Source organism: the organism of the source record quoted next, unplaced genomic scaffold, assembly GCF_019419815.1.
Source record: "Pyrus x bretschneideri cultivar Hongxiangsu unplaced genomic scaffold, Pyrus_bretschneideri_v1 Contig1, whole genome shotgun sequence".
In the NCBI taxonomy this organism is placed as follows: domain Eukaryota; kingdom Viridiplantae; phylum Streptophyta; class Magnoliopsida; order Rosales; family Rosaceae; genus Pyrus; species Pyrus x bretschneideri.
The window spans coordinates 7,553,248-7,614,195 of NW_025999390.1; the positions used below are offsets into that span (position 1 = coordinate 7,553,248).

The window sequence follows — 60,948 nt, forward strand, 5'->3', positions numbered from 1 at the left end:
ACATGCAATTATGCAAGTGCAGCTTGTTATTACCAGGACCCACCCACCGACCCATTATGGGCGCCAAATTCGTGAAATGTCAAAGGAATGACCAAAGCCAGTTGTCAATAGGTCAAATATCTCCCCACCGACACTGCCAATATTATAAGGACTCTTTTTTCTTCTGTTTCCAGACGAGATACTTTATGAATGAGATGTTCGGACATCTTTATTTAAGTTTTTTTTATTTATGGTCGAGGCCAATTTAGGAGCGTTTATCATTATCTCTAAAACTCAATTTATTCTAATTTTTGAGTTTTTCATTTTACACTTTAATTCTCAATACTTTTATTTTGTAACGCATAATGACGAGCAAAGAGGGTGAATAATTGGTTTGCATGGTAGGATTAGCTAGAAGGTTCGTGTTCAATTCAATCACACCACATGCGCCGTTTAGGGCCAAGCATTTTCATTTTTACAATCAAACTCGTCTATTGAGTCCAATATTCATGTCATACAATTACACTCTGATCCCCTATTTATAATCTACGAGTACCATAGTGACAAACTGAGAATGAGAATAACATTTGCTTTGGATAAACCATGCCAACTTTGCTTAGTGGGATTGGCCAGAAGGTTCAGGTAGAATCCAATCAATAAGAGGATCCCAAATGTCAATTAGGCATAAAAAGTTGGAGACTAGCGTTTATCAAACAAAAACAAAAGCGAAAGGTTAAAAGTCGAAAAAGCACAAAATTTGACTGTATGTGTATGTGTGGGAGGTGGGTCATGAGTCACATATTACTTGGTGCCAGATTCACGAATAATTGGTGGTGGTGGATCCACATATCATAGAGGAGGAAAGGAACCTGTGGGCTCCCTTCCAATTGACAGTTTGTCCACAAACCTAAAGAAGACAATATTGTTGTTTTTCCTCACCATTGTCTACAACTCGAAGACTAAAAAGCAAGCATGCGATGCTTCATAAGTATGATTATTTGTATTAATGCATATAACATTCATATTTTTCTCAACAAAGAAAACAATGAGAGGAATCCCCATTTTTATTTTTTTTTAATTACGTAACAAGATTTGGATTGAACCACACAATAAATTTGTCAAATTGAGTCTCACTTGAAATTTTATACTTACAAATAGAAAGAATATCACAAACATTACGTAATGTCAATAGCATGAAATGGTCAATTTAACAACAAAGAATGGGTGTTTGCAATGGCGGAACTCACCCTAGGCCATAGCCCACCCTAGCCATAGTGTACCTCTGCCATTGGTTGCATGTTTTGAAGTAAGTTAAAAATTCACCGTAAAACCAAATAACAATTTGATGAATAACCCAACTGCTTACAAGTACATGCAAAGTCCCATTTTTTTCGAATGTAAAATTCAATCTCAATATATTTTATGGGATCACTTAACAAAAGAAATTTAAGCCATGGGTTTATGACATTTTTGTATCTCTCTCCTAGTCCGTACATTGAATAAAAGAGTCGTCAAAAGTGGCATGGGAGGTCGTTTTCAGTTAATTCTCGTTGCTTTCTTTTGACACCTCCAAGCTTGTTTGGACTATTGTCTATCGTATATGTCGCAGGTCTTGCTTATCCACGACTTAATCATCCTTACAATCTCGAACTCTCTTTTATCTTAGATTATAAGTCCAACTATGTCCAAATTTGGATCCGCGTTAAAAATAGTTGGAAATAACATGAGAAAGCATACAAACCAAAACTGTAATCAGCCTAAGTAGGAGTGGACACGATTCAGTTTGGAGGAAAACAAGCGACTATTAAGTACGCATATTTTGTGTTTTATTCATCTATATACATACGAGTATTTCTTTGCTCCTTACAAGCTAATGACAAGCTGACACATATGCAAAACTAACCCATCATAATCACAAGGAAAAGCTTACGCACACCCGTCAAACTGTGATTTGTCTGTCTGAGAAAACATAACTCACAAACCTCAAAAGGACCGTAGCATGCCAACGATCCAAGCAACTTAAGAATCAAACAACTATAGCCTTGTGATATTAAATAGACGACCAAACATGCTTTGCATCATATACATATGGTTATCAAATCGAATGAATTAAATTTTGTTCTCAAAACAAATATCAAAGATATCTTGTTCATGGTAAAAAAAATAAAAAATAAAAAAAAAGTCGAGAAAATCTACTATTACAAAACAAAAAAAGATCACAAATCGATTTTATGTATATCCGAGCATTCAAAGTCCCCGCCAACAAATGACTGATCTCATAATTTCAGTCCCACTCCTCCCCCACCATCAATGCACAACAGGTTTAGTACATTCAAGCAAGATATTAAAGAAAGCCAGAAAATAGCATACAGAATTAACAAAGAGGAGTCATTTTATAGGCAGGCAAATGAGGATCACAAAAATCAGTAAGGAGCGTAGTAGTACCCGGCCGGTGGCGGCATCCCCATTCCATTCACCGGAGGCATTCCGTAGGGTTGCATTGCCATAGGAGCTGCTCCGTAGTATCCGGTCCCGCTGATTTTCTGTAAGCTGCCTTGCCCCTGCATTCCTTCCTTGGCATACTGATTCCACAGCTGCTGCTCCTGCATAAGCAAATGTTGCTTCTTCTCCAGATCCGCCATTTGCACATAGGATGGTGGCGGAACGGTTAATGATGCAGCGAATGGGTCCTGATTCACCGCCTGGACCGTCCCGTCTGGGGCGGGAAGAGCTAACACCTGTGTTGCGCTCTTGCCCGGCCCAGGCAATGCTACACTACTGGCACTACCACCAGTCAATTGGGCAGTACTCACATGCTGCCTCACGATGCCCTGATCATACATGCCGTCCAACAACAATGGATCCATCCCACCACCAAGATTTTGCTTCTGCCTAGATAAATTACTTGCTGTTTCCACCAACGCCAGTTCCCAATCCGCCTTCCCGGGTTCTGCAGCTGGAGTCTGCCAAGCCGAGGTGACTTGGGGCTGCCCGTCTGATGGGAAAGCTTCCCAGGATCCATTAGCACTTCCACCACCACCAGGACCGGCAAACAGGGCCAAAGCCAACTGATTACCCTGTGCATCAGCTGAAACCCCATTATCCCTCAAATCCACCAAATCCCCTACCACTTCCTGCTTCACCTCCGCCTTCTCCACAACCTCAGGTGGCGGCGGTGGAGTGAAACTCTCCGGCGCGGGCAGAGCCTTAATCTCATTCATATCGGGTTGGGGCTCCTCCTCAACTGGAGCCACAGGAGCAGGCTCCACCTTCCTCTCCGGACTCTTGGTTCCCTTGGACCTGTCCCTCACAAACTCCTCCAATGTCTCCAGCAACTTGCTCCCAATCCTTTGCACCTCCGGATACTCCGACGACCGCGCCAAACCCAAATCCTTACACCAACCATAGAACCCAACCAGCTCATCAATCTGCTTCGCCGCACTTGCATAAGCATCAAAAGCCTTAACGCAATCCGGATACTCCATATCAAAAAACTTATCCAGCAAAACCGCCAAAACCTCACAAATGTCAGCATACAGCTGAAAGCTCTCCTTCACCACCGGGTAAACCGCCACCAGAACCAACCGACTGCTCTTAGCCAACCCGGTGGGCCGCGTCGCCAAGAACCGATCCAACAGCCTCTGCAAATGACCCATTTTCGCGAAAATTCGCTCCGGCTTCATCTCCCTCAATGGGGTCACGCTCACAATTCTCTTCTCATCTCGCCCAGTTTCGACTCACCGAGTCATTCATATCGCCGTACGACCTCGACCTCCTCATCCCTCCTCCATTTTCATAATCGCGATCTCGCTCTCCTCCGTACTCATACTCGTAATTTCTCGGCGGCGGAGACCTGAAATTCGAAGCCCCGCCATACGAACCACCAGAGCTCTGTCGATCTCCCGCACCAAGACCGCCGCCTCCGCCGCCGCTCTTCCTCTCGAACAGCATCAGCTCGAGCCTCTGATCCAAGAACAGAGCATAAGTCCTCACAAAGGCAGAGTGGTCCCACGAGCTCGAGTGCGCCTCGTCCCTGAAATCCGATAGGTTCAGGAGGCGGGTCCCCCTCCGAGTCGCGTACACGATCTCGTCCCCGAGCACCGGGTCGCCATCGTTCAGGAGGCGGTGGACCAGCATCAACGCCTTGAGCGCCACGATCCAGTCGCGCGTCTTCCCCAGACGCTTCGACACCGCCGACACGCACGCGTGGACGTAACCCCTGGACGACGAAGTCAGCATCAGTATCTCGCGGACGTGCTTCTCGCTGGCCGGCTCGTCCTCGTGCGACGTCGCTTTGACGATCGCGACCTCGAGGTCCGGGGCCAGGTTGCTGGCGACCTTGGCGATGCCGATGCTCGTCTGATCCTTGACGGCTCCGATTGCTTTCCGGATCGTGCTCGGCGCCATCCCCGCCGTCGATCTGATTCGCTTCCGATTTAATATACCGCGCGGGCTGAGATTCAATGGAAATGACGAAACGGTTCACTTGGTTGAATGAATCTGGAGGAAGGTTGAGTTTCTAAAAATAGAAAGGGGCGTACATTTTGGTTATTTACCGTCGACGTCGGAGTCTCTAGATCTGCGGCGTGGACAGTCCGGCGAGTCGGATCTCGGAGCAGCCGACGACCAATCAAATTTCTCGTGTTTTTTAGTTGGGTTTGTTTGCTCTCTGTTTGTCTGGAACAAGAGAGAGAGTGAGAAAAAGCTGAATTTAAATAGTGGATTGGAGTTAGTGACGTGGAGGGCGAGAAGCCGTCGATTATATCTGAGATCTGGGATCTAGATGGGAACCTGGGAGAGACTGGCGGTGGTGTCGGGCGGCGTGTCTGAAACAATTATGACACGTGTGAGCGTGTTTGTATGAATGGGTTCGGATGGGGTGGAGCACGACCTATTTTAGTAAAAGGAGGCGCGACTGAGCGTACGGGTTACGGAGATACCTACTTGATTGATAGAGACATCCTAAAGTAAACTAACAAATATTTACCTTCAAAAATCTGTAAACTTGGGAAAGGGATCGTCTCCCTTCCACTAAATTCATCTAATTACTTAATTTAAATATTTAAAATTTAATTTAATGATTAAAATTATTATAATTTTTACATAAATTTTCTATTGTAACTGTTAAATTAAATTTAAAGATTTAAATTAATTAATTGATTAGACAGATTTAATAGAAGGAATTCAAGAATGATCTCTTTCCATACTTATATTCAAGTCCAAAAAATCCGACTGTTTCAAATCAAGTCCAGTTTTATTTAATTTGTTATTATACCCATTTTGTCCTTTAAAGTAAAAATAAAAATCGATTTAAATTTTTATATGGCTTTATCTACCCACCTCCTAATAACAAATATTTTAAAAACTATATACTACAAATATGATAAGTTTATCAAAAATTAAAAACTGTGGGAGGTAAGGAACCTGTGATATTGATATATAATTAAGGATCTATACTATATGTATATCATAAAGAAGAAAAACATGTGAGGTAGATTATAAACAAAAACCTATTATATAGGTAGATATGCAAAAGTATTGTCTACCTCCATGTATACCTATGATATAGGAAGGCAAATACTTTATACCTAGAAAGCAGATATACTCTACAAACTATGAGCAAAAACCTCTGGTACAAGTTGATAAACATTTAATTTGAGATAAATTATTATAAACATGTGATATAGGTAGATAAATTACTATTAATCTATAATACAGAGAGTATATAAAAAAATAAAAACAATAAAAAAAATGGGTTTTTCAACTTTAGTCCTTCAAGAAGATTGAAATTTGATAAAAACCTGATGTTAGATTACATATTGATTATAGTCCTTGATGTATTCAAAATAATTAATGTGTTTTTTATTTAATGTCTCCCATTAAATATTTAAATTCATTAATATACATATTTTAATTTATTTTTTGCCTTTTTTTTAATTTATTAGTTTTATTTAGCATTCTTCAAACTTGAAAGACTCAATTAGGGTACCTAAATGTTAATACCGAAAGGTTAGTATCGAAATGAATTATGTTGAATTAATGTACCAAAATCTAATACCGAAATGTATTATATTGAATTAATGTACCTAAATGTTTGTATTGAAATGTGTGTACTTAAATGTGCACCTAAATGTATGCATTATGAATTTAATATACCTAAATGAAGAAGACAAAATACATCGAAATATATTGTATAACAAAAACTAGTTTATCTAATGTTTACAACAAAATATATTACGATGAATGAAATAAAAATTAGAACCATAATGAAATATAATTAAGACATTAAAATTAGGAAGAAAAAGAGAAATAGTTAAAACATCGAAATATAATTAATAAATGAGGTGATTAATGTGTCAAGGGACTAAAATAAGATTTTGATCTTACTATGGTTTTAGTCTGCAATCATCTTTGCCAGTGATTAAAATGAAGTTTCCTATATAAAAAAATAAAATAAAAAATCCTATAATACAGGTAGATAAACACCAACGAAACCAAGTGTGGCATTCAGATCACCTTCTCACCCCTCATAATCACCCCAAAATCACCCAACCTATAATTCTTATGAGAGAGTTTTAAGTTATTAACGGATTAGTTCAAATCCTAAAATTAAGGAATCCGTCCAACTATTAATCCTAAAGTTGAGTGATTATGTGCATTTACATATATAATAATTTATAATCTTAAGGATATATTGATATGCAAAAGTAACAATGCATATGTGTAATCCTAGTCACCGGACCTATTTCACATAAGTGGACTATTTTCAATTTTGGCTCACAAAATTGGATCTATATCAAGTTTCCTCCAAATATGTTCCCTCATTTACCTTATATTTTCCATTTTTTACTCACTAATCCAAATAAATATTTCGTTTACGATTTTGTTATGACTTAAGGTTTAAATTGCTTGTATATTCAAATTCCTTTTTGGCTAAAATTGAATCTAAAACCTCTCATTTTTAAGTAAAGAGAATTATCACCCTCTCTTATTTTGTGTAAATAATATCATTTATTAAAAAAAAGGGTTGCGTTTATGTTTCTTAAAAACAAAAGTTGTGTTTATGTTATGCTGATAATTAAAGTATTAAAATGAGAATTATAGGGTAATATTAAATATATTGAGTTAATCGCAGATGTGGCGTCTTGATTAATTAATAAATATAAGTTGATATTGGTGGACAACTAACTTTCTTATGTGGTTAGTTAAATGTTTTTTATTCTCGAAATCTTGATTGTACTTTTGTTATAATAAGAAAAAGAATAAAAACAAATTTAGTGGTCTTTCTTTTTCTTGAAAATTACAAGACATCTAACAATTAGAGTTTTATTTTAAGTACTTTTATTTTATTTTATAAAGCTATGACAAACGTCCAATTAAACGTTCCATTTAAAAGGAAAGGCTTGAGCTTAATTTATGAATTAATGGATGTAAGGAAAATATACAGGGATTTTATTTCTTAAACTCCAAAATCAAAACGAGTTCTTTATTCAGCATTTTACTTTTGGTTGTTGTTTCTATATAAATAAAGAAGTGGAACAACCAATAAGAAGGTCGCGTGGCCTAATGGATAAGGCGCTCGCCTCCGGAGCGGGAGATTGTGGGTTCGAGTCCCACCGTGATCGATTGATTTTTTTTATTTCTTCTGACTTCCGGATTTCAATGTTTGTTTTTTCACTTTGCTCAAAACAAGAGATTTATTTTTATTGCTACCGAGGAAATTGCTCAACACCTAAAACAAGAGCTACATTACAATTTCACATCCAAATTATAATACGGAGCTCTCCCAAAAAGCCACACACACTCTCTCTTTCTCTCTCTCTCTCTCTCTCTCTCTCCAAAAATGCTGATTGCATGCATTTGGAAGAGGATGATATGTTTTAGTAGTGCAGTAGAGGGGTTTGAAGCCATTGATGATGATGATGGTGACTCACATTGCATATGCAGGTCTCAATATATTTTTCAAACTGGTAGCAGAAGTTGGAATGAATTTCACTGTCCTCATTGTTGTTTTCTGTAAATGTGTATAGTTTTTTGTAGGATTTCTGGAAAAGTTATAAAGCAGCAAGAAGAAAGATGAACTCAGCAGCGATGGGAGTACGTAGCTCCACGATTTCATCCGTCTTTCTTAGATCCGATTACACTACAGCAAAACAATCACACATATAGTGTGATGCTAGCAAAGGACAAAAGAAAGCCGTTGAGATTTCACGCGGTTCCCCTCGTGTAAGAGAGGTCATGTGCACCGCAGTCCGCACGGGCCAACTTGAAACACTACTAACTAATACACGGGGCTCACTCTATACTGTTTAGATGTTCTAATCTCAACCGTTCAATACATTCAAATACAACCTTCAAACATTCAAACTAGAATCTCTGAACTTCATGATAAATTATGACTTTTCTTGCAGCATGAGATTAGTGTGGGAAAGCACCTACTGCCACCGATCGATGTCATTGTATGAGATTTACATACATCAAGAAAAACGCACTCGATTTCATTTGTGTTCATTGCTTGTCTCTTATGAACGGGTTCTCTTGACTGCAGATACTTGTTCCATTTTGATAATTCTCTTGGAGAAATCGTTGATTATATGAGGCCAAGGATCAGGCTTAGCAGAAAAAAACCAATATATGTCTTTTTCAAGAACACTAAACCTTCCACTGGTGAGCCTTCCTCAGCTCATTTCATTTTTATTGTAGGCCCTAATCGAATCATATGTTGCTCCCAAAGTTGTGGTTGTAATAATTCTTGCATTGTTTTCAGATACCTTGATGTCTGCAATAGATGAGGGACGAAGATGATTTTGTTCACATTTCATACAGCGGATAGAGGAAGGAGCCTGTGGATCCAATGAATAGCAAGTAAGTGTAAGCCGTCGGAGCTTCGACTCGTCAAATGGTGCTGTAAGTATTTAGTTTTGTGACATGTCTCGAGACTTTTATAATGGACGGAGTTGGACAATGTTATGTATCATCACAGCAGCTGCACTTTCAAGTGAGATTCCCGTGATCCTCCTACACGCTTCCTGTTACGTTCCTCAGAGGAGCCAACACTGGAGACTTCAACAATATGTTTCACAAAACAATGAACAGATTAAGCATAACTCGAGAAATCTTTGCATGCAACGAGTATACACAGTGCTCTTTTAATTTGAACGCGCGATCAGGAGCGTTGTGTAAAAAAGCCGTTGTATGCAGAAGATTATGAGAACATTGATGAGCATGGAATGCAGCAAGTGCCTTCCTCCCACAAGAAATGGGTGTCCATGATTGTGTTCTACACGTTTGTCTTGAAAGGTTTTACCAATGCTCTCTTTTATCCGAGTGATATTCTACTTAAACTAATCTAAACTGCAAGAGGAGATTTAAACTCAGATGATAAGGGTATCCGCTCTAGGCTCTAATCAATGTGACTACTTATGTGTCTACAACCTAAAAATAAGTTAGAAGAGAGAATTGAATCTGTAATGTGAACGCAACTGCAAACTACCAATGTTTATTTGGTCTTTATCTTCACAAATTATATTTGATGATGTTGGAATGGTAAAATTAGTATTAGGAATTTAGGCTTACTTTGTAGACCTATAGTTGGTGAAGGACGTTTGTCGTTGCTTGAGGAAATCTACATAGAAGAAGCTTTTACGTGGCATTGGATTTGGATATGGGCTTCTTAATTATCAGTTGGTTCACGAGGGCTGTGATAACGGGCCACAACTTTATGAAATGGATTTTTGTTTGATGGGCTAATTCCAAAATCCAAGTGTAATTTCCTTCGTTTTTTTTTTCTTTTTTTTTTTCAAGTTTTAAACCTTGGCAATGATGAATTTGAACTTACGAAGTTTTTCAATATTACAAAATCAACAAAACTTGTATGTCTGTGCCATGGGTACATTGTATACCTCATTGTGAACCCATATTTGATTAACGTAATTATAGAGTACAAATGTCATGATTAAACTAAAATATTATTCAAGACAGATTTACAAAATTTTAATCATATTAGAGATTAATAGTCATCCCGACTCAGCCACATGTATTAAATAAATTAACGATTTTCTTAAAAATATCAAACATATCAAGTGATTAAAAGAAACGCGACTCGTAACATAAAAGATGACAATAAAAAATATGCGAGTTATGGAAATTCACCAAGCAAGTGAACCCTTTTGGGCACTCAAGTCCAACATACGAACAAAGTTACAAACCTTGGCCAGTGGCAACTCTTTTTAAATAGTTCGCAAGTGATCCTTCATCACAGTGATGGAAATGTATTGAGTTCTTGTATGACGTCGTAGATTCGAACCTCATTGGTGGTTAATCTAACATCTAATCTAACAAAATCTACATTTGATCATAATAATAAAATAAATAAATAAATAATAACTCTTTTTAAATAGTTCATGCACATGAGTTTAATTAGTTAATACTTTTTGATAACTTATACATATACATGTCGGGAAAAAAACCATCAAACACATGTTGATGCATGCATGAATGATTCAAACAATCCCCTTGACCTTCTTAATCATTCAAATTATTTTATTAACTACTAAGTACAAAGATCCTCTAGCTGTATATAGCTTCATCTATTAAAAAAATAAGGATTCTTTGTGTCGGAGTTTTACATGTAAACCTTAAATATAAATTATCTAATAATGTGGGAACTGAAAGAATATTAATCGAGATCAACAGATTTTTGGTATATATGTTGGCTCCAAAATCCAGTAACACAAGTAGTGTGATCAGTAGATGAATATATATCACTCCATGATGAAGGTGATCAAAAGCGCGTCCATTAGCTAACTGGATTGAACCTCTATGCATGGTCTCATTTAATCTGTCTCCAAATAGTCAGTTATTCTGATTTTCTAAAACGGCGTTTTACTAAAAAGTGTTCATGGATTATAAAAGTCCATGATAATTTGTATACGTTCTAATACAAATGGCGTTTGATAAACAAAGGTTTTTTTCAAGAACACTTCTTAACAAGACGCATCTTGTTAATTACAGGTTAAACTTTTTATGCAAGTCCAGCCTAACCTTTATTTAACTGGACCAAAATCTCATCTAAAAGATCCAAGGCACATATGTAGAAGATATAGAAATCAGATAATGATTAATTTATTAATTAGATAACAAACTCACTGTTCATAGTCTCATAAGAGTCGAATTTGAGACATTTCACTACTAATTATAAGTAGTCAGAAATACCACTAAATTGTAGTGTTAGTAATAGACTATATATACAACATCCCAGAGAGCAATGCAAGTATCGTGCTGCTAGGCGAAGCAGTGGAGTGCCACACCCTAAATGGTGAGAGTGCAGTAGCCGGACTTTGATTCGTAATTACTTAGGACAAAGTTTAATTACTTTGACCTAGATTTCCTACACCTAGACGGGGCCAACATACTCCACCAGAACAGGGGACCAAAAATTATGGAATTGAAGACTTAGATATCCAAATATTCACGAACCTTAGCTTACCCCGAAGAAGCCATACGTGCTTTAGTATGCTAAACGTGAGTTTAGGGTTGCTTAATCAAACAACCAGAAAAGCAGTCACTTACCTCGATCGCATGTTATTTGCAAAGTTTGTCTGGTTCAACCCTTACAAAAATAATGTTAAGAACCCACATGCGCATCACATTCATATATGCCTTTGAAGTGTGAACTTTGAAGGCAAGTAAAAGTGGGAGTAGTTTTCACTATTATTCATGTTCTTATCTTTTTGAGAGGTCCCCTCATATATAGGCACCAAAAACTATCGCAAACAACAGTATCACCTAATTAAGGGACATCCAAGGTGCTTCCATTGTGGACAAAAATGTCCTTGAAGTAGCGGAGGATTCAAAAATTTTAGGGACAGAGCCTACTATTGAGTAAGAACGTGAAAGTTACTAAGTATGAAAGAACAAGAATGTGAAAGTCATCATCAAGTTTTCTGATAAATTTGTACGTAAAATAAATTTAGCCTAACGCAGTTTGATATCCTAAATATGTCCCCATAATTTGTTTTTCTTGCTAAGACAAGATGCAAACACACATTACTCAACTACCAATTGCTTGTTTTGTCCAACCTCCTTGAGAAAATTTAACGAACATTTTGCCCCCACCTTAGCATTTGGGAAGAACAATGGAACCACAAATTCTTGAGTGGGGGCAGCCGCCCCCATATATTCCCTATCTAAATCTGCCACTTTTCTCAATTATAGAGACCCATAACTCTCTGTTCAAAGTACTGATATTTTGATCATGTCCTTTTCATGACGTTCAATCTAACTAATCGAAGATCTATGTAGGATGAGGGCATTAGGATCACTACCACCAACTTGGTTTCCTCGAAGATTCGTGTAGTAGCAAACAAGCCAACCAACTTTGTCCATTTCAATCAAAATGTCAAGAGTCCAAGGTTCCTCCTCCTGTGATTCCACAATGAATGATGTGTTAGATTTGAATTTGATCGCACATTTATATACAAAATTAATATAATTAATGTTTAATATTGATAGTCGGATAAATAAACATTTCTCTTTAACTAGAACATAAAACCATGATAGCTGAACTCAAAATCTGAAAGAAATCAGCTAAATTTTTTGTTACAGACGCATAAAATTAATTTTCAAATAACGACATTATCTTTTTAATAGAACCCAACACATAGAATATATGAGGTAATTGCTTGGAATTTTGTTTGATTTTTCTCTTTTAACTTTAAGTTGAAGTCCATCGATTAATAATTAGTTTTGTCGTTTGAACTTGTACTTTGTAATTATATTCGTTTGCTAATGATCAAGTTTAATTATATCTTGCAAAGAGTCAAAAAATGTCATTTCAACGAGGGGAAGTTGGGGCACCAAGAAAGAAACCTTGTTTTTCTTTTATACATCATTTGGGGTTAAGGCCATCTCCAACCGAAGGGTCCAGAGGGCCGAAAATAGCTCGAAAGCCGTCTCCAACGAGGGCTAGGCCAGAGGGCTCGTGAAATCTAATAGGGCCCCATAGAATCTGAAAGGGCTGACCAGAAAAATCATTATAACCGACATGAATCCTTAAGCTAAAATTCAAATGCAATGGCTAACTGACGTCAGCTAGGTGTTGCATTTGTTTTTTATTTTATTTTTATAGTTTTATTATTATTTTTTATTTAGAAAAATTTTCCTATAACTTTTATTTCACAAAATTTGTTTCATATTTTTTTTAAGTAGTTGTTCATTAGATTGGCATGCGACATCGCTCTGTTTCGTGGTTTTTAAGAGCGACCAGCAATAGAGCCACCCTATTGAGGTTGTTCCTTAGTTGGCTGACACACCATGGCTGCTGCTCTGTTTTGTTTGTTGTGCCTTACTTGAACTTCTTCATCAAACTGCTCATCTTCTCATCTCATTTGCGCCCATTTTGCTTCCAATTTGGAATTGGATGAGGACCCCCAGTTGGAATCCGAAGAGGATCCAAAGTTGGAATTCATTGCAAACTTGAATTGAAAAAGATTGAATAGAAAGAGATTGAATTGAAATAGATTGAATTCAAAGTTGTGTGAATTATAGCCATATCCACCCTATTATAGCAAAAGAAAAATACAAATCCAACGGCTAGCTGATGTCACTTAGCCGTTGGATTTGAATTTAAGTTGTAGTTTTTAAATAATAAATTATGTTTGGCCCTATGTCCCTTTGACCTTCGGTTAGAGACGGAGGCAAATATGGGCATGTACTATTTATTAAAATATTAATTTATTGGAGGACTAGATGGCTAAAATGAGCCATCTGGCCAACCCTCAGTTGGAGATGGCCTAAGTAACTTACGCATAATCTTAGTTATCTTTACTCTTAAAATTTTTCAAGACATGTGAAAAGGTTTTAAACCTTATCTTTCTTTGAAGTATTGTGTTCAACAATATTATTAGAGGTTTGAAGTTACCGCTAAAGATGCTTAAACTTCATTATTGTTTATATTGCAATTAGAGTTACGTGACAGGTCTAGCATGTAAGCCAATATCACAATAAATAGGGTGTTTAGTTCATCCATTCGTTTCGGGTTTTGAATTCATTTTCCTAGATTATTATCATATTTTCGAACTCTCTCATCTTCTTAATAATAATAAAATTTGAAAAAAAAGTTATATACCAATTGCATTGCATAGCAAAAAAAATAAATACAAGTGAATCACAATTGTGTATAGCTAAAAATTATTCATCACAAGAAAATTGACATTTCAAAATCAACAATAACATAAGATATGAGTTAAGTCACACAATAATCCAGTTAATACTGTATTAACACTTCGTCAAGTCAACTTTAAAAAATTCAACTTATGAATTAAAGAAAAATTTCACTAAATTATAGGTACTTTTTTTTTTGTCGAAAAAATAATAGATACTCAGCCCATCCAAATTACTAAATATTTGATTTTCCCGATGATATGAACATTTTCCTAGGACGGCACTGTTGTGAGTCCGGTGACGACTTCAAGAAACTTCCAATGAAGATTGAATAGTAGCTGTTGTAGAAAGCAGCATTTGCCGCTAGTTTGGTATTGCTGTACTTTGAAGAAAAAAAATGATTATGATGTAATGTGAGAATAAGGTCATTTTTGTTGCTTCAAGTTTTCAGTTTTTTTCACCAAAAACTATGAAAATAAGTTATTTTAAGTGTTTACCAAATACCATTTTAAGTTCAATTTTTTTTTTTTAATACCAACTTTTTATAAAAATATGTTAGTATCAAACCAGTACAACTTCATTAAATTAGGAAAACTCCCTTGACCAAAATAATAAAAAAAAAACTAAGCCCAATTGACCCGCTGGGTTGGGACCAATTGACCTGGCCAATTTGAACCCGCCCCAGACGAGCCTCGACTCTCCCGTTTGAACTGAATTCTTGTCCCATTCCTTTCCCTAACGTTGAACTCTCTCTGATCACAGACAGACTCCGACAGAGAGATTAGAGATGTCGGGTTCGGTCAAGAATACGATATTGCCGGTGTCGGATCCTCCGAGGGACCAGGAGAGAGAGAGACTCATCGGAGCTGGCGACGATGAGAAGCTCTTCAGAGGATCCGCCATGACCAGACGTGGAGCCTACGCTGCAATCTCGTACATGGCTTGTGCAGGTAAATTACACGCCCCTTTAATCCTGTTATGCTGCAATTTTCAAAGCTTTTGATTCCCAGAAATTAAAGTTTCAAACTTTCAAAGAAATTGAAATTGGATATCAAAATATTTGAAGGAGATTGGAAGCTTTAATGGGCGAGATTGTTTTGATATGAATTTGGGTTTTTTGCATTCCTAGTTGGGATTGGCTAAAAGCGTTCTGTAGAAAAACTTAGATAAATTATTTTAAAGTGTTTATAATAAAAGCACTTCTAGCAGAAGCACTTATGGTTAGAAGTTATTTGCAATCCCAAACGGGTGTGAAATTTTTAAAGAATGTGAATTTAGTTAATTGTTCCCATTTTGTTGTGTAGTGATGTTGGTGATGTTCAACAAGGCAGCTCTCTCGTCTTATAAATTTCCAAGTGCAAACGTTATCACACTTTTTCAGGTATTTTCCCAAACGTATCCTACATTAATCTTTCGTCTTTTGGTCGGAATTTAAGTCTGCTGCCTGCTTTCTTGTGCTGTTCTTGTGTAAAGTTCATTTCTTTAATCATAATTAAGACACAGTCTAACCTCATGGTGTTGTGGACTTTGTTTTGAATGCTTTTCGTGCGTAACTTCATGGTTTGCTTTGCATAATGAATAGCTAATGATAAAAAATAAGACATTTTCCTTTTTTATGGTTTCTACTGCAGATGATATGTTCATGTGGTTTTCTCTACACCTTGAGACGCTGGAAGATGATTTCTTTCACAGTAGGTGAATCTTCGATTATTTCTGACAACAACACCACAACACTTGTACCATTAAAGACATTGAAGAAAACCCTTCCTCTTGCAGGAGCTTATTTGCTGTACATGGTACGCATTTTGTAATCTAGTGTTGATCGGTAACTATTGATCAGTAGCTTTCTTGTATTTGTGATTCATGTTTGTGCGTTCATTTATTTCTCCTTGAAAGCTAGCCACCATGGAGTCTGTCCGTGGAGTGAATGTTCCCATGTACACCACCCTCAGAAGAACTACCGTGGTATTTACAATGGTTATGGAGTATGTTTTGGCTGGGCAGAGATATACATCTCCCATTGTTCGAAGGTAAGTGGCCCTTTGTATGTAACTTATTCTGTATATGCTGATGATAATATGTATAGAATCTGCTCTTCTAAATATACGTAAAGAATTATATACATTTTGATTGGATGAAAGTTCTGAACACTGACCTGTTGGCACTTTTGTTTGTGCTCATGAATTGGTCGAGTGAGAGAGTTTTGTATTATCCCATGAGCGAATGTGATGAAGAATGGTTCTACATTATGTGTTTTACTTTATTGGCCATCTACCTGATTTTCTCATTTAACTGAATATTTTAAGGTTGTTATCAGTGTCGGCCTGATTGTTCTTGGTGCATTTGTTGCCGGATCTCGGGATTTGTCATTTGATGCCTATGGCTATGGTGTTGTTTTCTTATCCAACATCACGACAGCAGTATATCTTGCAACCATAGCCCGTATTGGTAATACTTTAACATTTTATCTTTGGAGAAATCCAGTGGATTCCACTTTGCTGGTTGACAGGTTTCTAAGATATTGACTGTTAGTTTCTTTTTGTCAGGGAAATCCAGTGGCCTTAATAGTTTTGGCCTCATGTGGTGTAACGGTACGCTAAAACATCCCGACTCAACTTGTGCACTTTCGGGTTTTTTTAACTTGTGGAAAAATAGATATTTTCATTTAATTGAATCAAGCTGTGACACATATGGTATTGTTTCTCTATGACAGGATTCACATGCGGACCGATTTTGCTGTTTTTGACTTTTATTAGTGGTGACTTGAAGACAACAATCGAGTTTCCTCATCTTCTTTCACCTGGTTTTATGGTACATTCTTCACCAATGCCACTCTTCTCTGCTAATGCATACACACTTAAGAGTCCAAAAGCGGGCTTCCAACTCCTGAAATGCTCTTTATCTGTATTTTTTGCATGGCTTTGTGTCTTGGTAGCTTATAAGTTATAAGCTATACTTATTTAAATATGTTATTGATTGGTACAGTTATTCCCTTTTATTGCATCGTTGTCGAAAGGTGGTTTAGTTTATTGATATTTTCCAGTTTTCTTTTAAAGTAATGTTACCTGCAGTTTGGTTCGTGGGTTCCATGAGTATAATATTGTTCTAACGTGATATTTGATTTCATGTTGTTATTTGATAACTCAAGATAAATCTTCCATGTTTCATGTAGAACTTCATTGAATTTTTTCGCCCCCAGCTGTCTATGTGGCCTACATGAATTAGTGTTATATAGTTGATATATGGTGGAAGTGACGTGTTTGGACTTGCAATTGTTGCATCATGTTTGTTTAAGTTTTGAGAACATCGGAATGAGTTTCAAGGTTTTCTCTATGTAGCATTTTACATCTTCCCTCCAGGTTTTTTGGCATTTCATAGAATTCAATTGACATCAATTACTCAAGTATAATAAGCCTATTCTTCTTGCATTACTTAAATACAACTTCCAAGTAACTCCTGTGGTTTTGATTGAGATCCACTGTTGTTTCCTATTTTTCTTCCTCCTTTTGGCAGGCGGTCTTGCTTTGTTCCTGTATACTAGCCTTCTTCTTGAATTACAGCATATTCCTTAACACAACTCTGAATTCAGCTCTTACGCAGACAATTTGCGGTAACTTGAAGGTTTGTGTAGCCTATATTTCTGTCTCTTAGATGTATTAACAACATAAGTTAGCAGCCTCTATGAATTTCTCCAGGTGGTGTGGCCATACTTTTATGCATGTGAATAATTTGAAATTTGAAAATGTAAGGCGATTGAGCTTTCTTAATGTCATAAATGGATCAAATGGATATGAAAGTTACTTTAATTCAGAAAATAAATGAAGAAAGGTACATTGCTTTTATATGCGACTCTGATATTGAACAGATATCTTCATTAACGTAACATTTCATATCTCTTACATTTTCTGGTCACTAAACTGCTATAGGATTTTTTTACCGTTGGACTTGGCTGGATGCTATTCGGCGGCCTTCCATTTGATATTGTAAGTGCAAACTATTCTCCGCTCTAATAAAATCACTCTTTCACTATTTGATTTAGAAAATGACGCGTTTTAACTTTCTTATTTGGTAGTTGAATGTTATCGGTCAATCTCTCGGTTTCATTGGCTCTGGGTTGTATGCCTACTATAAGCTCATAGGGAAGTAACATATTCAACAAATGTCTAGTTCTCTCACCTGAAGACGATTCGTTGCTGCCCTTGTTTACACCACCACCAAATTTGATTTTGCGATTATGAGGCTCTTGGAGTGAGATGTGCAGTATTAAGACCGGAGACATCCGCCCAGTGGTGGGTTTAACCGTTAACTGGAAACGGAGTGTATGTATTCTTCTGTACCAACCAGCAGGTGTTAGAAACAACGGCTGCACAATTTGGCATTGGCAAGCTGCTTGCTGATGTAGTTTGTTTGGGCTTTGTTATTGTATACCATGAATATTTCCTTCTTCCAATATTTCGGCCACATATGCTCAAATTTTGAAGCGACGGTAAACGCAAAATGTAGTTTCATATATACTGTTGATCGTAGTTTTTTGTTGGAACTATATTAATTGTGCGTGTATGCAAGCTCATGTTTTGTTTTTTTTATTAGTACATCGATATTTTTGTACTAAAGGAGAGGAAGTTCGGCAAAATCACAATAGGCAGTCTAATTTGGTATCGAATTCCACATCCACAAAATTTGAACTTAAAATCTCTTACTTTCACATGAAAAGAAATATCACCGAATCGTAGTAATGAGTGGCCCAAGCTCGTGTTTCTGTTAAGGCACAACACACAATACCAATTCCGAGAAAAAGTAAGGTTTTTTTCCATGTAATTCTTAGTCTTAACAAAAGTTGTTACGGAATCGAACTCGTGCACCTCAAATTCTGGCAGCAGAGGATGACCGTTGGATTATCTTTTGATCATTTAGGTATTGGTTGTCTAAGATCATAGATGTATTGGTTGTTACAAAAAAAAAATAATAATAAAAAAGAAAAAAGAAAAAAGTAGAGGGAAATATCTCCCTCTCGCTCGCTTTCCCTCTCCTTCCTCCCTCTCTCTCTCTCTGTCTGGAATTGCCTCCGACAGAAGCTCCGAAACCCTAATCTTACAATGCGTGTTCTTCTTCCCTAAGAATCTAATCCCTCTTTATTTTTCTTATAACTTTTGAGTCCTTTTTTAGTGAATTTGGAGCTCCTTTTTTTGTGTGTATAAGGCGATGGTTGAGGGGTTTGTCCGGGAGAAATTCGTAGAGCTATTATGTCGTATAGCGCATTGAGAATTGACGATGATGATTTTGTCCCAGTTGGGCGGTCGTCGATAGAACGGCCTCGTCGCTCCAATTCTCTGCCGTTTGTGCCGTTGCTGCTCGTCGATGGCTTCTCCCGCAAGAGCTTGTCGTACTCCGCGCTTCCTCAGGAGCCTCTCCGGCTCTCCGTTCTCAAATTGGATGGCTCTTGCTTCGGTACTCTCTCTCTCTCTCTTCTCGTTTCTGAAAATCTATGGTGCATTGTTGGTGGCTTGTTTGGTTGCTGAGAAAGTTTTGGAAAACTGACTAAATTTTTTGGTATTTTCTCTTCTGAGTTACAATTTGATTCTAATCCTAGGAAGGAATTTGAAATTTTCCCGTTGCTGTTGTGCATTGCGCCTATTAATTTCTAATTTCATTTTCTAGGCATGTTTGTAATTCTCTGTCACGATGGTTAATCCCGTTGCTGCCTGCTTGGTTGCTGAGAAAATTTTGAGAATGTAGGAGGTCATTTTATGTACATTGTTCTTAAGGTTCCCTTGGTTTTGAAAGACAAATTTGCGCCGCACAAAATTTCAGGGCCAATGTATGATTGATTTGATTTGATTTGATTTCTTCATATCTAATTCATTATATGTACATTGTTCTTAAGGTTCCTTTATTTGTTTTTCTGGTTGAGAATTGCATGAATCGAGATGTTTTTCTTTCTTTCCTTTTTTTTTTTCCTGGCGAGTTCCATGAACTAAAATCTTCCCTTTCACAGATATTCAAGTTTCCATGACAGCCACTATTTTGGAATTAAAGCAGGCAGTCGAGGCTGTTTTCAGTCACATGCCACAGAGGGGACCAGGAAAAATTTCATGGTATGTTCACTTCATCTATTTAAATATTTGGGACGAGAAGCAAAAGCTGCAAAACCATATAATCACAGAAATTTATCTTTGTTAGCATTCAGATGTGAAGCTTAGCAGTTTTTATACTTTTGAGTTGGTAATTTCATTACACAGCCGTATTCGTATCATTAACGATGTTCCTTATTTAAATATGGTTCATGGAGGCCACATGTGTGGGGTCATTTCTGCTTGTGCTACGATAATCAGAAGCTACTTGTTGAAACTGATCATATCAAACTTTATGGCATCAAAGACGGTGATCAGGTATGCGGCAGATCCCTTGAGTTTCTGAAATTGATCATTTATCCGGTTGGCTACTATTATGCTTGGTGTGGTAACATTGTGTTGTCTTCATGTATGTCAACTGGTGTTGTTTGGTATGTGCAGCTGCATTTTGTCCGGCATGTTTCAATCAACTACAGCATGACAAAGAGCCAATCATCAAAGAAAGGGTTCCTTGCTTTAAAACAAAACACGATGTGAGGCTCTCCCTATTGCCATTTCTCTTTTACAAGAATTTTTAGCACAAAAACATGAAATTTCTGCAGTTCCCTACACAGATAATAAGAACCATTGTTGCCAGGCCCTGCTTCTTAACCGCGTTTCTCTGCTGGTCTTTTATTTTTCAATTGTGCTGTGTACTTGTCAATTCAATATGTGCAGGTCATTGTCGCGATCATTGAGCTTTCAAGAGGAAGACCCGACTGACATTGAGAAAGAAGAGAATGGCAAAGACGTAGAACAGAATGACGAGGTATGTTATGATTCTGATGACATCAAGAATCCAAAGTCCCCGCATTGTGATGACGAAGTTTCTATCCAACACAATGAGAGCAGGCTGCCCTTCTTATTGGGAGAATGGTTTCCATACTCCAAACTGTCAGCTGTTGGAACAACATCTAAAAGAACTTGTGCGCCAAGCATAGCCAGTGGGTTGTTGCTTGGGTTTAGGAAGATATTCGGGTTTTGTTTCGAAAAACACGAAAAACGGTATGGTAGAAGGGATACCTGGAGAACAGATTAGCGCTACAGTATGGTTTCTATCCCTACGGGCCTAAATTGATTAGATAGTATGATTAAAAGTACATATGGCCTTACACTCTAGTCATTTGCCCGCTTATATAAATTTCATTTTCTACTGCTCCAATTCTCAACACCTGAAAAGTGTAGCTGTAAAGATTTTGGAGCCAAGTCAATGTACATAAAGAGGGATTTTCTTTTCGAAGCTTCGTGACGAGAGAAACTTACCTGCACCAGGGATACCATAGTCACACAACTTAAAATTAATCACGCACTGTTATGTGTTTTTGCTTTCCCATAAATAAGTGTGATTTGACTTACAATGTCGTCACTGTGATATTTCAAGTGCATGTAAGTTGTTTTTCACATTGACTCCAATTTCTCCATACTTGGGATTCAAAACCTACTTGGGCCTGGACTAGGTTTGGATGATGGGCTATTTTATATTTGTAGCCAAGGTGCCAACTTTTTGGGTCCTCATGTGGGACTGTCACAGTACCACTCATCACTCACCACAAACTCCTTTCCCCCTTTGAATCCATAAAATCCTCATAAATGTGTGGCAAGGAATTGAGATAGCCCTCTCCCCAAAGATTTACCCTCACAAATTCACAACCCCTCAAATCCCCAAATCCAAAAATCCCAAAGAATTCTCAAAATCCCAAAAATCCAGAGAACAGCACAGAAACCAGCAGAGCCCTCCGCCATGGCCAACATGATCATGGCTTCGTCCAAAGTCCCCATCTCCTCCTCCCCTTCTACCCCAATCCCAAAACCCAGAATCCCACTCCAAATCTCCATCCCCAAAATGCCAGCAAACCTCCCAAAGCTCACAAAGCCCCAATTGGTATCCCTATCCTCCTCCCTCTCCGCCATCGCGGCCGCCTCGCTCGCATTGGCGCCACCGTCCCTGGCGGAGGAATTCGAGAAGGCGGCCCTGTTCGACTTCGACCTGACCCTCCCCATCCAGATGGTGCAGTTCCTGCTGCTGATGGTGGCGCTTGACAAGCTCTACTACAGCCCACTGGGGAAGTTCATGGACGAGAGGGACGCGGCCATCAGGGAGAAGCTGGGGAGCGTGAAGGACACGTCGGAGGAGGTGAAGCAGCTTGAGGAGCAAGGCATCGCCATCATGAGGGCGGCGAGGGCGGAGATATCCGCGGCACTGACGAAGATGAAGAAGGAGACGCAGGGGGAGGTGGAGCAGAAGTTGGCGGAGGGGAGGAAGAAGGTGGAGGCGGAGCTGCAGGAGGCGTTGGCGAAGTTGGAGGAGCAGAAGGAGGAGACCATGAAGTCGCTTGACTCACAGATTGCCAATCTCAGTGACCAGATTGTGAAGAAGGTCCTTCCTCTTTGAGTTTCTTGGGTTTGTTTTTCGCGTAAGGTGTGAATTGGAATGGGGGCAAATGGGAAATCGGATTGCTGTGTCTATGACTATATAATTGTAATAATAATATTTGTATGTTAAATGAATGAAATTACTGTGTTTTTTCTTGTTCTGGTTCAATATGTGGTGGATGTGTAATTTGAATAACCGAGGGACGAAAGGATTCATGGGATTCGTACAGTGTTGGAGAGGATTTTCGGTGGCAGTGAACCCGATCCATATAAGTAAGTCTCAGGTTGGATGTGTTAGGTGAGCAGAATAGAGCAGTGAGTGATAGAACCACTCTTTAAAATTTGGCGAATGTACCTTGCAGCTCGTATTGTCAGCTGTGTGTTCGAATCTAAGAGAAATTCTAGAGAATGTTTGCTACCTTAAATTTTTTTATCCGACGGATTCCTCCTTTTCCTCCTTAGCCTACCGGGTATTAGCAGCCGTTTTCAGCTGTTGTTTCCCTCCCAAGGGCATGTTCTTATGTGTTACTCACCCGTCAGCTCTACTCCTTGCACCTTTCCCATTGTCCATTTTAAGAAATTAGTGGTAGTTTTGTTTACCTAAATGCTAATATTGAAATTGTTTCAAGGTGATTTTTTATGGTGCTCTAGAAGATCGGATACTTAGGGATATTAATCGTTAAAAAAAAAAATTTAAGAATCTAATTTTTAAAAGATTCGGAATATCCCTTACATCGAAGCATCATAAAATTTTTGTTATTCCGATACCTGTGAATACTATGCACATAAGAGATACATGCATAATGTGTAATTTGGTACATGAAAATAATATTATTCATTGGGCCCAAAATTAAGCAAAGATGCATCACTATGGGTTTCAACGTTTTCTTAAGCCCAAAGGAACAGGGCTTCGGTACAAGGGCAATATGTACCTTTGGATTTTATTGCTGCACGTGATTTGCAGTTGTTCTTTTATTACCGCTTGTATCAAGACAAACTTAATCATAGAAAATTCAGCTTTCCCTCTATCTATTCACCGATGCGTCGTTGTGCACATGTCAAAATCTTATTTATTGAATATAAATAAGGCGCACAATAAGCCTAGAAATATATTTATTGTCATGACAAGTGATGAATTGCTCTGCTCTGATAGATGTAGTATTCTTCTTCAAGTCACTATTCGAGATACAAATTTCATCTATTCCTTTAATGTAGACTAGATTAAAGTAGTAGTATTTTAATTAATCAAAATGACGAGGTGAACGTGAACCCGAGTTGCATCGAGTGACAAACATTAATTATCCTGCCAACGTGTGGAAGTCAGACTTATAGTCAGAGGAAGGTTGAAATGTCTGTGTGAGTCTTCCCCATAATAAGTAAATAACCCTAGTTTACCATCAGTTATCTTCTTTTAAAGTTAAAAATAAAAAATTATCCTTGTCATCACGCATGTGTAATGCGACAGATTTACCCAACAACATCACACAGTTGTGTTCAATCACAACACTAACAAGTTTTAACCATCTTGTTTTGCACGTAAACCCTATACAATAATACAGTTGCACATATGCCACGTGTATACATATGTATGGTTGGTAGTTAAATAGACAAATGGGTAAATTACATTTACAAAAATATAAAGTATTTTCGTATTTATTCAGAAAATTGTTATCAGCACTTCAAAATTCTCATTCTACACTTCAAATTTTCTATATTTATAAAGAAAAATACACTTATGAAAAATATAGAATGAAAATTTTGAAATGTCAATAACACTTCTCTTTATTTAATCAAATTATAATAAGGCATGGAAGAAGGAAATGAAAGTAACATTTTCACCATTATTGTCCCTTCCAAAGGTTTACCCTTGTCTGACAACTAATTTACCCATCAGTCATCAGCACCGTTTATTAAAATACAAGTGGGACAGGTGTATCCCAACGAAACAATCCAACGAACAACAATTCTTCCTCGCTTTTAATATTTTTTATCTTTTATTTTCTTGCCGTCATCTTGTATCTGAATGCAACGTCCAATAATTGAATGTGATTAGTTGCTTCTTAAACTCCTCCTCCGCTTCTTTCCCGCAACTTCAAGATTGATTGAATAACAAAATTGGTCAAAACTTCTTTTGCGTGCAGCAAAAGGCACAATCGCAATTGCACTGAAAATAAACGGTTAAGATTTAATTGTGAAAATATTATTTTTACTTACTTATCAATCTAATTGATATAAATCAGATTATATAATAGTCTGGATTAATAAAGACAAATCTTTGAGTAAAGTACTTACATGGAATTGGTTTTATGCTACTTTATTATTTTATTTTAATAACTTAGTTTTACATGTAAATTGTTTTTACACTACATAAAATATTATCCGATAATAAACTTATTCTATGTAAATTGCTTTCGTGAGTACTGACTGCTCTTTTATCTCGTTTGTTGGGAATTTTACTTAGAATCAAACCGGAAAAGCAAAAGGCAAAGAAAAAGGAAAAGGATAATAAAAGAGAATTAAGAGGGGGCCCAGCAGCTTCACCGATTCTAGCCCAACTAGGAGTTTTGAGACTTGAAGTAGTTCTCATTTCGTTTGTTGTATATACTATTATTACTCTCTCTCTCTCTTTTATTCTCTCTGAAGCTCTCTCAGATTCCAGACCTCTCTCTCAGACTGAGAGAGTGTTACGTATGTAAATTCCACTCTAAATTCGTCGAAATATCAAACTCATCTGGAGCTCATCACCAAGTTTCGGTGAGTATTTATTAGTCTCCATTAATTCTTCGTTTCTTTTCTTTTTTTGGATTTATGGTATTCTTTTTAGCTTTTAGTCTCTGTTTGTTCCGTTGAAATTTTTTCATTTTGCTATATGCCTCTTGTTTGATTAGTTTGTCATGGGAATGATCGAATCGGTGGAACCCAATTAACTTTTGCGTTAATGGGTTACCAAAAAATTGTGAAAAGGTGAATCGGCGAAGTTAAATTTTCCCAGTAACCAAACAGAGTCGGTCTGGTTTCTGGGAAATTGAAGAATCTGAAGGGAGATAAAGTTTGATGCTTTTTTGGTCAAAAGAACAGATGAAGGAAAACAACTGATTAATGCTCAGTTATGAAGTGTGAGGATTTTAGCTCTCTGGGTTTTCTGGTTATGAAAATCCTAAATACAACTTCGGTGATCATATGTTTTATGCATCCCATTTCCTTTGATTTCTTCTGCGTTTGAATTGCTTTGTATGTGCAACTATTGCGTGTATTTTCGTTCGCATTCGGTTCATTTGTAGTCCCTTTGAACATGAGCCCTCTATCGATGTAGGCTAGATGAAGAAAGAAAGAAGAAGGGACCTGATATAGTCCCAAATAATTTGATTAACATACGCTGTTGTAGTTTGCAACATCTGAGTGTGCTACTTCGCCCTTGGTTCAGTGAATCAGTGGCATAGTTCTGTTTACAAAAACTCTCTGTTGTCTTGCGATGAGAAGATCATAGGAGTTTTTGTGTATTTATGTATTTATATGATTTTGTGTTAATTTTTATTGGTGATGGTGACGTCTATGCAATATTTTGCATTGTCTTCAGGTCGAGAAATGGCTAAACAAGTTGTTGCTAACCAACCGTCTGCTTCATTTGAGTACGAGATTTTAGATCGTGATTCTGATGGCCTGAGAACTGTTGGAGCCTCTTCAGAACAGACAAGTCCTTGGATTGAACCTGTAAAATTGAAACTTAGACACAGAATTGGGAGGGGACCCTTTGGTGATGTTTGGTTAGCAACCCATCATCAGTCAACAGAAGATTATGATGAGTATCATGAGGTGGCTATCAAGATGTTCCATCCAATCAAAGAAGACAACATGAGGACTGTGTTGGATAAACTCAAAGATATTTTTCACAAATGTCAAGGAGTTGGCGGTGTTTGTTGGCTATATGGAACTTCAATCATCAATGGAAAGGTGAGTCGCTTTTTTGTATTTCATGCACTATAAGGAGATTTCGGTCCTGCCTGTATGATTTCTAGCTTGCTAAAAGCAATTGGATTTTGTGCACTCAGATATGCATCATCATGAGATTATATGAGGGATCCGTCGGTGACAAAATGGCACAACTCAGAGGAGGGAAGCTCTCACTTCCTGATGTTTTGAGGTTAGTTGGGTCCTGATTAGACCACTAGCAATGCTTAATTTTATTATTTCCCAAAGATTTTGGTGCTCGGTTTTTACTTGTGCTATTGGTTACAACTTACAGGTATGGGATTGGTTTGGCTGCGGGGATTCTTGAACTACACTCCAAGGGCATCTTGGTTCTTAATCTTAAACCTTCAAATGTTCTTCTGAATGAAAAGGACCAAGCAATTCTTGGTGATTTTGGTATTCCTTATCTATTGCTTGGCGTACCATTGATAAGCTCAGATATGACTCGGAGGATTGGAACCCCAAACTACATGGCACCTGAACAATGGCAACCAGAAGTAAGAGGTCCAATATCTTTTGAGACCGACTCGTGGGGTTTTGGGTGCAGCATTGCGGAAATGTTGACTGGTGTCCGTCCTTGGGGCGGAAAATCTGTTGATGAAATATCTTATTTAGTTGTTGGGAAGCAAGAAAAACCAGACATACCAAGTGGCCTTCCTCCTGCAATAGAGAATATTCTTCTTGGTTGCTTTGAGTACGATTTGAGGAGTCGCCCTTTAATAACGGACATATTGACATTATTCAAAAGGTATGGTTCCTCTACTATGTTTATAATTTTGTTCTGAGTCTTTGAGAAGAGGAGTTCCTCTTCTTTTCATATAATAATGTCATTCTTCTTACTAACCCAAATAAGAATTAATGCATAAGAAGCAGGTCACTTCATTATGTCTAGTGTAGGATCAATACTTCTGTAAACTTAGACACCTTTTCTCAGTATAAGCAATCTTTTAGGTCCACCATAAACAGCATCCTCATCTAGATAATACGCTTGCATTTTACAAAGTACAAACAAAATCTTGATGGTTCTTGTGGCAAGTCAGATTAAACTATTCAAGCTTTTTGATATTGATAAACTTTATAGGCCCAGCATGGTCCACCACCAATATCATCGATATTGTCCCCACTTAATCATCTAGCATTAGGTGTGGGGTTTATCATAAAAGGCCTCAGTGATATTAGGGGTGGAATCTCCAATATATTAATTGCATTTTTTTTTTTTTCTTGTTGTCATATGCCCAATGTGGGATCCTATTCTCCAATAGATATCATTGCTTAATTTAAGTAGTTATGATGTGATTATTACATGGTTGTGGAAGCAATTTTACCTTATGAACTACTTACTGTAATTGTATAGGAAGTAAAAATTGGAAAGAAAAAAAAAAAAAACATTTTACAACAGTAGTTTCCGACTGATGGCAACATTTCAATTTTCATAATTGATATGAGAAGTTGCATGTAGCGTTATCTCTGCTCAGTTGTGTTTTAAAGAAACCATTGCATAAAGAGAAGTTCCGTTCACCACTTTTACATATTTGATATTAACTGCTACCACACTAGCAGCTTGCAGAGTACAATCTCCAGTGATGGAGACTGGACAGGTCTTGGGATAAGAACAATCAAGGAAAAATCGAGTAGCATTGGTTACACTGAGTGGTTCCTTTCAAAGGATCAACTGCAAGTGGGTGACACGGTGCGTTCCAGAAAGCCACCAAACTGCTGCAAACCTGAAAACATGCATATTCCAGAAGGCACAGTAGTGGGTGTCGAACATGACGCAGATCAAGATGGGTTTGTTTTGGTGAGAGTCCATGGCATCCATGACCCACTGAGGGTTCATGTTTCAACACTGGAGCGGGTCACTTTTGGCTTGGCAGCTGGTGATTGGGTACGCTTGAAGAAGGAAGACAAGAAACACTCACCAGTAGGTATTCTTCATTCCATCAATCGTGATGGTAATGTAGCTGTTGGATTTATAGGGCTGGAAACTCTCTGGAAGGGAAATTCTTCAGAGTTTCAGATGGCAGAGTCCTACTGTGTGGGTGAGTTTGTCAAGCTGAAAGCTAATGTATTGAGCCCTCGATTTGAATGGCCCCGTAAGAGGAAAGGGGCGTGGGCCACCGGGAAAATAACGTGGATCCTACCAAATGGGTGCCTTGTGGTCAAGTTCCCGGGAATGCTGACCTTTGGGGAAGAGAACTCAACCTTTGTAGCTGATCCTGCTGAAGTGGAATTGGTTACGTTTGATACTTGTCCAGGAATAGTGAAGAAGTACCAGCATCTTGAGGATTTTCATTGGGCAGTGAGGCCACTTCTGGTTGCATTGGGCATATTTACAGCCATGAAGCTAGGCATTTTTGTTGGAACAAAGGTGGGGAGGTCCAGGGTGAAGAAACAACAAAGCGGTGCTACACCGAATGAGATTCAGCATACCGATGGTCAGAATTCTGGAAACCCGGCATGGATTCCTCCTAATATGAAAAATATCCTTTTCAGAGAAGGTGTTACCACCGGTCCTGCTCGGTAGTTTCATGCACAGTTCATCTGCCCAGAACTAGTTTTAAGTTCAACCATGCATATATGCTGTAACTAGTTTGTTGGGTATCACTAGGGCATTTTACTCTTTAACTTAAGCTGGAGAACGGCGTTACAAACCGGACCACTGTCGAATTTAGGGCAAACATATTCGCTCTATATGTATATATAAATGTATATATTTTAATTGACTCATTTGTGTTGATCATCTCTACCGTATGGAGATTATTTCCGGGAAACCGGTGAAGGCAACCTGACAATCGAGCCAGAGAGTTTCTCTTGCAATTGGGACGTAGCTTTCTGTGGCTTTAGTGGCATCACCGTCCCAAGGTGTTTGTTATGTGTCCAAAAGTGCGTCGCCTATCCAATAGATGCTTGCCATGTGGTTTTTGGTTGGCTATGAGAGTCTTGCCTTAACACGCATTTCACTCTTTGTTCTCTTCACTCGTTAATTGAGAAACAAAACATAAATCACATGTAAACATGGGACCTTCAATTATCTTAGGTCTCACTCCCTTAATGTTCTCCACGAAATCTCCATGTGAAAATAACTTCAAGTACAAGAAAATCAAGTTGTAGCACAACGGAATCGAACGTAAACAAAGAAAATAGGAATATATGGTCATCTTTATCTTTTAAGTACATTATTTTTAGCCAAACTTAGCTACACCCTGATCTAACAAGGAGAGAGGACTTACATGGCACATATATACCGCCACGGTAGCGTTCCTGCGACATTTGTAAGATTCTTTGCCATATATCTTTGTTTCTTTGGCATGGGACATAATGTGACAGCGTAGCCATGTTCCGTAGGTTGTTCTCCTGCATACGTCAAACTGCGGTTCGCAGAAAGAAGCCAAGCTGTGTCCAACGCAAGGAGGTGAAAACAGATAAAAAGGTTAAAGTACACAATATTTACGAACTAAAAACACCATTAATCACTTATGAATCACACATTGTACAACGTTTATATAGGTTTGGCATCTGCATATTAGATGCCTTATGGTGAGTACTGCAGACAATTACTTCACCAATTCTAGGACATTAGATCAGTGGCATATCTGTACACGATATAAGCTCACCAGCTCATAAATTACCCTTACTGACCTGCAGCAGGCCCTGCACTTACAACACCAGCCTCTTTCACAAGCTTATCAGTCAAAGCCGAAATCCGGGCAACTTCCGCTGTCACCTCAGTTAAACATTCATTGTTCTCCACCATACTTATGCTAGGATCGTAACCATTTGGAAAGAATATACTTCCGTTGGCCTCAATGCTCAAGCTGGCATTGTGTAAAAGTTCCCCACTCATTTCTGTAAGTTTGTGGAGTGCACTGGTTGCAGCTTCAACTTCTAGTTGGGCTGCCTCAAGTTGAAGCTTCTCGATTGCCAAGTCTCCAAAGGTCTTCTCCCCCAGTCTCTCTTGCGCCAATGCATATAGCTTTCTCAGATCATTAGCGTCTTCTACCTCTTCTTTCAATTGCTTTACTTCTTTTTCTTTTGTTTCTAGTCTCCCGAGAACCATCTTAAGCTCCTCGTCTTTGAGCGTAAGGTCCCTCTGAGAAGCTAGAACTTCCATTTCTTTTATTCTTAAGCTGTCCCTTGCTGATTCAAGCTCTGTTTGAAGCTGTTTTATTTGCAACCCAAAACGATCATCAGCTGGTTTCTCCCATAGTTGCTGCAGTAACTCGTAGCTCATGTCATCAAGCGACTCATCATCCTTGATGGATATAACCAACTTGTTAGAAAGTTCTACAATCCGTTCTACCACAGTTTCAGCTTCTGAATATTTGAGCTTTGTATCGTTCAACTCATTTTGCATCATGTTTACATGTTCGTCTTTCTCCTTGAGCAGAGTAGTTGCTTGAATAAGCTGGTCCTCTTTACTGTTCAGTAGCATCTTTAGCTCTGCAACTTCATTATTTACTTCCTCAAGCTTATTCCTTGCATTCAAAAGCTCCAAATCCTTCTCATCCAAAATAACCTGTAAGGTATCCCGCTCAGATTTCAAATGCTGAATTGCGAGCTTAGCCTCCACCATTTCCGACTCTTTATCCTGCAGAAGATTGCGCATTTTCCCAAATTCAGCGTTTTTCTTGTCTAGCTTATTTTGGAGAGAAGAAATCCCATTGATAGCCTGATGCAGAGAGTACCTCTCTTTCTTCAACACCTCCTGTAAATCTTCCATAAGCTCCTTTTCCATGGATAAGTCACGTTCAAGCGCACTCTTTTGAGCCTCTGCAATCCTAAGCTTTGATCTTTCACTCTGTAATTCTATTTGGGCATCTTTCAGAGTTGTTAAGTAAGACGTAATGCTTCCCTTCTGTTGTTCAAGTTCTTCCCATTGGTTTTCCAAAAGCTTCTCTTGATCTTCCATTTTCTGTCTAGAAGATGCCAGAGATTTCTGAGATGAAACCAACTCTGACCTCACGTCGGCAAGAACTTTCTTCACTCTTCTGAAATCCTCTAAAGTTTCATTAGTTTCTCGTGCGTGTCTGGATGCTTCCTCTGCTAATTTGTTAAGTTCTTCCTGTGCCAATAACCACTCCATTGTCCGCTTCTCCAATTTGTCCTCTGCAACTTTTAGTTTCTCCGCTTCATGCTTCCTCTGCATTTGAAAAACTTCCAATTCTGCTTCTTTCTCATGCAGAGATTTCCGAAGTCCTTGAATCTCAACTTCTTGTTTTTTGACAACTTCATTGGCTTCATTCAGCAGGTGAGCCTTGGATTCAAGTTCAGACTTGGACTTAGCAGCTTCTTCACTCTTTTTCAGCAATTCATTTCTCATTTGTTCCAATTCCTCTTCTTTCAAAGAAAGTGCCAACTGTGCAGCCGCATTTTCCTGATCTCTCTCTCTAAGCTGAAGCTTTAGGTCCTCTATATGCCAGGCCTGAGAAGATAAGCGAAGATTAGCCTGCTTCAATTCCTCCCCTATTTTTTCATACCTGCAAGAAGCTGCAGCAATTTCTTTCTCCCGTTGCTCCAGCTCCTCCTTTGTGCGGTGCAATGCACAGTGCTCAAAGAAAACTTTTCTTTCGGCATCCTGCAAATCTTCTTCCTTCTTCTTTAGTGCTGCCAATGCAGCGTGAAGATCAGACTCAAGGATTTCAAGGTTAAATCCTAGCTGGACATCCTGAGGATGACGAGAATTTCTGTTCATCTGCTCTTCCAGTTTCTGTGTCTGTGCAAACAACCTCTCAAGAAGAATCCTTGCAGGTTCAGAAGCTCCATTGCCACTAATGCTCGACTTCCTGTTATTCAAGACTGATCGAACAACCCTCAAGGAAGAGCCTTTCCTTTCCGTGGTAGCTCTAAAAGCTACTTTGTTCTGCTTTGTGCTGAATCTAAGCGAGCACAACTGCAGAAATGTTGTACCCATATAAGTAAATACTTGTTCGATTAGAAACCAAAGCCAAAATTACAAGCAGCATTTACAATCAAAATTCGTAAACGATTGTGTTATTATCGGTTCTACGAAAAATTATATGCAATGAAATGCGCAAAATCGAAATCAAACAGCATGGCAATGCAACAAATCCCAAAACAAAATTAGACCCAAGCGACAAAATCACATGAAATTCTAAATAATTCGACTTTATCCACATTAACATCAATCCCTGCAATCTTACAATTCTGCAAAATGCTACCAGATTTCAACAAATTTCACCTGGGTGCCCTAAAAAGAATATCTGAAACAAAACTTATAAACCCTAGATTAGCACATTGATTGAATCTAATTAACAGCATACGATTAGTCAGCTTACACAGTACATGCCAAAATTTTATTCTCCCCCTAATTTCCATACTTTCTTCTATTTTCTCGGAAACCAAACACAAGATGCAGCAGTTATTCAAACCTAGAGAGAGAGAGAGAGAGAGAGAGAGAGAGAGAGAGTACCTTGCAGTAGGGTTGAGAAGAGGAGGTCCGGAGATTGGAGCCGGCGGCGGCGGCAGAGAAGGCCATGGCTATTCAACTGCCGAGCACATCAGGGCTCCGCCATCACCGTTGGAACCATTTCTGATCTCCTCAGAACTCGATAATTCAAATTTTCAGACAAAAAAATCGATCGAAGAATCTAAGAAGGAAGAAGAAGATGGGGGGCGAAGCTTCCGCAGAGGGAAACAGAAGGCCTTGGGCGCACGATAGCATATGCCATGTGAGACCAAGGTCGCTATCCTTCTACTTTAGCATCGCCGACTCTTGGGGGCTTTTGGATAGAGTCAATCTTACGTGTGAGCGACGTCGTGTTGGACCCTGTGCTTGCCCGCCATTTGGCAATAGGAGCAGGGCGCTACTGCTCTTCTTGTGTGGTCCCCCAAATGGATAGGTCGTGGAAGCGCAATGGCGTGACGCGTGTGACGAATTCGAACCATGAGGGATGTACACGAGCTGCATGACATATAAGGTCAAAAGGTTTTGGATGGGATACCGACTTAATAAAAAGATTGGATAAAGAGGCTTGAAGGGTCAAATCCCGGCCCTAACCTTTACTCTAGGCCTAATCTATTGGGCCTGTTAGGTTGATGGGTAAGGGTGAGTTAAGGTTCAAAGCCTCGGCCCCAACTGATTTAGCCCCATTTGCCCCGGCTCGTCTAATGCTCCCCTAATCTATGCTATTGATTCAAGGGTCACTAAAAAGTTTTTTTTTTTTTTTTAATATAAAAAAGGGAACGGTTGGTGGCAAGTCATGATTATCCAACTCTTCTGGCCCCGAATAGGCTATTGGGAATTTCACCCTGCCCATGACCACATTCAAGCAAACTCACCAGCTCAGAGCATCAAACCAACGTCCTCCCACATTTTTTTGTTTATTGGGGAGCCCCAGGCCGCGCCCTCACCGCTGGGCCACTTGCTGAATCCTTTTAGTTTTAAACCTGTCTATGTTATACTAGACTCTCTACATGTGCTGATGCATGCACGATTTGTTCTTTTAAAAAATAAATAAATAAATCAAATAGGTATTTTATTTACGAGAATGTCTGTGAAGGCATAACTTCGACAAATGTGGTGCCGGTTTGAACCCACATTTATATATGTATTTAACATGTTTTTGTTGTTCGGATGAAAAATATATTATAAACTCTTTAAGACTTTGAATAGCTTGTAGGTGAGATAGTTAGAAAATCTACAGTTATGCCCTCTAATTTATACTTCAAAGTTTTAATTAATCTATCAAAATGTTATTTTAGGAGCTCTGTAAAAAAGTTGTACTCGAACCATACCCCCTACTTTACAGCCATAATGACTATGAGACAATAATTAGCCAATAAAAATTAATTAATTATTTAAAATAATATTGAAACAGTAAGCATTAGTTATAGAGAGCCACTAGAAGCTCATTTCTCACTCCCTAAATTTAGGATCTCCTAGATGATTCTCTGTGGATACAGAACATGACCTGAGTCGATTTTTTATTTTTATTTTTTTTTAATCCTTTCCTAAATTTTAGTTAGGAGCTCATTAGTTTTTTTTAATCCTTTCCTAAATTTTAGTTAGGAGCTCATTAGTTTAAGGGTTATTTTTGCTTGAAACTAGAGATTTGTTTCTCCAAAATCAAGTACAAAGAGGATAATAATTTACTATTAAACATGAAAACCATCACCAATAATAAGTCTAGAATTACGTTAGACAATTCGTAGACCCAAAATATCTCTCGGAGAATAATATTAGAGCAAAGCATTAAACACCCATTTTATTTGATAGGAGACTTGTCCAAACTTCGTGTCCTCAACTTTTCCTGGGGCAAATGACTTTCTTAATCTCTCATTGTCGTAATCAAGATGGCTAATAATTTAGAAGGCAAGTAGAAGCTCCAAAACACACATGATTGGTTAAAGGTGATCACATGTATCAACAAACCCTAACCCACAAATCTTCCACTTCGTACATGGAGATCGAGCTCTATGGATAAATCACACTCATAATTAACAAATCCACGAGCTAATCTCCCTTTTTTGTCCTCAGTCCTTCAATAGTTAATAAAGATTAAACTATTCCCTAATAAAATAGACACCTTTTCCTAAAACGTACTCAAAGATGTAGCGAAAAAAGAAAAAAAGAATATATTAAGATGCCTGTGGACAAGCCCATATATTTCGTTGCCGCAGAAAGAAAGGATAATTATAAACAAACGAAAAGGGATTTCTTTGATGTGATATCTAAACAAGAAATGATCATTGTTTTTTGTTAGCTATGAGTCTAGGACTAGGTGTGTGATGTGACTTACTCAAGTAGCTGATTATAAATTTTTAAATATGCTTGGTGGATGATCATATTACATACGTCTCGTTTCGTATCCATGACTAAATTAGATTAGATCATTTATTGTGTTCGAGGATATACTTAGGTTAAAAGTGAATGTTTTTGCATACTAAAGGAATTAGGAGGGGACGAAACACATGAATGCCAACGATGGTTGGCTCAATTGGTAAAGTATCTGTCTTGGGTGCTAACCCACTAAAATTTGAGTTTTGTTGTCAGCAATCATCAGTTACTGTGCAATCTGTAAATTTTACATAAATTCATACTAGTGGCAGGTGTCAGTTATATGCCATGCGTAAGTTCTTCTATTTCAAGATTATGGGTATTGGCTAACGCTGGTGGCGAGAATAACTAATGTTCTCTAAACTTTCAAAAAGCCAAAAAGAAACACATGAAGGAAAATTGTCAACTATAATTTTTACTTTTACTTTATACAGTTGGATACAATTAGTAGTTTATTCTTTTACCGTATATAGCTGGACACGATTTTTTTTATTTATCATTTTAACATAGAGAGGTGTTTTTTAACACATGCCTCTTGATTATTGATTATCAAATTAAATAAATCAAACGAAAATAATGACTAAACACAAGTGTTTAATTATCAATTTAGTTCAATTATAAGCACCAGAAGAGGCTTTAATTTCATACAAACAAACAAACAAGTCATGTGTTTTATAGGAAAGAGATATTCTCTGGATCTCTTCCTTCTAATCTACCAAATTAGAAATCCGTGTCATTGAAAATTGATCAAACGATTACAAACAGGGATTCACTTTAAAAGTTATAATAACTTCAGCCGTTGGATCAATTTTTAAGGGTACAGATTCCCGGATTTGGTAAATTATTATATCTCTAGAAGTGAAATACACAGCTGGTCAGTATCTTGATCTACTTGATTATGTACTATAATTAAGGTTGAAGATTTGGTTGAGGTTAGGTTTTGAGACGATGTGACGCCATAAGATAAGCTTCATCATTATAACCTCATGGTTCTTTGTCCACGAGTTGTTCATTAATTAATTATAAACTAAATCATGCGCAACGTTTGTAGGTCCCCAATCCAAAAAGGATGTCATTTAATGTCAAGATTCTCAGCCACAAAATTTGGAATAGAGGTCCGAGAACTATGATTCTTCATATCCAAAGAAAGATTTTGCTACTTAATTACTCAATTCTTAGTTTTTGAAACAAAAGATATGTAAAAGATTATGTTGTGGTTAGCCAATCAGTACTTGTAAAAGTGTTAGTTATTACAGAGTGAGTAACTATTTATATCACTAAAAAAATTAGTCGTGTATATCATTTCGGATCCAAGTTATGGTAATTAATTAGTTAACATGTTGATTAACCATGTTCTAAAACACGTAAAAAATTTACCATTGGCTTATCAAATTATCTATTGAGAAATTAAAAAGTTTAATTTAGTGAATCTTTAATTCACTTTTTTTTTTCCCATCAATAACGTTTTATAAAACTCTTGGACTAAGGATTTTCGTAGCTTCAGGTGAGTACTATGTTGTCAACAATCATTATTACAAAGTGAGTAATTATGTATATCACCAAAAAAGTAGCCATGCATATAATTTCTAATTCAATTTATCGTAATCGATTAATTAACATGTTGGTTAACCTTATTCTAAACAAAAAAAAAAAAAAAAAAATCCTTAGCTTATCCATTGAGCCATGGAAATGTTCAATTCAGTGGAATCTTTAATTCACATTTTTTTACATCAATAATGTTTTTAAAAACTCTTGGACTAAGGATTTTTGTAGCTTCAAATGAGGAGGGGAGAATCGATATTAATTTCTTTAAATTGGGAAAAAATCTCCTATAAGTGTGGTCTTCCTCGGTCAACTGGCAATTTAGAACTGTAAACAGCTCTCAAAATCGGTCGGTAGGTCCTTCCTCTGGTTCAAGAGTTAGAGTTGAAACAAGTATAACTTTGCAAAACCAACAAAGAAATGTGGAACTAGATCAAACTCATAGTTGTTTGAAACAAATAAAAAAAGCACATACCGTACAATGTTACATAACAATTGATTCTAAAACTTCACTGGTAGACGATTTGCCAACAATATATATCAAAGTTATATGCATTTGGAACTCACGTTTAACATGTTCCACGTCATGTTTGTGGAAGACTGGGTGCAATTGAACACCAACAACATCAACGATTGGTGCATGGGGAAATTAGGGTCGTCAAGTCCATAGGTTAGGAGTGTGTGGACCTTCTTCTTCACTTTACCCTTTTACCCTTGCATTTGACTCTGCGTGTAAACCAGAAAAGGCAAAGATCTTGCATCATACCCTAAGCCGATATTTGATTTTGACGGCCATGATGTGATCTCAGACTACGGCGGTGGATCTCCACCATCCAAAAGCACCGTACGAGGAGACATCATAAAGATGTAAAGAGGGAGGAAAACATGTGAAATTGGTTTGAAATGGGAATGAATTTAAAGCGTATCCATACCATTGTTATGTAATGTAATTATTCAATTATTAATTGAATCACATTATTATTAGTTCATTATGAAGCTAAACTCATTCTCTTCTTTTTAGTGTAGATAATATCATTTGTTTTAAAAAAATTATGATATGTGTATTTATTTTCTCATTAAGAGAAATGCTAACAAGACTTCTCAAAGTGGAACTTTTTGTGGACTATTTGATATCTCACAATTTAACGCCAATTCTTGTGCCAACATTATAAAACATTGTGGCAAAAACTTGAGATGACAGAGAGTTCATGGAGAGTTCCCTTAGAACATTTCCAGATGAGATGTCGAATTTTAAATATAAAGTTTAAATTTGAAAGCTTGCACCACTTTTTTTTTATTTTTTTTATTTTTAATTTTGTCTTCACCCATATGACAAATGTAAGCTATTATTTTAGAGATTACACTAATTACTTTTCATAATTATAATAAGTATTTAAAAATAATAATAATAATAATGAAAAACATTTATTAATCACTTTAACTAGATTAAATGTTGATGTCAAATTTGACGTCAACTACTTTTGCTGTCAATCGCATCATGACACTAGTATTTCGGTTAAAAACACTAATGTTGTATTTTTTTAAAATATTACTGTTGGTGTGAACTTTTTGATTCCTTAATTGGAGATGTTCTTAACATTTATCTTCTCAATACATCTTATACGAGAGATGTATTAAAAAAACAGTCTGCTCATTATAAAACGTAAAATTATGATATCAATGCGATATTACTATGGCCCTTTACTGCAGTGATGAAAAGTTGTTGAATCCTTACATAATAAAGTGAGTTAAAACTTTATCGGTGACTAAATTAATATTTAATCTAACAAAATCTATGTTAGATAACATAATGAAATAAAAAAGAAGGAGAGATTTGAGTTTTGGGACACTTTGGGAGGGAGAGAGTTTGTGTAGGCTATAGAGCGGTCCGTGGATGAAAAGGGGAGAGCTTAATGATCATGTTATCATGTTGTATTGAGGGTACACTCGCGTGCACATGAACAGCGATCCTGTCCGTTGATTTGAATTCGCGGGGCCAATCTCCTTCCGTGTGTTGCCCCCCACTTGCGTCCCTAATGCGTTTCTATCACAGGTTAGAACAACAGTTTTTCACGATAGTTTGTCTAGCACGCGCCCTATTGAGCGTTGGGCATGTTTTCCCCTAGTTGAGAGCCGTGACCTCATCGTATCCACTACGAGGGCCCACAGAAATAAAGTAACAATATATGGTCAATAGAAGGAAACGACAAACTAATGCGTCGCTGATGTAGCGTGTATCTCGGACGATCATGCCACGTGTAGGGTGGAATAAGATTGGACGAAGCCAGGTAAGCATGTGTTAAAGGGGATGGGCGTGCAGGACCACCTAGGGACCACCTCCAAAATCTGCAAAATCTCCTGCGGCTGGATTCTCTGCCAATAGTTAGCCGTCAATGAATGTGGAATGACGATAATGCCCTCTACCTCGTTATACACAAAAGTGCATGCAGGGAAAAACGGGGCAAAGTTACAGTGTGCGTTGCCGGTGGTGTTATTTTACTGTTACGCTGGATTGATCGAGGAGGGTGGGATTTGAGGAGGATCGTGGCCGTCGGATTGGAGGGTGCATCGTTACAGCAAAAGGCATGCAGCGTGCAGTACACGTGCAGTTAAACCGCGTCACCATCAAACTTCCCCTACGTATCTTCCAAAGTGCTGTGGTTTGGCCAACATAATAAATGAAGAAAACAAAGAACCACTAGCCAGCAATTACTCCAAACACTCACCGAGAGAGAGAGAGAGAAGAAAGAACAAAGATTTGAGCTTTTCTGTTCAGATTTTAGGAGGGAAAATCCGAAAACCCAAAAACCCAAAACCCATTTGACATATATTTCAACCCATAAATTTTCATAACCCAGAGAGCAGAATCCATTCCTTTCGAGTATTTGTAGAGAGAGAAAGAGAGAAAAACCGGAGAGAGAGAGAGAGAGAGAATGTTTGCAGCAGAAAATGGACTGAAAGGAGACCCAAGGCTCCAAGCCATATCAGAAGCCATCAGGGTTGTGCCTCACTTTCCGAAACCAGGTTCCATTTTTTTAGTTGTTTATTTTGTTGGGTTATTTTTTAATTTGTTGTATTTTTTTTAAGTAGATTGTCAGTGTTTTTTTGTGAAGTCTGATGATTTGTGTGGTTATTTGTTTATTATTTATTATGTATGTATGCAGGGATAATGTTTCAAGACATAACAACATTGTTGCTTGATCACAAGGCCTTCAAGCATGTTGTCGACATTTTTGTTGATCGCTACAGAGACATGGACATCTCTGTTGTCGCCGGTACTCTCCCCCTCTCACCTCTCTCTCTCTCTCTCTCTCTCTCTCAATATATATATATATATATATATAATACAGCTGTATATATGTACAATTTTTTGAAGTATTTTTTAAGGTTTGTTAATGTTCTGAATATTAAAATGTGAGCTTAATTAGTTAATTTATGAGTTGCTGTCTGGAACTTTGTCTTTTGGCTCTTGGGTTTTACTGGTTTTTCCCCACTTCGATTGTTTTGAGAAATAAATTTGTGGAGTTGCAATCCTTGCTGATGCCCTTGAAGATTTTCCATATCTTAAAAAGGCTTGTTTTTTGGTATCATACATCATTAATCTTAGCCAAATTAGTTTATAATTTTTCCTATTTTGTTTTTATGCACTTTTACAGATTAATGATTTTCTAATTTGACCACTTTTGTTTCCGAATTTCTTCCCCTCAATAATTATATCTATGGCTAATGCAGTGGGATCACAAGCTCAAAACAGAGCAGATTTCTTCATTTTTCTGTATAATTTCCTTAAGCTGATTGCATTCTTCTACACGGCTGCATTTTTCTGGTTGCTTGGACACATAGAAGATTCATCGACCACTTCACAAACAATTTTGCCGATGCGTTCTTTCTGATTTTTAAGGATTTTTTTTTTGTGAAATTCTACGATTTTGTTCGTCTATTTTGATTAATAAAAGTATTAACCTCAAATGCATTCTCAAACAATTGAGAAATTTCTGTTGCTGCTGATTGTGTGACCATTATGTTAATTACCAACCTGATACCATTACTATTCCACAAAAAGTCAATCGTTCAGATATCATCATTTCATTTGGTTTCGATTAATGCTACACTTAATACATTTGTACCGACTCTCCAATAGAGGTGGGTCCCACCTCTATTGGAGAGGCGGTACAAATGTGGTAAGGATAGCATTCTCGTATCGGTCATTACTGCAAGAGAAAGTCTCCCGAGTTAAAGGATAAGCACTAATTTCTCACAGATCAATCTTTTTGCTCCTTGAAACCTTTGCTTTCCTGTCGGCACTTTACGTAAGTGAAGAAAGCTAGCTATTGATGTGGATGGTTAACTCCGAGTGGATGTTCATCAACATTTTGCTGTCCTCATGGCAGATGAACAGTCAGTGCTAAAAAGAAGGATGTTTTGAACGTTGTACCGTCCCAATTATTGGCCTTAATCAATCACTGTTTTCTTCAAGTTGGTGATATCGTTTACCAAATAGTAGCATGATAACGACAACCCTAATTTTAAATTTTATTAAATAATTAATTCTTACGTGGTCTGCTTTTCATACTTCCTTGTCTTTATGATTAATCTGCAGGAGTGGAAGCCAGAGGGTTCATGTTTGGTCCTTCAGTTGCTTTAGCAATTGGTGCCAAGTTCGTCCCTTTACGTAAACCTAGAAAGTTGCCGGGTACGCTCAACTGTAATTAGCTTGATTTGCTTAGTTTTATTTTTTTTAATTTTTTATGTCCAGGAGCTAATTACCTTTTTAATCATGCACTCAGTCCTCCTTAATCAACTTTTGAAGTAGTTATGTAAAGCTAGTGTCCTTTGAGCCTTTGAAAGGTCTATTGGATTTGGCTGTTAAAGTACTGCCCCCCATCGTTTAAGCAGTCCAGCGTGCTAAGTTTTACAATTAGCCGTAGTTTTAATGTCTGGTAATATGCTTTTTATCTATTGTTTAGTGCTTAGTTTCATTTAGGATAAGGCCTTTCTTACTAGGGCGACGTTGCTGTTGGCTATTTTTCTTTTTTACCACAATATACAACCTGTGTCTCTCTCTCTCTCGTCACGTGATAGACAACCGGTTTTAGGCAAAATTTACTCCAACATTGGGATGTTTGGAAGTGAGGTCTTGGTTGTTGATGTAGCGTCTATTTTGTACCTTGCATTTTTCATTCTTCGCTGTACCGAATCTTCACTTAACAATGCTGCTTATTCAGGAGAAGTAATTTCAGAAGCGTACGAGCTCGAGTATGGAACCGACTGCCTGGAAATGCATGTTGGTGCTGCTCAGCCCGGTGAACGTGCATTGGTAATTGATGATCTAATAGCTACCGGTGGGACCTTATCAGCAGCAATAAGACTTTTAGGTGAGTGGTTGCTGTTGAGGCCTTGATATTTCTTGTTCATCTTCTTCCTTATACTGCTTGAGTACCCTCCTTGAAATTCACATCATCCCAAAACAAATTTCTGTGTTTCTAGAACGTGTTGGGGCTGAAGTGGTCGAATGTGGATGCGTTATTGGGTTGCCTGAGGTTAAGGTAATGTTTACGCATTTATGAACTTAAAAATCAGGCTAAACTACGATTCTAGTCTGCGTAGTTTGGCGGAAGTTCCACTTTGGTACCTCTAGTTTCAATTTTTGCGATTTTAGGCCTGTCATTTGTCATTGCTGCAATTTTTCAACGAGTGACCTACGTGACTGGCTAATGTCAAGGTAGATTATTGTCCTTGGGTTGCAACCATTGATAAATAGGGTACTAAAATTGCGAAAGACGAAACTACAGGTACCAAACTCTAGGGACCAACATCATAATTTGACCTAAAAATTCAGACTAAAATCTAAAATTGCTGAAAGACGAACCTACGGGTACCAAACTCTAAGGACCGGCATCATAATTTGACCTAAAACTTCAGGGATATTCAGATTTGAAAGCATTGTTGTGTATTGAGTGCATGCTACTCGTAAGTCTTTTGATATCTCAAGTGCTAGCTGCTCTTGATGAATGATGATTGTGACATTTCAGGGACAGTGCAGGCTTAATGGAAGCCACTCTACATCCTTGTGGAGCCACGCGAGTTAGATAACTGCTGTTGAGGTAGTTCTAGTACTTCCCACTGTTCTCTTAATTTCGATTCAAATTTTGTTGTCCCTGCGATTTCCCTTTGCCTTCGATTGTGAGCTGAAGTAAGCCCTTTTCACGTGGGAAATTTGACGCACAACACTGTCTGAACTGTTAGATCAAGAGCGATATGTTGGTCTAATGGTTCAGACAAGTATTCGCTAGGTCATCAAGTGTGCTGGTCTCCTACAAGTTCTCCCAAGTTAGTTGTTTAATTCTTTTCATTCATGCAGTTCTGTTGGAGTTGTGCTTGGGTTGACTGCAGAAACAATGACGCTTCACTTGGGCAAATGGCCGTGAATGTTTAGGGTGACTGAGTTCCGCTGCACAATGCTCGCCATTCCCTTGTCTCCGTCTCGTGTAGATTACTATGTAACATTAGCCATTTCGAACAAAATTCATGGACGAATGTTGTTTTCGAGAGATCGATTTATTCTTAAAATGGGAAACTTCGTTGCTGCATTATGGCAAATTATTCAAATTAAATCTCTAATGCTCATTTATTTTGCTAAGCAAAGAGGCTCCAAAACATATTTTGGTTTCTCTTGCTCGATTGCGTAAGTACGTTTGGTAGATAGGGTGGGGCTTGGTCATGCCAACCAAAGAAATCAAAAGCAGCTTTGCTCACGTGGTTAGGAGCACTTATGCATGCACTCGAGCTTGTGTTTGAAATCCTCTTTCCCTTGTATTAGAAAAAGGTAAGCTCATTACTTCAGGCTAGTTGTACATGCTTGCATTCGACAGGCATTCTTCAGAATTCAAGGTATTCAGAGGTGGAGATTTATCCAAGGGTGATGATTTTGGCACTTCAGTTCCGCACTCCTCCCGCTTGAGAGTGAGTGCGGGAAGTGATATTTGGAGTGTCGAAATCATCTCCCTAATTCGTTCACTTGTGTCATGAATACCTAAAGTCGGATATTTTAACAAATCGATGAAGAATTTATGTCACAACCCAGAATGTCAATTTTTAACCGAGGAAAATGAAAGGAAAGCTGCAACTACGATTGCAAAAGGCAGCAGTACCAAAAGACAAACAGCAACATCGTAGGGTTCATGTTTATAAACGAAAGACTGGCATCCGAAAAGTTTGACAAAATTATGATTGGCTTATACGCGCATGCAACGGAAAAGAGCAGAGCTACTTTCAAATTTCTAAGCCAAAACAGAAGAGAAACACGTTTGTCACTAATAATTTCCATTCATCTCTTTCGTTTATTGGTGCCATCGCAGAAAAAAAGAATACAACATTCTGATAAACCAGAGATTGCACAAACTTTCTTGAGACTCGTATATGTGTAACCACAAGCTTGAAGTGTCGTGTAGCAAGAAATACATGAAACAAGAGACGATGCGAGTGGCCAAATTATTCCTTTTTTTTCTTTCTTTTGAAGAAGGACAAAATTTACAATATTCATCCTGACACCTTCCTACTTACTCGTCAGTGAAGTTCGTCTTCAAGGACCTCGTCTTTCATAGATTGGACATCCGTTTTGTGAGCACGACGTATGAGACAGTTCACCTGTTTCCGTAATCTAGCATTTTCTGAAAAAATTTCTGCCAGAATCTTCCTTAACTCATTGTCTGTTGTCCTCGTATCATCATCGAGGTTGTCAACTTCACTAGTAGCTACACCGTCTTGAGCTAAGAGTTGTGCCTGATCAATTATTGCAAAGTTACTTCAGACATGGTTTACGAGAATGGGAACAATGCTTAAGCCAAAAATCAGTATGCTTTAAAGTTACTTCAAACTCAAATGGAATTGCACTACGTCAAATATAGAGCGATTTAGGAAAAGTATAATTTAACGGTTAATATGCTGCCATCCATACGTTACAAATGTTTACAACTGATTGTTGAAGCAAGAAACATATAAACGTGCAGCACATTATGTTTCTCATACAAACAAATTTAATTTTAATTTGTTGAAGATGGGCCAAATTTGGAAGTGTTGTAATGTGACCATATGCCAGAAAATAAAAGTTGGCAAACGAAAGAAACTTGGGAAATAAGTAGAAAGTACCTCTGAAAGTAAGAGACTGATACGGTTGTCTGAAGCATCCAACAATTCTGAAGCCTCTGGTAGAATTGAAGAATCATCAACAGGAAAATTGATATTGCATTCTTGAAGTTGCTGATGAAGAACTTTGCATTCATGCAACAATTTTTTCTAGCAGTTTCTGCAAGCTTGCTCATTTGTTTTTCCTGTTGGCGGAGCTTCTGAAAAATAGAAAAATAAATGAAAACAAGAAAAACATCAAACCTAACTAATAGATTACTCTCTGGCTCGTCAGCTACATATCAATTAAAATTTTAATTTGTTTCTGAAAGCAAGATGAAAATGTGCCATGTTGTTCTATCAATGCATCTGTCTTAGGACCAAAACATAAAGCTTCCAGGGTATTGTGGAATATAAGTGAAGTAATAATCAAAAGGAAGGACGCCAATTATCTGGATCAATAACAGAAAGCAGAACCAATTTAACCCAACAACCTAAGAAGAACTAGTTTGAAAAAGTTAGAATGCAACAATACTATTGGACGAGTGACAAAATACCTCAGCTTCAGATTTCTCCGTCAGTGATTTACTTAGTTCATGCTTCAGTCCTGCTTGAGAATTGCGCAAGGATTTAACTTCTTTAACAAGAACTTTAATATCTGCTTTAGATTTTGCTTCTAGCTCTCATATCGCTTTGACAAATTCTCAAGCTGCTCCTTGTAAGGATCCAACTCCTGCGGCAATATCTCTTTCTCTCGACCAGATGAATCTTTTGTTGACTCTGCACATGACTTCTTGTCCTGGTAGCGTTTGAATATATCGTATAACTATCCAGATCATAAAAAGGATGGCCACAGACTGACCCCAAAAAAATGAAAAGACAAACTTTAAGAACAATAACCTGTTCCGACTTCAACTTCAACTCCATCTCCAATGACTTCCGCCGGAGTTCCTCCATATCCCACTGCATTTTGGTAAACCTTTCCCTCTCAGTTAAAATAGCTTGCTGCAGGTTCTCTTTACTCTTCTGTCTAGTAGTTTCAAGTTCAACTTCCAAATCCTTGACCTGTAGGACCCAATCAATTAGTCTATGAACTCCCTCTGTGAAATCAAATGGTGTACCAATTCTTTCAGCCGACAGACTGTAACTGGATTTTGTCAAAATCTATAACTTCATAAGTGTCACAGCTATTGGGTCTATGTAAAGTAGTTTTTATCAACAATTTATTTGTGCAGCAATTCATAATTAGGTCTATGTAAAGCAAGCATAAAAACTAAGTATACAATTTAAATTTCATGGATTTTCTTTTTCATTGAGGGGGAAAACAAATATTTTTGTCAATTAAGCCTTGGAAATGCAACTGTAAGGGTTTGGCCCCGGAGGTGAGGGCGAGGTAATCGATATATGAAACATGTTAGACACTATGTCACTGCAAAATTACTGGATATTTATTTCATAGTGAAAAGTTTGGAACAAGAATTTATGACAAGCTTCCAAGTGGTCTTGGCACGGGACAAACATTTCTTCCAGGTTATTTATAATGGCTTATTTCTCCTATTAGATATCCTTAAATTGAAAATGTACTTATTTGTGTCCTTTAAAAATGTCATGTTACAAATAACCAAATTAGATACAATCAAGAAGTTCTCCATCCCAAACAAATATAAGTCTAGCAATTGAAATCATGAAGAGCATGGTTAACTTAATTTGACATACCTTTGTTGCAAGGTAATCTTTCACTGCTATTTCTTGATTGAGTCTAGATATTAGATCTTCCATGTCTGTTTTTGCTGTGACTAGTCTTCGCTGCATGGTCAAGAGAACCCTGTTCAATTTGTTTCGCTGATCTAATGGGAGAACTATTTGAGTGCCACCTGAAGGTTGTAACTCTGTGTTGCCCAGCATTTCCATAATGCTTGAAACCTCAGCACCTCCAAGATGGTCAAGAGAACCATCACCAGATGAGTTTGGAACACCAGGGTTGGACATTTCACTACCTCTTAGAGAACTGGCATCACTTCCCACACTTTCATTTGAGAGCTTGCGAGCATGGTTGAATACTTTACTACGCTCTGGCTCAGAGAAAAGTTCCATTCCATTACGAGGTAGAATTGAAGATTTAGAAGCATTTCCATTATATGTATCCTTCCCTACAACATTATTGACATGTCTAGCATTCACTTTATGCTTAGGAAGGCCTTCCAACTCCTCTAGTATTGTTTGTCCCATGAATAGTCCCTCATCAATATTGGTCATGCCATACTTCACAAGCTTTTCTATTGGGCTCGTTAAATCTTCATCCAATACCAGATCTTCGAGACCAATGTCAGAACTGTCATTCCTTCCTAGCCTTGGTGTTCCTAGCTCAGATGTCTCATAAGCAGTATCACTTCCATAATCTGGTGTGATTGATGAACTCCCTACAATGGCAGGTAAGATAGAATAGGAAGGTGATTGAAGCGAACTCGCGTCTGAAGTGTTTTGGCTTGCATCTTGGAATGCTGAAATGTATTATGACAAGGAATTAATACATTAAAACTCTATAAAAGGAATCCGTGTAACAAAAAAAAAGGGTTGTGTCACAGCAGTCATGCACAAGATAGTCACATACAAGACCTAGCTGCAGACTCTAGTTCAAGAAAGGACGCCACTGCAATGCTTCTTGATATATCAATATCCGATAGCAGCTTTGTCATCCAAGCCTCCAACGAACACCTTCTCTGCAACAAAACTGAAACTTCTTAAGAATATTAATCACCCTTTTAGATGTGCACGAGTACACACACGTTTGAAGGTTGAAATTGAATATTACACTTTCCAGTTAAGAGTAATCCCCCCTTGTTAAGAATATGAACTACACTAGAGTGAGTTTGTTGTCCTCCATTGAACGACACTCATGTTACCTACCTCTTCCAACAGTTCCCGGCTCTTCATCCGCAAAAGTCCCTTGGGTGGAGTTGGTGGGAGATTTTTCTTGGGAAATGCCTTTTTAAGCTACAAGTAACAGCCAATAAACAAATATTAAGAATGTCCTTTGATTAGTTTAACAAAGCGATAATCAACAGTGCGTTTCCTAAAGTAGTGCTTAGAGAACAACCAAGTTGTCATTTCATATGAATTACCATACTAACATAAAGTAAATACCTATTTTACAGACAATCCAAAGTCAGTACTTACATCACTAAATAACTTCAGAAAATCATTAAATCTTCTTAACACTCCATGTGTAGTTGTAATACCTTCTGGTGATTGTACACCAACCTCAACCCTGTAGAACTGTCCCTTAAAATGTTATAATAGAACCCATGCAAAAGACTGGTAGTGAACAAATGCAAAATACAATGAGCTTGAAAAAACCATTGCGCATGTAGGTAGTATAAATGTTTATTTCACCAAAAGCTATGATCAATCTATTATCCATATGTTACACAAATCCAACAGAAAAAAAGTTGGATTCATCCAAATAGAAATCTTAATCTTGACTGCCACAAAGAATATCTATATTATAATCGAATGACATCAAGTTTGTCACAATCATAGATTACCAAGTGATTACATTGCATAGTCAGAAACATTTTACTGTAATATAAGGAAGACTTGCTATGTCCCACAAGAAACGACAAGGCACCTACAGGATCACCTTTAACATTCTATTCCCCAAACTGACCATAATAGCAACCAATAACATTGCAGAACCCTAAAGACCATAACGTTCCAATAACATATTTAATTTACTTGTGGACCGAGGCAACAGCAGGAGATACTGAAAGATTCACACATGAAAGTTCAACGATGGATACAGATTTCCTAATTGTACTTAGTCCTAAAAGATAATATAAAACAACATCTAACCCTGGGAATAGATAAACACTGGAGAATCGTTCAATTTGAGTACCACTACGGGATCTGAATTTCTTGACTTTGGAAGGACAACCCACGAAGGAATAGTGACACAATAACTCCATCCTGTGCGAGGATCATGTGGCCAAACTGTGTCCCGTCCATTCTGCAATAGGAATGTCAGCCTTTTGGATTAGGCAGATACCCAATGAGTATTTGTAACAATGATTGGCAATATATTTATATAAAGCCACTGTGGCAGGAAAGAACAATGCAACAAGCTTATCCGCAAATGAGAACAAAAATGCGAATTGTTAATAAAAAAGGTCAAATTTGATCTTTTCATTGAAGAGGTTGCTAATCCGAAAATGTATTTTCTTCTTTCGGTAACATGGTGATTGAAGAGTAGATCCATCTTAACTTCTGCTTGCGGATTATATTTTTATCATTCCTAGTGGTTATACGATCATCTTAAGCCAATCGCGAAAAAAATAAAATTACTTGCTGACAAAGTAAAATCGTAATTTTATAAGGTACAAGTTGCAATTAACAAGAGATTATTAAAGAGTAAAAACAGTTAATGTGAGTGCATGCTGAAACTGAGCTAAACCCTAGGAAGTGAATCTAACCTTCATAACTGATTACGTGATGGATTATACGAAAATCACAATCGAACTAATTATAAATACAAGCTTAAATTAGAAAGTAATGATCTTCAATTACACAATTTTCAAAGTTAGTAACTTGAAATAATTGGAATTGAGAGAAAGAGCGGAAGCAGACGAACCCATTTCCGAGGAGGAGGACTCCAATCCATCCCAAGCGGCAGCGGCGAAGTCCCATCGTGTCTGTGCCTCGGAGGACTCCGTCTCTGCATTTTCCGATCTTCCTATAATGCTCTCTCTCTCTCTCTCTAAAACTCCCTATCTGTTTCTCTCTCTAAGAATCGAAATCGATCATCGCCCACTCTCTCAACAAATGGGGAAAGGCGAGAGAGAGAAAGCTAGGGTTTTGGCGATCGGATCGGCGAACCAGCCGAGGAGAATCGATGCTCGTTCACAAAACATAACGGACAGGTGGCGTCCGCAGAGCCTCCATTGTTTTGCTTCGTCGTCAGTCCAAAAGCGATGGCGTACGTTAGCAGGTGAATGGACTATGCGGCTAACCAGAGCCGGCGGAGGGCGGGCGTTGCGTTGCGTTGCGTGTCACCTCTGCCGCTGTGTAGCAAAAATTCCCAATCGCCAAGTCTTCTCTCTCTTTTCTCCGAGTCTGTCAGTATGCGTTTCCACCGATCCCACGCACTCCCCCTTTTTTCTTTTAATTTAATTTAATTTTAATTGTTTTCTGGAAATTAAAAAAAAAATTTTAATTGTTTTTTTGGGTAATATTAAACAGTCTTACCTAACTGTCTCCATTTGCGGTTGCATTGAGCTTCACGGCGGGGACAGAGAAAGCATCGGACGCCTATTTTGGACCATTTGCTTCGGCATAAAGGTTTGTCCTCATGGGCCTCATGGCCCATAATTACTAGTGGCCCGTATCGCTACACTAGAGTTGGCGAAATTCTGCACAACTTTTGATAACACGATACGAACACGCACAAAAAGTCTGAGTGTTTGGGATTGAGCCTCGACGGTCGTGTTGATAACAGTTGAACCCATTATTATTGCGTTTAAAAAGGAAGGAGACAAGTCTGTAAAACCACAACCGCATTGCTATGTCTAGCTAAAGCCTAAAGTTTTGTGGAGTATTATTTTGATTGAAAGGAGATTCTGAATTTGAAACTTTCGGCATTAAGAAGATTAATATTACTATAACCAACAAGCAGCTCTAGGGGTGGAGCAGGGTTCATTTTGGTTCGATACACACGAATTTTTTCTTTTTAAACGAGTCTGAGTTGGTTCGATTTTATGTACTTTTATTAGTGGAACGGATCTGTTTTCAATCATATGTCGTATAACAAAACAAAGTATAAAATACTCTCTAAATATTTTTGTTACGAAAAAATTACATCTAACAAAATCAAGAGCACCAAATGTTCTTGAGGGACTCTTATGACTCTTTGTTTGAAGAAGTTTGATCGTTGTTTTACTTCTTAGCGTTTGATAGATATGGAATTATGGATTATGGGTTTTATTGTAGACTACTAATAAAATGACAAGTGTCATAACAACTCTTAAACAGTCTGATCGGATTACCCACACATAAAAAATATGGACTTGTTTTTAACAAGCCGGGTCCAACTCGGACCATTTTAAAGATCAAAAATAAAAACCGGATGCTTTTACATAGAGCCGAGTAATAAGTTCTAGATCCACGGCCCAAAGACCCGTATTTCCACCCCTAAGTAGTTAATATTAGGGGTGACTTGTTTTAGATCACGAAACTACGTGTTCGTATGTAGCAATTATCTTATAAGCGTACGTATTTGCAAATTGCTCTTTTGTGAATCGTTTAAGATTAACACTAGTTTGGACCTTTGGGTTGGAGTTCAACTCATCAACCCAGCCGACCGGAGTTGATGGTGTTTCGAACCAACACAATCCAATATACAGGTTTTTGGTTTTTGTGGTTTGGCTAGTTTTATATTGATATGGCTTTATAGCCCAAGTTGAGTCGTTTTCTTTTGATATTTTGATCCCAATAGTGGGCATGGGCTTGTCCATTCTTGGGGTATAGTTTGGTGAAGAAAATGGCTCTATTAAACAACAAATTAGAAGTCCATGGTTTTCAGTTAAGAACAGATTAAAAAAATTGACTTAACACTGAAGACATTACTTATGTAAAATAGGAGAAGCTGAGAATGCGAATCATACCTAATTGTTCATGTATCGATATCATTCTCAAACTTGATGTTATGATCACTTAGAGGCTTGTTTATCTCATACTTGAACAATCAAGGATGACATTCTCATTACTTATACAGTAAATAAACACGTCCTCAACGTATATGTGATAGAGATGAATGATTTTTTCTAGGAGATGAGAAGGGATTAGACATGAGGAAACTTAGCTCTTATTACCATACTATTTTGTGGAGATTAGAAGGGATACCTTTTCTTAACGTGTAATCCGTCTTTTACCTTAAAGTTAGACAAAGTTTCTTCATTTGTTCTTTTAACATACATGAGGTATAGTGAATTATCCAATACAGTATGAGACACTAAACGACAAAAAAGAAAACCACTTAATATGATTGTTGCATTACCAAATCTCATAAAGTTTTTGTGAGCTACTAATTAATCTCTTGTTTGTTGCATTTCCAAATCTCATAAAGTTTCCTAAATAATTAAGTGAGTGCCCTTAAGCGTGCCAAGTCTCTCTTGTTAACCATTAGTTGAACCAATCTCTTGTTTGTGCATGTTGCCAATTGTGTGCATGCTAGCAAGGAAAGGTAAGAGTTGTTTTGTTTAGAACATTTTATTATGCAAATAATTGTGAGATAATTAGTATTAATGCCCTAATCAAAATTTCTATTTTTTATGAAAAAACAAATTTTAAAGTACAACAATACAAGTGAAATAACGTTGTCAAAGTGACAAATAACAAATCCCAAAATATTGTGCATGCTTACCTTTTCTTGTCAACTATAGATGGCAAAAAGAGACCGCCCTTTCACTCTGTCATGTGACTCACCTTTCTTTCCCAAAATGAGATTTTTACACAAGATCCAAAAAAAATCTCAGAGGTTTGGCTATTTTGGGAAGATCAATAATGAATTGAATGGTTTTGATGGAAAGTTTGAATTTTTCACATCTTTTATCGTCATAAGTCAAATATGTGACATTTTTTAATAAAGTAGAGATCAGATATCATTAGGTGGATCAGTCATCCAAAAATTTTCATACACATGTTATTCCAAAGTAATTGTCGAATATGAGAAATTTTTCAACTAAGCAGAGATCGATTTAGTGTTACTAAACAGACTAGTAAAGCAAGAATTTTCATACTTATTCTAATCAAAAGTAATTGTAAAAAATGATTCAATTTTCAACTAAGTAGAGATCGAATGTCACTAAACAGACTGATCTTACACAATTCTTCGTACTCGTATAAATCAAAAGTAAATATGAGGTGGCTTGAGTCATGATAGACTCATTACTGATCTCTAAAAAGAAGAGGAGGCAAGAAAAGACCCCATGTCTCCTGAGCTTCAGCAAAAGGACTTCACACCCTTCTGCAGTGTGTTCAGTTGTTTATGCAATCTAACTCACACGCATTCCTTGCACCGTAGAGAAGTGTGATTGGGATTGACATCCCGGAATCATGGTTCCGTAGCCTTTATTGTTTTACCCTAAACTCTAAATTCTAAACCCTAATGCCCGAGTGGGATGTTTTGGAGTCGTAACTTGGTTATAGACCCAAACGGATAACACTTCTCTTTAGACGTGTAATTTATATAAAATCAAGTGATGACTCGCAAACTTCACTATTGAATGTTAGGATTTATAGTTTAAATCTAAAAGTGTTATTTGCAAACGTAATTATCTGGATAAAAAGGGAAGGTGTTATTTTTATTCATATGTACTTTAACTTTCAACGCTTTACAATGATGTATTATACGCAAAAGTCCGTGAAAAGCACTGAACCCGCGTCCAAAAAGAAAATCAAACATGACAAAAAGTGGATGCCTGGGTAGAGCTACAGACCTAACAGCCTAAAACCAGGCCTAGTATCTGCCCTAAACCGGCCTATTAATAATATCGACCTTCTTATACGGAAAAGGACTCATATTTTTCCCATAGCCCCCATAGGAAGAACATGACAAGGTTGAAGCTGATCATTCAGTGCCTATGGTCTGCCTTGATGAATGTTGCAATCACATAGACATAGGTGCCTTTTTTCTTCAAGAGGAATCAAGCTAGGGAAAAGCACTTTGTAAATGACTCAAAGGCCTATTTTGGTACTATAATACACTGATTAATTTGAGTGTACGCCCGTCGAATTCAAGACTGTTGACCTTTAATTGTGTTGTCGATCAGCCTACTATTCATGTGCAAGTCTTTCTTGTCAAGAATTTGCGGGTTTAATCTGTAGAAAAAATACAAGAATTGCAAGCTTTTAGTCATGAATCTTCATGAAGTTTATTACCAACCCAAAGAAGAAAAAAAATACATAAACTTTGTAGAGAACTTTTGAAAACCTTGCAATTTCACACTCGCGTTTTCTTCTTCTGTACACGTTCATTCTTTTCCTTGATTCTCCATGACTTATTCAATCCAAACCCTATAATAAAAACATGAAAGAGTACACAGGGAGAAAAAGTGAGTGCGGAAATCACAACCCTACAAAGATACATAAGGAGAGAAAAAGGCTAAAACACATCATAAACACAAAAGCGTATGTGTTATATAGAGCTGGAATGAGGATATTCCTGCAAAAGTACTGCAGAAGAAAACCAGTAGCCATGGGAGGGCATAGAAGCTTGAAGGAGACAATCAGAATCTTTTTATGAACAACTCAGATCCTGCTGGTGGTTTTTCACAGCTTTCTTGAACTGTTTCTGTATCTGCATGAAAAATTTCTGCCAGTTTAATTCTTCTGGAAACTGCACAGTTCAAGAAAGCCGTGGAAAATTACAGGGAGGATCATCTGTGTGTGCACTGATTATTTTTAAAGGGAAAGAAACTGATGAGGCATGTAGGAGATTTGATGAATTGGGAGGTTATTTATAGAACAAGATGGTCAGCATTTTCTGATGATCAACCAATCAAATTTCAGCACATCTGCACCAGCACACGATTTGGACCCACCACTTGGCATTGCCATTTTAGCCATTGCTTAAATCAAAAGCAGGGGTTAGGGTCAAAGCGCTTTTGGATGAAGTTTTTGTGATCAATTTTGCAGGTTGAATTTTCAATACCAGATCTCTCTCCATAGCTCTATTTCTATGTGCCATCAGCTAGAAGAGGATGCACGAAAGTGGCATACCTAAAACTTTAGCACTAAATGCAATATCTATTTTTTCCTCATTTCATGCAAAATTTCCACAAAAGGTGGATTTCGCTTTTGCTTGATCAATTTGGCCATTTTAAGAGTTCTTTCGAGAATGCTTCCCGTGGATCTCGTCATGTAGCATATTACTGGTTTCTCTAAAACCTGAAAGTTTAAACAGTATAATTTTTTTTTCACATGGTTTAGACATTACTTATTTAAAATGATTATTCTTTTTCACATGGTTTAAAGTGATTTTCGAGAATGTTTAAAATCATGTTTAATTTTTTTCACATGGTGCTAGTGGTCGTTGACAAGCTTGAATTCTGCTTGTATCCATGTGCAATTTTCATTCTCGTTAGCCTTTCTATTAGGTTGTTTTCCTTGTCAATTAACACGGCTTCCAACTGATTGAAACATACTAATGAAATGGAGTGGAACTAAAAAATCATCACCATCATCACATAGCAAAGAAACATCAAAATCAGACCAAAAATCTAGAGCGTCAAAGTAGTGGCTAAAATAGATAGATGTCTATCCCGGAATTGGATCCTCTCGGAGGCAAAGCCTCGGGATCCTCCTGACCCACTAATACGGGACGTTGGATTTTGATCCAACGGCTAAAATTATTATAACTTTTAGAGGGGCCCTTTGTTTGTAGCTGTTGGATTAAAATTCAACGGTCCATGTCATTGGATCAGGAGGATCCCGAGGATTTGCCTCAGAGAGGATCCAATTCCGTCTACCCCAGTGTCCAGAACAAGCCTCCAATTAAAAACTAAAACGTGCAATCAAAGGCCATTAAATCACAAAACTGATGCAATGAATTCAATATAAATTTGCAAGAAAATTTGAGAGAGGGAAAGAACCATAGAGATGGAGGGAGGGAGAGAGGGAGAGAAAGAGAGAGCACGACTTTGAGAGAGGCAAGCAGAGAGAAGAAGAAGGATCAATACTTGGATTTCAGATGATGGATGAGACGCTGGCTAAGAGATGGATTTGCAAGCGTGCGAGCGGGATTCGCGATCGTGTTGTAGAGCTGCCATTATTGGTGGCGTTGTAGTGTATTCTGTACAGTTGTGAGAAGCCACTCCTAACTTAAAATCTTGGCTTCACCACTAAATTTGGAAAATGGATGCCCATAAAAAGTTAGAAACTAAGACATTGACAATAAAAGTAGCTTCCCGATGTAAGTAATGCTCAGCTACTGAACTAATTAATCTAAACCGTAAATTAGTTTAGCACTCAGCTACCGAACTAATTAATCTAAACCGTAAAAAATATAAAGTAATTAATTTATAAAATAACATGCCATGAGATTTAAAGCATGAGCTAAATCCATTAATTCATAGCACCAAATTACGTCAACAACAACTTTTCATAATTATTCGTATAGGCAAACATGCTTGCCTGTAAATAGGAACAACCATGGCAAAAGAAAGAGCATAAACAACCAACACTAGCAACATTATATTCACACAAGAACAACATTGTACTCCTCACATCAAAGAGTTTGTGATTAGCTCCCAAATCTCATTCACATTTGAAGCCAGGAGGGACTGTTTTCTGGCAGGCACTAACAAGCAAGCTCAAAGCTACTGGCACTTCCAAGTTGACAAGCCCTGCCGCATTAACCTTGATCACAGTGCAGAGGCAAATAGCAGCCTCCAAATCGGTCAACCCTTCAAGCAACGCACAGCAACCACTAGTAGGCGGGCTTCCATTTTGGAGGTTGATAAGTCCTAGAAGGTCCACACATGCCCCTAGCTTCAGTGTGTCCTTTAGGGCAGGTTTCAGCCATAGGCGCGGGCGCTGGAGAGGCTTGGGATTCTTGCATGAGCAGCAAGCAATGGAGAATGTGGATGAGTAGAAAAGGATTGAGAAGATGAGGAGGGTTGCTGAGAGCTGCTTGGTAGAAGGCATGGTTGGAGTGGTTTTTTTAGGGTTATTGGAACTTGGGGTGCCTCATTGAAGGGGAGCGATTGCACTCTATTTTAAAGGCAGATTGCGAGGCTGCTGTTTGAGAAGCTGATTGAGTGGAAGAGAAGTGAAAATGGATGATAATGTACGGCGGAGGTATTTTGTATGTTTGTGGGGGGTGGGGGTGTGGGACTGACAAGTCAAATAATTTGTTTCTTCGTGAATCCACTAGTATCATCTCTGAGATGATTGATTTGCATGAAACGAAAATGCCAAGGCCGATAACTTGTTTAATTTTCAGATTTCTTGTGCCTATTTTCACCGCAACCACTTTTAACACGACAATTTTTCATGGCAATGACATTACATGAATCAGTGATGCATGTTCCATGTACAATGCTTTTCTGGTAACAAATCATATGACCTCTGCAAAATCTTCCCCAGCAAAGGTCTATTTTAAAGGTTTGAAGCTCAACAAAGTACTCTAACTCCATAAGCTCCATTCTGGCAATTTCAACGTGCTAATGTGTTGGTGTAAAAAACCCAATACGAACAATGTACATTGACTGACTTTGGAACGAGCGTGACCACTTGGCCCAACACGTGAATAGCTCATCCTGATATCCTGTCAAAATTAGAGCATTCAACCAAAAAGCAATTGGCAACGAAAACATGACCGAACCCTAAACGAAAAAAAAGCAATGCAATCGCACTAATATGGATCTCAAGGCCTGACACAGATCCTCGAACAAGAGACTACGAACAAAAGCTTTCGGGTTATGAAACAAGTTTAAGCAAGAACTATATTGGGGTGCTGCAGAAAAATTACTACAAGTTATGGTATTTGAAAGCAACTGGAGTGGGATACATCATCATCATTAATGAAATGGATTCCAGCTTGTGGGTGATAAAGATATGGGAAAGGACTTTTGTAATTTGGCGTTTGATTTCCTTGTAATTTTGTTTGGGATCGGGATATTCTTATGCCAATAATTGACAGTAATGTGGTCTAGCTGCGACTTGGATCGTTGGTTCACATGGGATTGGAAAAAATTGTCGGAGGCTGGGGACTACTGCTTTGAGTCATATTGAAGGGTATATAACATGAAAAGAAACGTTCCTTGACAATTGCTCAGGTGAGTTGATCATGTCCTCCACCCCTTTCGCATCAAGCTCAAAGGCAACACCACAAAAGTGGGATATTTTCCGATGTATCGAGTCACAAGACTGTGCATCATATGTCATTATATAATACTTGGTCAAAATTGAAATCCTATTATACATATCTGCCTATTTATAGAATTTCGTGTTTATGACCGAATCGTTCATATTATAAATCACTTTGTGAAGATCATCTTTGCAAAAAAAAAAATCAATTAAAACTAAGATTGTTTAGCAAACCAATTGTAGCAAATAGATGGATGATTCATAATTCTTTTGCCAAGTTCGTCCATATATTCTTATACAGTTCGATGACTAGACAATCTTAATTTTAATTGATTTTTTTTTGTAGAAATGATCTTTATATAGTGATTTATAATATGAACTATTCCGATCATAAATACAAAATTTTGTGAAAAAACCACGATGTTTTTAAAGAGGAGTTCATTCTCTGTTATTGAAGAGCCAAGTCTTTCTTTAAAAAAAGAAAAATCAAGCGGAAAATACCAAATCAAATTCCGGTTGTGGAAAGATGTTGAGCTCTTGCATGACGGCGTGGGTTCGAACTTTGTCGATGGCTAATTTAACATCTAATCTAATAAAATCTATCGTTTGACAAAAAAATTCCGGTTCATGCCTTTTAGGGCCCGTCCAAACTGAATCGGACCGACTAGAGGTTCTTATATTGTTCTCTTCCCAAATATTGAACAAGCCCACTACCTTCCGGTTTTTGAAGCCCACGTGATGCGCAAACCCTTTTTCCACTTGCTACCCAAAAGCCCATGTGGCATGAAGCCGGAAAGAAAGGAAAAAGCCCCTCTTGCGTCTTCCTCATCTCTCCCCCTCTCTGTGCGAAAGTAGAACCTACCAACGATCTCGCGGTCCTCCGCCTCGACCCCCCCTCCGTGTCCGTACAACCTCTTCCGGCGGCCCAAAACCTACAAACCGCTCCTTTACTTGCTCTGTCGACTGCGGCTCTTCTACTCTCCAGGTATTTAAACGTTCCAGATTCCATAACATCCTAAGAATTTGTTATTATCTTTCCTAATTTATTAAGAATTTATCATGCAAAAATTGGAGAAATAGTCCTAAACTAAGACCGAATTGGAGCTTTGGTCCTTAAATTAAAATCGGCGACACTTGTTATCTGAATTCGATTTAATGTGGAGCATCGGTCCTTTTAGCCAATTCCGTTAGTGTTTGCGTCGAAATTGCGCACGCGATATGTTAGATAATAGCAATAGCAACCTCACATTAGTTCATTTTTTTCGCTCTGGTAAATGTAAACCAGTTATCTGGCAATGGACGCCAAGGCTTTAGCAAAATCGAAGAGGGCACACTCCGAGCACCATAGCAAGAAGTACCATCCAAAGCCGAAAGCAAAATCCTCAGCCGTTGGGGGCGGCAAGGGAAATGAGGCTGGAACCGCAAGGAATCCGCTGGGAAAGGAAGTTCAAGAGAAAACTCACCCTACTAAGGGTGCGTCTGCCCTCCCATCAAATTGGGATCGTTACGAGGAAGAGTTAGATTTAGGTTCAGAAGATCCAGTTCCAGCAGCTGATGGTTCGAATCGAGCCTCTGATGTAGTTGTTCCAAAGAGTAAGGGTGCAGACTTTTGTCATCTGATAGATGAGGCGCGGTCTCAGTCTCAGTCAATCGTGTATTTGGATACATTTCCTGGTTTGGAGAATGATCTGCTCGGGGAATGGAATAAGGGGATAGAAACTATGCTTTCGGTCAGGGGGGAGAGCGTTCTATCACGGATTGGAGATGATAATTTTGTTGTGGAGGATAAGAATGCTGCTGCACCTCATGAGGTGTCATTTCTCTCCTTGAATTTGCATTCTCTTGCAGAGCAATTGGAAAAGATTGACTTACCGCAGAGGCTTTTCATTGAAGCGGATCTATTGCCACCGGAGCTGTATGCGGAGCAAACAACATGTGATGAGGAAGTAGCCCGAAGATTGCCTGAAGAATCACCCTGCAGTGATTTTTCGGAGGAGGTTCAGGTTCCTGACCATGATATTGAGATTATGGTATCTGATTCTCCTACTGATCCTAAACTTGGCAATTCGGAGTATGAACACAAATTACCAGAGTCAGAAACACAAGCCAGCGTAAAATCATTTGAGCCATCAACTGCAGAGGCGGACGGAACTGGAACTGGATCTGCTTCTTGATTCATTTGGTGAGACCAAGATAAATGATTCAACTGCTTTCAAGCCTCGTAATACTTTTTCTGTACAAGTAGATGCTTCCCTGATGCCGATTCAACCTCAAAGAAAAGTCCCGGATTCATCTGCTACCATTGATGATGAGCTTGATGAGTTGATAAATGAAACATCGATACTGATTAACCAAGGCGGTCTGTCTCAACCTCAAGAACAAAGGGCTGTCCATGATTTTCAATCATCGTCTATTTCCGGAACAAAGTCTAAAGAAGTGGATGATTTTGATTCTTGGTTGGATACAATTTGATTTCTTTTCGCCTAGAAATACACAGTATGTAACCTTATACATTGTTGTTCCAATCGTTTTACATTTACCTTCTGTTTCAAAACTCCTGTTTTGTTTCACTTTTTCAATTTATAGGTATCGGTTCGGTTACCATACCATATGAACTTTCAAAACTGGCTGTTTGAGCCTTCTTCTTACTACCATACTGTACGGTTACTACCCTTGCAGGCTTGCACCACAAGAAAGGTGCTTTCCTTTTTCAGAAAAAAAAAAAAAAACTTTTCTTTTAACCGTTATTTAGCTGTGACATTAACATCTGTTTCTACGAGCAGACGTAACTTAGTCCAATTGGCACGTTAGTATGCCCATCCTCTTGCGCTTGAGTTTGAATCCCCTCCTTGTAGCTTAAAGAAGTTTAGACTTTCGCTTGTATCATTAAAACGTACTTCTCCCCATAATTTTCCGAGTCAATACGTTTAAGGGTTGAAGAAGCAAAATGAGTTTTAGGCCCTGTTTGGTACACCGTATAAGGCACCGGATAGGACTAATAATACGGTGTACCGTGTTTGGTGATCATTT

The 60,948-nt window shown here is 38.0% G+C and overlaps 9 protein-coding genes, 1 long non-coding RNA gene, 1 other non-coding gene and 1 pseudogene across 11 annotated transcripts; 7 read left to right on the forward strand and 5 right to left on the reverse strand.

Annotated features, from left to right (window-relative positions):
- Window positions 1-2,193: 2,193 nt before the first annotated feature.
- LOC103946710 (probable clathrin assembly protein At4g32285) lies at window positions 2,194-4,791 on the reverse strand. Its single transcript, XM_048582935.1, is given in 3 exon segments — window positions 2,194-3,708; window positions 3,710-4,432; window positions 4,521-4,791. Coding segments are annotated over 2 exon segments (1,983 nt in total). The 5' UTR covers window positions 4,387-4,432; window positions 4,521-4,791; the 3' UTR covers window positions 2,194-2,402.
- A 2,740-nt stretch (window positions 4,792-7,531) lies between these two features.
- On the forward strand, window positions 7,532-7,604 carry TRNAR-CCG. Its single transcript has one exon. It is a non-coding gene; the product is annotated as a tRNA-Arg (tRNA).
- A 7,310-nt stretch (window positions 7,605-14,914) lies between these two features.
- LOC103937932 (UDP-N-acetylglucosamine transporter UGNT1) lies at window positions 14,915-18,691 on the forward strand. Its single transcript, XM_009347919.3, has 10 exons — window positions 14,915-15,092; window positions 15,447-15,523; window positions 15,774-15,938; window positions 16,039-16,172; window positions 16,460-16,590; window positions 16,689-16,733; window positions 16,856-16,953; window positions 17,656-17,763; window positions 18,069-18,125; window positions 18,215-18,691. Exons 1-10 carry the CDS (start codon window positions 14,930-14,932, stop codon window positions 18,287-18,289), a joined length of 1,053 nt encoding a protein of 350 aa, XP_009346194.2. The 5' UTR covers window positions 14,915-14,929; the 3' UTR covers window positions 18,290-18,691.
- A 411-nt stretch (window positions 18,692-19,102) lies between these two features.
- On the forward strand, window positions 19,103-21,492 carry LOC103937938. Its single transcript, XM_018645140.2, has 5 exons — window positions 19,103-19,590; window positions 20,138-20,237; window positions 20,432-20,531; window positions 20,655-20,746; window positions 20,931-21,492. The coding sequence occupies exons 1-5, from the start codon at window positions 19,386-19,388 to the stop codon at window positions 21,289-21,291; spliced, it is 858 nt and encodes a 285-aa protein (XP_018500656.1). The 5' UTR covers window positions 19,103-19,385; the 3' UTR covers window positions 21,292-21,492.
- A 363-nt stretch (window positions 21,493-21,855) lies between these two features.
- LOC108866467 (ATP synthase subunit b', chloroplastic) lies at window positions 21,856-22,781 on the forward strand. Its single transcript, XM_018645141.2, has one exon. It carries the CDS (start codon window positions 21,994-21,996, stop codon window positions 22,642-22,644), a length of 651 nt encoding a protein of 216 aa, XP_018500657.1. The 5' UTR covers window positions 21,856-21,993; the 3' UTR covers window positions 22,645-22,781.
- Window positions 22,782-25,227: 2,446 nt separating this feature from the next.
- Window positions 25,228-29,317, forward strand: LOC103937931 (E3 ubiquitin-protein ligase KEG). Its single transcript, XM_018645142.2, has 5 exons — window positions 25,228-25,379; window positions 26,203-26,576; window positions 26,675-26,766; window positions 26,869-27,342; window positions 28,155-29,317. The coding sequence occupies exons 2-5, from the start codon at window positions 26,211-26,213 to the stop codon at window positions 29,116-29,118; spliced, it is 1,896 nt and encodes a 631-aa protein (XP_018500658.1). The 5' UTR covers window positions 25,228-25,379; window positions 26,203-26,210; the 3' UTR covers window positions 29,119-29,317.
- A 285-nt stretch (window positions 29,318-29,602) lies between these two features.
- LOC103946713 (myosin-11) lies at window positions 29,603-33,303 on the reverse strand. The gene is made up of 3 exons (XM_009357483.3): window positions 33,025-33,303; window positions 30,234-32,484; window positions 29,603-29,987 (listed from the first exon to the last, which is right to left on the reverse strand). The coding sequence occupies exons 1-3, from the start codon at window positions 33,088-33,090 to the stop codon at window positions 29,821-29,823; spliced, it is 2,484 nt and encodes an 827-aa protein (XP_009355758.2). The 5' UTR covers window positions 33,091-33,303; the 3' UTR covers window positions 29,603-29,820.
- A 6,305-nt stretch (window positions 33,304-39,608) lies between these two features.
- On the forward strand, window positions 39,609-43,523 carry LOC103937929 (adenine phosphoribosyltransferase 5). The gene is made up of 7 exons (XM_048582963.1): window positions 39,609-39,957; window positions 40,098-40,208; window positions 41,534-41,626; window positions 42,159-42,308; window positions 42,421-42,479; window positions 42,966-43,037; window positions 43,295-43,523. The coding sequence occupies exons 1-6, from the start codon at window positions 39,867-39,869 to the stop codon at window positions 43,020-43,022; spliced, it is 561 nt and encodes a 186-aa protein (XP_048438920.1). The 5' UTR covers window positions 39,609-39,866; the 3' UTR covers window positions 43,023-43,037; window positions 43,295-43,523.
- A 716-nt stretch (window positions 43,524-44,239) lies between these two features.
- On the reverse strand, window positions 44,240-50,209 carry LOC103937927 (PX domain-containing protein EREL1). The gene is given in 12 exon segments (XM_009347908.3): window positions 44,240-44,715; window positions 45,082-45,230; window positions 45,233-45,278; window positions 45,615-45,742; window positions 45,745-45,856; window positions 45,958-46,122; window positions 46,774-47,558; window positions 47,669-47,777; window positions 47,965-48,051; window positions 48,235-48,333; window positions 48,953-49,063; window positions 49,685-50,209. Coding segments are annotated over 12 exon segments (2,097 nt in total). The 5' UTR covers window positions 49,775-50,209; the 3' UTR covers window positions 44,240-44,499.
- A 3,172-nt stretch (window positions 50,210-53,381) lies between these two features.
- On the reverse strand, window positions 53,382-55,779 carry LOC125476650. The gene is made up of 2 exons (XR_007257970.1): window positions 54,041-55,779; window positions 53,382-53,928 (listed from the first exon to the last, which is right to left on the reverse strand). It is a non-coding gene; the product is annotated as an uncharacterized LOC125476650 (long non-coding RNA).
- Window positions 55,780-56,145: 366 nt separating this feature from the next.
- Window positions 56,146-56,854, reverse strand: LOC103937926 (annotated as a pseudogene).
- A 1,884-nt stretch (window positions 56,855-58,738) lies between these two features.
- LOC103946718 (protein ECERIFERUM 16) lies at window positions 58,739-60,542 on the forward strand. The gene is made up of 2 exons (XM_009357492.3): window positions 58,739-58,903; window positions 59,204-60,542. Exon 2 carries the CDS (start codon window positions 59,214-59,216, stop codon window positions 60,090-60,092), a length of 879 nt encoding a protein of 292 aa, XP_009355767.2. The 5' UTR covers window positions 58,739-58,903; window positions 59,204-59,213; the 3' UTR covers window positions 60,093-60,542.
- Window positions 60,543-60,948: the final 406 nt, after the last annotated feature.

Bases quoted from the DNA above. Each gene is read 5' to 3' on its own strand.
- LOC103937929 (XM_048582963.1), top strand. From the start codon at position 39,867: ATGTTTGCAGCAGAAAATGGACTGAAAGGAGACCCAAGGCTCCAAGCC. The intron at 40,209-41,533 runs GTACTCTCCCCC...ATTAATCTGCAG, and splicing joins GGACATCTCTGTTGTCGCCG to GAGTGGAAGCCAGAGGGTTC. The intron at 42,309-42,420 runs GTGAGTGGTTGC...CTGTGTTTCTAG, and splicing joins AGCAGCAATAAGACTTTTAG to AACGTGTTGGGGCTGAAGTG.
- LOC103946718 (XM_009357492.3), top strand. From the start codon at position 59,214: ATGGACGCCAAGGCTTTAGCAAAATCGAAGAGGGCACACTCCGAGCAC.
- LOC103937932 (XM_009347919.3), top strand. From the start codon at position 14,930: ATGTCGGGTTCGGTCAAGAATACGATATTGCCGGTGTCGGATCCTCCG. The intron at 16,591-16,688 runs GTAATACTTTAA...TCTTTTTGTCAG, and splicing joins TGCAACCATAGCCCGTATTG to GGAAATCCAGTGGCCTTAAT. The intron at 16,954-17,655 runs GTACATTCTTCA...TCCTTTTGGCAG, and splicing joins TTCTTTCACCTGGTTTTATG to GCGGTCTTGCTTTGTTCCTG.
- LOC103937931 (XM_018645142.2), top strand. From the start codon at position 26,211: ATGGCTAAACAAGTTGTTGCTAACCAACCGTCTGCTTCATTTGAGTAC. The intron at 26,577-26,674 runs GTGAGTCGCTTT...TTGTGCACTCAG, and splicing joins CTTCAATCATCAATGGAAAG to ATATGCATCATCATGAGATT. The intron at 26,767-26,868 runs GTTAGTTGGGTC...TACAACTTACAG, and splicing joins TCACTTCCTGATGTTTTGAG to GTATGGGATTGGTTTGGCTG.
- LOC103946713 (XM_009357483.3), bottom strand. From the start codon at position 33,090: ATGGCCTTCTCTGCCGCCGCCGCCGGCTCCAATCTCCGGACCTCCTCT. The intron at 32,485-33,024 runs GTACTCTCTCTC...ACATTTCTGCAG, and splicing joins CTTCTCAACCCTACTGCAAG to TTGTGCTCGCTTAGATTCAG. The intron at 29,988-30,233 runs GTCAGTAAGGGT...CGTTGGACACAG, and splicing joins AAGTGCAGGGCCTGCTGCAG to CTTGGCTTCTTTCTGCGAAC.
- LOC108866467 (XM_018645141.2), top strand. From the start codon at position 21,994: ATGGCCAACATGATCATGGCTTCGTCCAAAGTCCCCATCTCCTCCTCC.
- LOC103937938 (XM_018645140.2), top strand. From the start codon at position 19,386: ATGTCGTATAGCGCATTGAGAATTGACGATGATGATTTTGTCCCAGTT. The intron at 20,238-20,431 runs GTATGTTCACTT...TGGTTCATGGAG, and splicing joins GGACCAGGAAAAATTTCATG to GCCACATGTGTGGGGTCATT. The intron at 20,747-20,930 runs GTGAGGCTCTCC...CAATATGTGCAG, and splicing joins GCTTTAAAACAAAACACGAT to GTCATTGTCGCGATCATTGA.